The 72089-nt window shown below is 38.0% G+C and overlaps 1 long non-coding RNA gene and 1 pseudogene across 1 annotated transcript; one reads left to right on the forward strand and one right to left on the reverse strand.

Moving 5' to 3' along the window:
* Positions 1–6617: 6617 nt before the first annotated feature.
* On the reverse strand, positions 6618–7381 carry LOC102026630 (annotated as a pseudogene).
* A 13866-nt stretch (positions 7382–21247) lies between these two features.
* Positions 21248–57586, forward strand: LOC102010990. Its single transcript, XR_263532.2, has 6 exons — positions 21248–21461; positions 47413–47518; positions 47699–47801; positions 48853–48975; positions 50477–50605; positions 57277–57586. It is a non-coding gene; the product is annotated as an uncharacterized LOC102010990 (long non-coding RNA).
* The last annotated feature ends 14503 nt before the right edge of the window (positions 57587–72089 follow it).

The following is a 72089-nucleotide window of genomic DNA, read 5'->3' on the forward strand; positions in this document are numbered from 1 at the left end:
TATTTCAGAGTGAAAGTCCCTCTCTCTCTCACCTTTCAAATACTTTCTTCCAAGTGAATCTTTTCCTGAGCTTCTTCCCAGCATCTCAGGTGGGATTCCTTCTCTAGGCAGGAATGCTGAATCTCCCTTTTTCTTATTTTAAGCAAAGATCTCTTCATCATACCTATGAGTTCCACCAAAATCCTCAGTATTTCCTTTCCCACTATCATAATTTAGCTATTATAAATTGTTCTACTATAAACCTGGGTGTACAGGTATCACTGTAACGTGATGATGTTAACTGTTATGGGAAGATAGAGAGAAGAGCTATAGCCAATTCAAATGAAGTTCATACATTTAGTTTTCTTTTTAAAGGAATATCCATACTGTTTTTCATAATGTTTGTAGTACTTACATTTGCATCAACAGAAAAGTTTCTTTTGTCCCACAACATAACTAGAGTCTATATAGATTTTGAATCTATATTGTAGCTTCAGGAGTAGAATTTTAAATTTGTTTCCTAATATCTTTTATCCTTATAAGGTTTTTAGAGCTACACATTTTCCTCTGAGTATCGTAGTTGCATCTTGTAGATTTTAAAAGCAATAATCAATATTCTACTGATTTTTATGCTTCTCCTTAATGCACTTTTGGATTTTGAGTTTATACGTGGGGCAGTGTATAAGAGACTGAATATTTGTATCACCTTCTCACCTTGAAATGCCAACCCTGTCTGTGATGCTATGAGCAAGTGGATGCTTAGGAAGTAGTTCAGTCATGAGTGTGGAGTGCAAACAGGACTTTAACTTGGAAAGAAGAAAGAGGAGAAATTCCTTCACTCTTTCCTATCTCCATGATACAATGAAACAGCGAATAGAGCTACTTATAAACCAGTAAGAACACCCTCACCAGACATCAGATCTGCTGGCATTTTGACCTTGGCGTTTCCATTCTCCACAATGCTAGAATAAATTTTGTTGCTTAAACCATGTGAAATGTAACGTTTATCTTACAGCAATTCAAAATAAAACACAACTTTTTATTTTTACACTATTTTATGATATTTTATTAAACTGGGACATAAATAATTTTATGAACTTTAGTATAGGTCTAATTTTACCTTTCCAGTGAGCTACAAGATATAAAGTCCTTCATTCTGTTATTATCAGGATGAAATTGGAATACACAATAATCACATTCATTTTGAGCAATTTGTCTTATTGCTTTTGTCCCCATTTCCCACCTGTCCTCACGTGTCCCTCCTTCCTCACACCTCTATTCTGTTCCCACAAAGTCCCTCACCCTGTTTCCTTACATCGCTCTTTTACTTTGCTCCTTACTTCTATTTTGAGTTTATCTTATATGAGAAATCATTCAACAAGAACCTTCCATGACTGATTTGTTTCATTTACCAATATGCTCTCAGCGTCCATCCACTCTTCTACAAATGACTCAATCACATCCTGCTTTAAAGCTTAATATACTCCAAATGTAATTCTTTTTATTTGTGTATGCTGCATATCCTTGTCCTTTAAACTATGGATTGGTATATGGACCACTATCATAATTTAGCTACTATAAGTTGTTTTGCTATAAACATGGGTATTCAGGTCTCACTGTAATGTGATGACTTTCACTCTTAAGGGAAGACACCAAGAAAAGCTTTAGCTAAATCAAATGAAGTTCATACATCTTGTTTTCTTTTCCTCTTAAAGGAATATCCATAATGTTTCTCATAATGTTTGTAGTAGTGTACATGCTCATCAACAGAAAGGTTTCTTTTTTTCCTACACCCTAGCTGGAATTTGTGGTTTCTTGGGTCCTTAATGATAGCCATTCTTTACTAGAATAAGATAGACTTTTATTTTTTTCTTAGCATTTCTCTTAAAAGTGCTATACACTTTATCGAGTACTCCTTGACCCTTTCCTTTTTGGAAGTGCCTATTAATATCAATTGCTGATTTTTTGATTGAGCATTGTTGTAGGTTTAATTTTGTGAGCTTTTTATATACTCCTGATACAAGTCCTGTGTTTCAAGTGTAACTGGTAAAAATATTTGCCATTCTTCAAGTGCCTTTCCATTCTGTTTGTTGTTTCTTTGCTGTGTAGGAGTGATTTAATTTGATACAATCTCATTTATTGGTCTTTACTACAACTTCATATATAATTAAGATTCTGTTCAGAAAGCCTTGCCTATTTCTCTGAGAGGTCTTCCTATTTTTCATTCAAGTACATCAATGTTTCTGTATTTACATCTGTGATTCATTTTCATTGATTTTGACTTCATGATCAGAAGTCTGGGTCTCAATTCATTATCCTGGATATCCATTGTTCATGGATAGCTGGTTCTTTTTACCCCAACATGTTAAAGAAACTATCTTTTCTCCAGCATAAGTATTTGGAATTTCTGTCAAAAATCAGATGGTTAAAGGCTATTTCTGCATCCTCAGTTCTATTCTACTGGTTGACATGTCTATTTTTATGACCACACTATACTGCTTTTATTACTATAGCTTTGTAATGCAACATAAACCTGGGATTTTAACTTCTTCAGCTATGTTCCCTTTGATCAGCATAATTTTGCCTATTCTGCATTTCCTGATTTCACATACATTTTAGAATTTTTTTCTAATTCTGTGTGAAATCTGTTGGTATTTTGGTTAAAATTACATGAAAACTATATATTAAGTTTTGGGAATATGATTATTTTGACATTACTGCTTCTGCCAATCCAGGAACAGGAACAAGGGATATCTTTTCATTCTTTTTCTTTTAAAATTAAGTTTATTGGTACAATTTAGATATAAATAATGGCCACATTCATCATAGGGAATTTGTCCAACACCCATTCATGATAAAAAAAGAACCCTATAGAAAATTGGAACATATAGTCTTTATCTCAATCTAATAAAAGCCGTCTATGCCAAACCAACAGCCAACATTGTACTAAATGGTCAAAAACTGAAAGATATCACTCTACAATCAGGAAGAACTCAAGAATGTCTTTTCATTTACTAATATTCTCTCTAATTTCTTTTTCAGAGCATTATGCTTTTTGTTATAGAGGTCTTTCACTTCTGGGCTATGTTAATTCCTATGTATCTAATTCATTGGAGCTTCCATGAATGCAGTTGTTTTCCTGTATTGCTTGGGGCATTGTTGGTGTACAACAATACCATGGAGTTTTGTATATTGATTTGTATCTTGGCACTTTGCTGAATTCTTTTATTAGTTTGAAAACTATTCTGGTGGGTTGTTGGGTCTTCTGTATAAAGAATCACATCACGTGCAATAAGGACACTTTGGTTTTGTGCTTTCCTATGTGTATCATTTTTATTTCTTTCTCTTGTATGATTGCTCTGACTAAAGTATGAGTTCTATCTTGACCAGGAATGCTGAGCCTACACTCACTTGTTTTGTTCCTGCTTTTAGAGGGGGTACTTTCCTTTTTCCTTTATAGTGTGGTGCTCTGAATGGGTTTGTCACATGTAGCTTCTAATAATTTGAAGAAAGCTCAATCTATAACAATTTTAAACAGTTTATTTTATCATAAATGGAAGTTGGGATTTTATTCTGCATCCCCTGAGATGATCATGTGATGTTTCCCTTGTTCGTATGTGATGTATTACATTATTTGATTTACACTAATGGATATGTTGAACTTTCTTTGCATCCTTGTAATGAAGCTGATTTGGTGATCAGCTTTGATGATCTTTTCTAATGATTCATTACTGTTGACAAAATCTTTTTGAGAATTTTTGTATCTATGTTTTTAAGAAAATTAGTTTGCCAAATAACATTTCTTCTAATCCTCTGGATTTTGGTAATATCTGCTGTGAAATCACCTTTTTCATTTGTAATTGTATTGATAGATTTTTTTTCTTTCTTTCTTTTGCTAAGTTTGGTTAAGATTTTGTCAAGATTGTTTACTTTTTCAAGGAAACAACTCTGATTCATATGTTCTTTGTATTTTGTCTCAATGCTTTGTTTAATGTTCTTCTTGTTATTTATAATCTTTTTTCTACTGAATTCTTTTGTTTTTCTAGGACCTTCACTTGCACTATTATGTTATTTGGGTTTGCTCTGTCTTTCTGATGTCGGCATTCATATCTATACATTTGCACGATAGAACTACTCTCACTGTGTCTCAAATGTTTTGGTTTCTATTTCTGACATTGTCCTCTGATTCTAGGAACTTTTTAATTCTGTCTCTGAATTTTTCTGTGGCTCACTGATTATGCAAGAGTGCATTGTTTCATTTACAAGTTTTGCATAGTTTCTGTGGTTTCTTTTGCTGTTGGTTTCTACTTTCTGTCAGGATGTGATGACATGCAAAGAATGATTTCAATTTCTTTGTACTTAAAGAAGTACCCTTTGTGGACTGATGTATGGTCTATTTTTTAGTGAGTGCTGTGTGCTTTTCAAAAGTGTATATTCCAGTGTTGAACAAAACACTGTAATTATTTATATCTATCAAGTCTGTTTGTTTCATGGTACAGTTCAGGTTTGATATTTCTGCTATGTTTTTTTTTTTGTCTGGTTCTATTTGTGAGTGGGTTAGTGAAATCTTCTGCATAATTGTATTGGAATTATTCTGTCTTTTGTATCCAGTAGTTTTTGCTTTATGATACACTCAGACCTGTGTGTATAGTAGCAAAATTCATAATAGTTCTATGTCCATCAAGAGATGAGTGGATAAACAAAATGTGGTATTTATGTACAATGGAACACTACTCTGCCATAAAGAAAAATAAATTTGAGTCATTTCTTTTTTTGCAAGATGGATGAGCCGTGAGACTATAATACTGACTGAAGTAAATCAGATACACAAGCTTAAACATTGCAATTTTTCTTATTTTAGGGGCCTAAATTATAAATTGAAAGACAAATACAAGACAGATAATAGAAAGTAGGGAGATAGGTCTTTCTCAAACAGGAAGAATTTTGAGAGATGGAGGAAGGGGAGAGGAAGTGCTGGGAAAGTGTCTGAAAAAAGGAATTAATATGCATGATGTACATGGACCAGCTACACATAAGGAGTATAAGCATTATGTACGATAAACAAATATAAATTTGTTTTTGGTTTTCTGAGACAAGGTTTCACTATGTAGATCAGACTGGCCTTCAGCTCACTGTGTAGGGCCCCTGGGTACAGGAGACCCCGGGAAAGGCTCGGGATTCTGCTCAGTGATGTGGCGCATCACTGGTTCAGAAATGAAACCAGGAGAAAACTGCAGTTGTGAAGAGCCCTGGGATGACCAACTGCTCCGAAGAACAGAAGGTAGTTATCCACAGCAGCTTCCGGCTTCTGTTCAGTGTTTGAGGAACAGGAGCACGAGGAGAGTATGCTGAGAGGGTCATGGCTAGAGAAACCGGAATGATCACTAGTGCAGGCCAGCTAACGCAACAGGAAGAAGGCACCCACATGTCAAGCACGAAACTATCAAATTTCCTTGTCAGCTCTGTGGATAAGTCAGCATGCTGCTATAAGCAACGTTTTAGTGCCAAGAAGAAAATCTTCTTCTGAGTCTTATGCTTCAGTCCTGACAAGATCCCATATCTCAGCCCTGTCCCCTCATCAGCCATTTATGTGGCCATCAAGGGGGTGGTGAGACTGGCCCACATACTACTGCTTTGCCTCCGTGGGGCATGTGAGTACCTTAGCTGAACTCCAGCTGCATTGTTTAGGCCAATTAAAAGGAAATTTATCTCTATAGCTAGCACTGCCTGCACCTCCCTAATTATTATGCCAGTGTCTAATAAGGAAAAGAAAAAAGGCTGTAGCAGGGTGCTGAAGTGAGCTTCAATGCAGTGGTTCTCCACAACTATTTAGCCCAGGTTGGCCTCAAACTTGCGGCAATCCTTGTGCCTCAACCTCCCAAGTGCTGGGATTATAGGTATGCACCACCGTGCTTTGCTTTCAATTTTTTTTTTTAAGAATTTGATTATCCCAGCATTTAGTGCATGTATATTTTTAATTATTATCTCTTGTTGTTAAATTGTTCCCTTTGCAGGTATGTAGTGGGCCTCTTTGTTTCTTCTGATCAGTTTTGGCTTCAAATTCACTTTGAAAATAGGATACTCCTGCTTCTATTTGCATTCTGGCACACAGATTATCATTTTTTGTCCTTCATTCCTTATACATGTTAAGGGATGTCTTTTTCTAGTAACATAGAGTTAGGTATTGTTCTTCAATCCAATCCTATAGTCTGTGATTTTTAATTGGAGAATAAAGAGCATTTACGTTAATTGTTGTTACTGAATGACACTTATCAAACCCTGTCATTTCATTATTTTTCTGGGGTTTATTCCAGAAACATGGATGTTTCATTATACTAAGCCCACCCATTCTGGGCATTATTTTTCCAATGGTTCACATGTTAGAAGTACAATATCACACTTGTACTTTTGAAAGGAGTTTGTTGCTTCTGAAAGTTTGGACCACTCTGCATTACTCAGCAAAATTTCATCCTTGATAGTAAGACCTGGTTTAAACACCTTACCAATGACCTCCATGTTGAAATGGACATGTTGTTCTTAAAGTTTTGCTGTAGGAATAATATAATGCCTGTCACTGTGGTACACCTTTGGGTTCTACACAGGCAAATAAAGGCTCCCTTCTTCAGACTGTTTTAATACTAGTGGTTTTGATCATTCCCACTTAGAAAATACCAAGAAAATTCATACACAGGGATGGATGTTATTGCATTTTGATAAAGATGGCCAGTTCTTATGGCTAGCATAGCCCAGAAAACATAGTTAGGGAAACTTAGTATTTTGGAATAGATGTTGTAGCCATTATGACTTCTTATGTATCTTATATCTAAATTTTTATGCAGGCTGTCATTTTACAGGTCCAAATATTCTAGAATAGTCTGCAGTGTTAATCATGCAAACAAAATATCAATCTCTATCCCACTCAAACAAAGTTTGATAATGGTAAAAATGACTCCTTGATAGAATTTAAATGTTTTATTTTTTCTTGGAAAATCAATTTCTCACTGCATGAGGTGAAAAATTTGATTCATTCAGCATGGCTCCGAGCAACACACAGTGCTTCAAGCTCAGCACTTTTTGTAGGTTCTCCTCATCTGAAATATCCAGATGCAGCCATTTTTTTCTCCAGCATGTTCAATTAAAGGTTTTGGAAGGTTCTTGCTTTCTGAAGTTTCTCATTTCCACTCTTCTACTAGGTTATTTAATTTTCCCACAATTAAAATCCTGCACCGCAATTCTTCTCCTTCTCTATAAACCCCAAAGGGCTCCAGAGTCTCAATTAACTTCAGTGTAAGTATCCAGCTAGTCTCCTTGGGAGATATTGAGGTGATAGCAAAACAGCGCCATGGAGCTTCCATGGTGGCTATATTTGCTGGGATCCCTGGGTTGTAACTGGAAATGACATTGTTTCCTGCACTTCTACTGTCCAGTTGCTAACTCACATCATGATCGCCCTGCGTGGGATCAACTGAGGCTTCCGGGGAGGACCTGCCCCAGCCCGGGGTCCAAAACTTTCCAGTACCCACAGCCACAGATTGGGTTTCTCCCCCTCCCCTTCATCTTAACATGGTAGCCAGGTGCCATATAAGCCACTACGGTATCTTAAGTCATGAATTGGGGTCTTTTACCTATTTACTCATTTCCTTTCTGCTTAAAATTTTCTAAAATTGTAGGGAGGAAATATCATTATTAGCATTAGAAAGTAATCAGTCCCAATGGAAAAATGTCCCCACGCAGCTCACCTTAACCCTCAGCTCTGTACTCATAGGAAGGCAGCACAGTGAAGGGAATGCCCATAGCCAAGAAAGCACCTCCCTGGAAAGTCCCTGAAAGTGTGGGAGCGGGCAGGAGGAAGACGATAACAAAATTACAAACCTTCACTAGAAATACCATACTCTTCATAGGGACAAAGAAGAAACAGAAAATACAGGGCTTTCCCTAACTTCTCCTTTCCTACTATCACACAAGTATCTCTTTTGTTAGAAAACACGTTTAATCCAGGACCTTAAAGACAAAGAAATCTAAAGAATGTAACCTCAATTTATCATGTCCTGTAATACAGGTAGAACCACTTAAAGAGTAGAAATCATGTTCAGTTGTACATCACATCTGATAATTCACTCCTTCAACGTATATTGAAAATTCTACTCAATAAAAGTGTGGCATTCCTATATACCATAATACAATCACTCTATTACTAAGGAAAACATATTCATTCTCTTCCAAACATTGGAAATCCAATATCCCAGTGATCACCAAATTCATGTCTGGGAGATAATTATTTACTTGTTAGATCAAAGTCAATTATATTTTTATTTTACCAATGTAAAAAAATGACATAGTCAGAACATGCTTTATATAAAATGCTAGGAGTATAGCATTTAAGTCAGAGGAAATTAGAAAGTATAGAATATAAAAAAGATTGAGACACCAACAGACAAGCAGATGATGAAATCATAGCAACAAATAAGAAATATTGCAACTATTTCATCGTCAGTTCTATAATTACTGTTGAGACCACAGTAGTACTTACTTTGGTACTTTTTTTTTTCCAATAACCTATTCAATGTTTCTTTGCCTCCAGGTGACTCAAAACTTAATTCCTATAATGATACAGGAATGACAATCCATCAGAACTATGGACACTTTGTGGGAATCTGTGTGTGTCAAAATTCTTGCCATTCATTTCAATGGGAAATGCTGAAACATTCATATACCAATCAAATTTCTACCAACTGGAAGAAATTATATTACTGAATTTCTTTCCACTTCTGAGACTGTTTTTTTTTTTTTTTTTTTTTTTAATTTAGTCCATTTTGGGATGCGTGATCTGAAGTTTTTTCCCCAACCTAGATGACAGGTCATGGTAAAATTCTGAGGAGTCTATAGACAAATCAAAGAGCACTATTTATCACCACCCACAGTGAGGTAACAACTCTGAAGGAAAAATGTTCCTTCAACAGAGAATTCCTTATGCTATTTCTCCTTGCACCTTCCAGTTAGTACACTCTTTGCTTTAATCTGAATCAACCTCCTCATGCTCATTATTCCTGGGTAGGATCCTTTTAGGTTCCTGGGGGTTGGAGCACCATGGGAAAAATAATTAAGAATTAAATTTTCTTTTGAGTTTTCTTTTGAGTCAATGATCTCATATCACCCATAAAATCATGAATCAACTTTACAAGCCCTATAGTCCAGGTGAATAAATAAAAGCAAATTCTGTAACAAAAGTCTATATTTTGAGTAATTACAGCATATACTGAAGACATGTCTGGAGTAGCCAGGTGTATGTTTTTAAGCAGTGAGTTCCAGGCTAAAATACAAGATAAGTATCATATGATTTTTCTTATTTGAGAAACCAAATGTACAAAACCATTAGGGAAAAATAAAGCAGAGATGGTAGAAAACACGGAGATAGACATGGAGCTGGGGAAGGTGATCAGGGAGAGGAGAGAAGGGCGTAGGAGCAAAGGGGATCAGAAATGACTAAGATAGTATGCCTTACATTAGAATTTTAAAAGATGGAGAAAAGTAATCTCAGTTTTGATTAAAAATCCCTCTATAAAAACTACCACATAGACAACAGTATAGAGATGCAGAATCCATTTATAATTTTACTATTTGAATCAGTTAGATTTAGTTTATCTGCCAGTAATAATAGTTTATTGGCACAAGGTTGTTAATAAATAAAAAAAACGGACCAGGCATGGTGGTGCACACCTGCTATCCCAAAATTCAAGAGCCTGAGGTAGTAGGATCACTGCAAATTCAAGTCCAGCCAGGGCCACAGAGTGAGTTCAAGGCCAGCCTGAACAGCGTAGTGAAACCCTGTTTCAAAGAGACAAAAAGAGATGCAAACTTGTGTGTAAATGTACATATAAAAGGAATTATTTTCTTAACGTGTTGAATATTAGAGTGATTTTTAGGTGTTGAACTTTAAAAAGATGGAATGTTTTAATAAAATTCAAACTGCTTCAAACTCAAGTAGAAAATGTCAAAATATACTTCAAATAGTACATGATGAAAAACATAACTGGTAGCCAGCATTATAAATATGTAAACATTATAGCTTTACCTTTCTTGTTGGCATTAATAAATTATAATGACCTTTGGTAGAAATTAAGAGGAAATGGTTTTCAGTGATAATGAATGGTCCTATGTAATAATAATGACTCATTTGTATACACAGTGAATTACTTCACTCTTGCCAATGGCAATTCTTGAAATTTTATCCAAAGAAAGTATTTTTAGCACAGTCACTTATTAAGAGTGAATATTTCATGAGGCCTGAATAAGCACTCACGTGCCATTTAGGACTAAGTATGATATGTTCATGTAGAGCTTACCATCGCAAAACATAATGAAAGTGATAAGAATAAGTCAATTTTTTTCATTCTATGAATACTGAAAAGCCAGTTGTAAATACCCTAATTCCTTTCTTACAATGCGAAACTTTCCCATGAATCAAGGTTGGTGTCTATGTCGGCTGGCACGTGCTGGCTCCTTTCTCGGGAAGTGGCATCTGCAGCCAAGGGCACACTAAGTCTTTTTTCACTGTTTCAATGTCCTCTGGTGCTAATGCAGGACTTCTGTGATGAGCTTTGAATGTGCAGGAAATGCCTTGTAGCAGTCCAGACATTTGCAGATGGAATTTCTGGCTTGCTTATTGCTCACTCTCTATCCTAGCATTTGAGCATTATTCTTACTAAGCTTCAATCCTCCCTGTACTCTTTAAGTGATTATTTTCTAATTTTGAAATTATTTTCTAATTTTGAAATTTTCTAATTTTGAAATTCTAGAAACTGAAATACATAACTATAGTCTATTTTGTTGCAGGCTCAGTGGATGATTTGAAATTGAAATATAAAAATAGAAGTCAGTAAAATGCTTATTTCAGGAAAACAAGCTTCAAGGTCATGACATTGATTTATGCTATAATTTTCACTATAATGATTAGTAGTCTTCACTTTAGATCATGTATTCTTCATTATAAAAATTCCATTATTGCTGAAAGAACATATCTGAATTGAAAGCATTGTATTTTTAGAGCTAACAAGTTTTAGTTTTCAGAAACTGTTGTGTAATATAGCCTTTCATAATAAGCTATCATGAGTTGCTAGCAAAACAAAGAGCTCCTATATCACTTCAAACCTAAAAGAATGTGCTTCTCAGAGAGACAGTGTGAGGACAAAGGTTTTACTATTATGAAAGGCACAGAGATGTGACACAGAGTGGGTGCTGAGACAGGCTGATGAGGGCTCTGAAGATGAAGAAGAAATGAACGAAAGCAATTATTGCTAAAGTCCAGGAGGTTGTAAGTAATCGGTCCGCTGTTAAATGCGTACAAACTAATGAATGTATCAATGACTCTTCAACAAGCTAATCAATAGCTTGAGAAATCAGCCAGCCTATAAACTGGAAGGCATTTGCTGACCGTGGTAACAAAGACCCATAAACTTGCAGCGTGCAAAGAGAAAGTCTCAACGGTATTCTCATTAGCAGTTTCCAAGCCTGACCATTTTCAAAGGAAGCACACATTGGAAATTTTGTGTAATTGGGGCTAGAATGCTTAACATGCAATCTACTGTCCTAACCGTTTATTAGATACACAACTCAGAATGTACTTACTTTGCATAACTGAAACTTTCTGCTTGTTGAACAGCAAAGGAGAGTTTTGTCTGCTTGTTTGCTTACGTATGTATGTATGTGTGTACTTATGTTAAGGACAATCTTAAGGATGATGATAAGAATTGCATGCATGTAAAAATAACCATGTGAGGTATAAAACTCATAGCACAATCTGTGTTTTTACTCCCATTCTCAAAACCACCTAAGTCGCCTTGGTCCTGTATCCTAGATTTGTCTAAAAATTCTCACTTCCTGCTGAGTTGTTAGCACCGTGTCAGGTTCAGAACTTTGCCATCACTTGACAGCCTGTGACAGAAGGACTCTACCCTGACTTTCTTCCTTGTCTATGGATCCTTCCCGTCAGAACCACCTTTTCACTGCGTGTAGAGCCTTCTTTCTTTACTTTAGGCATAATCGAGTTAACTCCCATCCTTACAAATGTTTTGAAGAAAAGTTTTGAAGAAATTGTAGCACATTCTGCTTTCTGGGGCCCTTACCCCGTGCTCTTGGACTCATTACAGTGTCCTGAAAAATCAGAGCTTTAGCAAAATCACAAAGAATATGGAAAGCTGTAAGTTGTGACCCCCTTTGGGCAAGAGAATCAGGACAAAAGCAGAAGCCATGAGCATGGAGAAGTTTTTACAGAAGGAAAACAGCCGCAGTTGCTTGCCAGTGGCATTAAATCTCCAGCAAGTACACAGAACTTAGAGTGGAAATAGGGGTGACTACAGTAAAAGTCTAATTTGCTGCAGTATGAAATTTCACAGAGAGATGAGCGGCTCTTCTGAAGGAAAATTACTCACCAAGTCATATGAAAATGGAGGCATTAAGAACCGTCACTTAAAGGATCTTAACAGTGAACATATCTATGATGTAAGCTTTTGATTTCATAACACATATACTCACTACACATATACACCCACACAAAATTATCTTTACCCTTAGAAGATCAAACGTAATTAACTGTATTGTGTGAATTTAGATATTTTCAGCAAGTCACGATCACTTCACTCATGAGGTCCTTAGGTGTAGGACCTGTCTTAAACTGTTTGAAAAGTTTTGTGGATGGGACCATGTCAGAGGCGCATAGAATTCAAACTGGAAGTACACCCAGTGGAGCAAAATAGTTTTGTAGTAATGAGGTGATCTGAGGACTGCCGGGTAAGTATCTGAGGTGGCACTGGTGAAAGTAAACACGCTCAAGTGCATACTGATATAAATAAATGATTGAATAAATGGACAATGGAGTCAAGAAGACCAATCTCCAAATGTGATCTTTTCTGTGTGTATTCTATACTGGACTGATGTAGTTAAGTTCTCTTCATTACTTAGTTTCACGCTCAGTATGAAAGCAATCTGTTAGAATGCAGCCTCTGAGGAAAAAGGCAGGCGTGACATAAAAGAAACAAGAAAAAAAAACTGGAATGAATACGCCCAGGGAACGTGATGACCAATATTAAACACGTCAAATATTATCCTCTATGCTTCTCGTCAAATTTCATCAGAGAATGAGACTCAGTGCAAAAACCTATATCAAACCTCCAAATCTGTGAACCTGAGGCTCTTTGAATAAGCCCTAATCACATCTCAGATCAAGATATTTCTCTCTTTTTGCAGTTCTACACCATGAGTTCTCTGCATTTCTTTAAGGAAAAAACACAAAGATGAATGCTTGCCATAACATTTTGTTGTGATAATTGTGTAGAAAAAAACAGACACTGAGGCAGGCAATAGAAGGTCTCTGGGCTCACTCTCTGTTAAATAGCGTGCCCAAGAAATTGCTTTACAGGGATCTCAGTTCACATACTGCATGCAACAGCAAGTACAAATATCTTTGCAGCATATTCATTCAGGGACGTCCAAATACTAGATCGGTATATAATACCAACCTGTAAATGACAAATTCTGCTGTTTTCAGTACCTAGAGTGTCATTGTGTTTAAATAGCTAATTATGTAAAAGAAACAGTATTTCTAACCTTCATATATTTTAGAAGCATCAGCTTTCTGTTTGATTATTATAGAGAGCAACTGCTTCTACTTTAATTATTACAGAAAACAACCAATTTAAAATTAAATGTATCCTAAATGTACTAACTAGTACCTTTTCCATTCTCCTATGCAGAGTTTCTCTCTTCCTGGGTGTTCTAGAGAAAAGCAAGGAAGTGGGACCACCAGGAAAGTCCTCACATGAGTCCCATGGTGCTCTGTGCAAGACCCCAAGCCTATCTCCATGCACACATTTGCTGTGGCCCTGGGTATGGGGATTGTTTCCAAACCTTGGAGCAGAATAACTGGGCAGAATTGTAACTTCTGGAATATATCACTGTCATTATAATACTGTTTCAATACAAAGGTCATTTTTACCAACCAGAAGGAGAACAAAGCTGTATTTCCTGTGGCACATTTGCAGCTCCTAACTGATCAATCACTGACATCCCAGTGTTGAATTCTCCTTACTACCTAAGCATCAGTTTTACGTAAATAAATTAGATGTATTTGTGCAACCCTGACCATTGGCTCTGCTGTTTTCTGGTGTCTTGTGTCACACTCATGTTCTTTTACAATCTGCACTTTTTCACGAGGCTTCCCAACCATTTTCCCATTTTATGGAGTAATGTAGCAGTTGCTTAGAATTTTTCGTGATCTGCTAATTATATAGTGGTAAACAAACCATTGAATATGTAGTGATACTTTAGTGCAAATAAAGCTAACTGCCTATCCAATTCATGAAACAGTTTCTGTCTCATTTGCTTGGACAGCTCTATTTAACATTGTGAAATCAATCAAAGAAATAAGATAGTCAAGGGCACACTGTGACCTAGTAATCATGCCTTATCATGACTTAGTCTCCCCCACAAATACACATTGAATAACCATCTGAGCAGGATAATTTTTAATGTTACACTTAGAAAAAAAGAAAAAGCACCCTTCTTTCTCTTTATTATGATATATGGTAGCTGTAACTAAAAATTTTAATATTAAATATTCAAGCAATGTTTATAACATTTTCTTTTTTCTAACATTAAGTGCAGTAAACAAATGCATCTGTTGTTCCTCACTGATTGAGGTTTTCAGCATCTCCCACCACCACTATTTTAAGAGTCATTCTCCCCCATGCAGTCTTTAGATTTTAGCCAAAGTGGGCTTTGCTTTACACTAACTGTGTACACGGAACTGCACTGTTTACTCCCCTTATCCTTGGACAACATCCATCTGCCCGATTGTGACAGTAAATGAATGAATGCTTAATTATCTCTATGATCCACGACTTAAACTTAGAACTACGGCCTTATCAAAATCTTTATAGGTTTTTCTAATGTGTTATGTAACATTCTTTACCCACACACAGATTTACTAGCTTTTAATTTTTCTCTGCCATAGTCAAAGCATATTTACTGCTTCTACATACCCCTTCACCAACCTACTCATATTTAAAGAGAAGTAATGCATCCTCTGTACTTGTTTTATAAGACAAATCTTAATAGAGATGATATCAGAGGGAAAAATACTGGTATGTAACTCATCCGTGTATGCTAATCTCCAGTCAGGGCCAGTGGAAACTAATGAACAAATCCAGCAGAAGAGAGAAGTCATGGGAACAGATTGACATAATACAGACAAAAGTACAGTATAAAGTTGTTCACAATAAATCTAGAGGATAAACAAAATATTTCCAGAGCAGAATATCAACTCTGAACCCTGAAAGTGACCAGAATTTGACTTTTAAAGCAAGCAAGCAAGAAAAATTTTTATCATATACTACTAATGTAAATTGAGACATTTTAAATGTAAGATCTAAAATACTGCTTTTGTGAACAATAAGAACAAAGAAAAATTATATGAATATGTTTAGGAATTGCTTTATATTAACATTAATATTTGGTAAGAAAAGTCATAGAGGATTATCTTTAAGGAAATACAGTATAGTGTATTTACAAGGAAGTTTCAATCAATGAGGAAAATTTGTAGAGCTGTAGTTTTTTTGTTGTTTGCTGCTTAATATTAAATTGCATACTGTCTTGGTTTCTTATATAAATCCATAATCATCTTCATTATTATTCTCTTAGGATAATCATGATGTAACTTAAAACTAAAAATGTTAGCCTCAGTCAAAATTTAAAGTTAGGAAAAGATGACTAGATGCTTATTGGGTAAATAACTGGTGTGTCAGTTCTGGTGTGTCAATTAAGTATTTTAAAATATTCCTGGTGTTTCTTAAGTTAGATCCAAAAGAGAAAAGCTTCAATTATTATGACACTGAAATGTACTATATTTTTCCCTGATTTATCCAATGCTCCAAGTTGTCTTATAGTGAGGAAAATATGATAGAAAGTAATAGTACACAGCTAGTAGTCATTCATATGAAAACACACTCCCAGTATCTCCTCTGTTGCAGTGTCTGACATTCATTAAATATGAGTTCTTGAGTTCCACTCCCACTGCAAGGTCTATGGTGCCCTCTTCCCATAAGTTCTGCTGATGAGAAATGGAAACACTGGAGAAAAAGCAAAAGCAGCTGTGCAGTGACACTGAGATGAGAACAGGCCCCCTGTGGGAAGATGTCAGAACATAGACAAGCAATGGAGAAGAGTTTCCCACCTCCTTTTCACTCAGAACTTTGTCCCAAGATGGGGTTTATGGAATAACAAGTAGAACAGCATTAGAACACTAGGCTTGAAACTGCAAGGAAAACCCAGGCTGTGTTATCAGATAGAGAAAAGAAGAATTCCTTGTGGCCTGCAGAATGCAGCATGGAAGTCAGAAAGGGAGTTTCCCCTAATTCTGTAACGACAAAAATCCCAGTCTACCCTCTACTACTCACACATAGGATAGATCCAAATCAGCTTAGCACTAGCTTAGTGCACAGAAATCACTCTACTCAGAAGGCAGGCCAGAATTTAGAATGTCACTGTAGACAACGTGGCTTGTTGTTTAGATGTCTCTAGCTCCCTGGGTCTCCATTGTATCTTCACCTTCCTTCCCACAGTCTTACCCACTGCTGTCTCTTGGGCTTCTTCAGTGGCACCACTGGCCATGCTATAAAATCTGGTAGAAGCCTTCTTGATCCCACAGCTCTTGCATTGTGCCACAGGAGCATCTGGACAGCAGAGGATATACAATGGATCCTGAGGAGCCAATTCCCTAGGCAGCCCTTCTACAATAGGGCTAACTTCTCAATTGAAAAGTTTACACATCTGCAAATTTGATTCTGCAATGGACCGTGTCTGGCTGATTTCTGATAAGCCTCAAGGCATCTTCCCTCTTGTCACTGTACAAAGTACTTGGTTTCTTTTTTAATAGTGTTACATCACTCAGCAGTCATAATTCCATTGGTTGCAACTTTTCACCTGCTCATGTCTGGTTCAAAATGTATTTTTTTAAAATTTTCTGTTCCATTTCTTGGGCCCTAATTCTCACTATGAACCTGGCTAAAATCAGTATCCATGCTACAGTCTGAATGTTGAGCTGCCCTGAAATTTCTTCTGCCAATCAATGAGTCCACCCTTAATTTCCATTTCCTGCAAAGTCTAGGGACATGGGTAAAATGTAGATAAAATACTTGCTAAAGTGTAAAATTTGTGACCTCTTCTTCAACTACGGGTGGAGTTGTTTCCCACTCAAAACTGCTTGGCTTGCCTTTTATTGTCTGTACCCGATCAGCATTTTGATCTTCTGAGTTCCAGCCAGAATCACCTATCAAGCTCTATTTATAGCAATCTAAGCCTTTCTAACCTGTATCTCCAAATCTTTCCAAACTTCTCCAAACCAGTTTCAAATGCCTCTAAAGTGAATAGTTAGGCTTAATTACAGCAATGGCCTCATTTCTACAGGACCAACTGTCTGTCAGTCAGCATCCTTGCTGCTGAGACGCAAGACTTAACACCCACAGCTTAAACAAAGAGAGGTGTAATATGACAATGCAGTCCACAGTCAACTGGCTCCAAGGAAGGAGTATCACGTGGTGGAGGGATGTGGTGGAAAAAAAACATCATAATAGGCAGGATGCAGAGGTGGGAACAGCACCAGAGTGGAGAAGACGTAGAGCAGACACAGACCCTAAGGCAATGCATCCACTGTAAACTGGGATACCCCAGGTGTTCGCTCCACTAAACTCCCAGATGATCTCAAAGCCAATTAAACTGACCCTCCGCCCTAGCTGCTACAACTACAAACTGAAATAGTATTACATACTGACTGAAAGTGCCAAAACCGAGGAGATTGGTGTGACCCTTATTTTGTCCACTTCACTGGATTAAGAAACACTTAGTACTTTACTAAAGCATACTCCTGGATGTGTGTGGTTGGTATTAGGTATGTGTTCTTGGATAGTATATAAAATCACTAGCTCATTCCTCTCTGAAATTGTCCCTCTGCTTTGTTTCCTGGCCATAATGAACTAAGCAGCTTTGCTGTGTCATCCCTTTCTGTTACGGTTTACGTCTAGATGTCCCTCCATATCCTCATGAGTTCATGTGATTGGATAATGGGGGTGTGATGCACATCTCTGATGAGTTTATAATTAAATATGATGTTGGGAAGTAAAATCTGGTTGGAAGGCAGGGCCTGAAAGGGTATATCTTTCTCCCTCCTCCCTTGATCTCTCTGTCTCTGTCTCTGTCTCTGTCTCTGTCTCTCTCTCCCTCTTTACCTGGATGAGAGACAAAATATTTGACATTCAAAGTTACAGGAGGGAAGGTTTACTTTGTCCCACAGTTTGGAGAGATTTTAGCCCATACTTGGCTGGCTCCATGGCTGGGTGGCATGGCAAAGGGGAATGGCAGAGGAGAAGTAATGTCTACCTTTCTACCATGCTGCCCTTCCTTAGAGCCAGACAACTATGGACTAAAACCTCTACAAACTGTGAGCCAAAATAAACCTTTCCTCCTTACAGTTGTGAGTATCAGGTACTGTGTCTCAGCAACAAGAAAGAAACTAAGACACTTCTCTCATCATGATGCTTCTGCTTTGGAGCCAGTAGACCTAGTGCTGGACCTCCAGAAGCTATGAGCTAAATTTTTTGTTTGTTTGTTTGTTTTTGTTTTTGTTTTTCTCCAGTACCGGGAACTGAACTCACGACCTTGCGCTTGCCAGGCAGGCGCTTTTGCCGCTGAGCTAAATCCCCAGCCCTATGAGCTAAATTAAATTAAACCTTTCGGACTTTAAGTTGTGGGTGTTGGGTTATTGTGATTCATCAATAGGAAAGCTCACTAATACAATGGGAAAATTTATTATTTTTAAAGGTATTGTGTAACTAAAAGTCTCATACACTATTGGAGGGAATTTAAAATGATATCTACCACCTTGAAAAGAAATTTGTAATTTTTTAAATTAAACACACACATACCAAGACATGTAGCCTTTTGATTCCTAGTTGATGTATTTATTTTTTATTATGTCTTTTGAATCACTCAGTATTTACTATAGAAAACTGATTTAATATAAGATACAAAATATATAAGAATTTACAAGATTAGCCTACAATGGCCACCCACAGAGTCCAGTGTAGAAGAGTGCAAAAGGTCTGTCTGTGCCCTGGAGATCCAAAGGATCCAGCCAAAGGCCTGGAGCTCCCTGTAGTGTCCCATGCAAGGCCTTATCAGGAGGCTGAAGGGTTCCTACAGGAGGCTGAAAGGTCTGTGCTGGAAGCCAAGTGATGACTTCCAAGGTAAAAGTGAAAACTGGAGCCACTCCAAAGAAAACACAGCAATCCTTCCTACTTCATTTCCGTTTTATGCTGTTCTGGTGATAAGCCTCCCTAGGGTGGGTCTTCCACACCCAGAAATATGCTAGACCAATTTATTTGGGCATTACTTACTAAAATTAACACAATCAACCATCACAGCTTGGCTCTAGATGACCCCCAAAGCTTCATGTGGTCATAGGAGGAGCTTTTCAATGAGCATATATAGAGTGTGTGATGGTGGGATTAAGGGTGTGACTGATTTGCCAAAGAGTTGGGTGTGGATAATGGAAAGACCCATGCTGGGTGTGAGTGCTACCTGCCCCAAGGGCTTGTAGCCTTGATGGAATGTAAGGGACAAAAACAGGGCTGCTGCCCTCCCTGGCTGTTTCTTTGCTACTTTGCTGCTTTGCTGCTTTGCTGCCTTCTGCCCTACTGTGGACTATTTCTCCTCTTCTGTGCCCCTTTGCTATGCCACCCAGTCTTGGAGCCAGCCAAATATGGACTAAAATCTCTCCAAACTTTAGGACAAAGTAAACCTTCCCTCCTGTAAATTTGAATGTCAAATACATTGTCTCAGCAACAAGAAAAGCAACTAAGACATTTATCCTTTTTTGTTTGTTTGTTTTTTCTGTTTTTCTTCCAGTACCAGGAATCGAACTCACAACCTTACGCTTGCCAGGCAGGTGCTTTGCCACTGAGCTAAATCCCCAGCCCCAAAGACTTGGTTAGATTTTTTTGTTTGTTTGTTTGGTTTTATTTCTCCGGTGCCAGAAATCGAACTCACAACCTTGCTCTTGCCAGGCAGGCACTGTGCCACTGAGCTAAATTCCCAGCCCTAAGACATTTATCAATGGAAGAAGAAAAGCAAGTCTATAAGACTTCTGCATAGATACCACTAACAATGTTAGTCACAGGATGATCAAATTAGAAAGAGCTCAAATGTCATGGGCAAATACAACCAAATTGTGTGTATTCTAATAATAAAATTCTACTTAATACAATGAAATGAACTACTGGTGCACAAAACAATATGGATAAGAATCAAAATTATTACAAGTATGTGGGTTTTAGGAATTATATAAAAATTGAGGACATACTGTATACTTTAATAGCATAATAATTTAGAAAATATGTTTTTAAAAAATGCATTGTTACCTGGAATTGGCGGTGATACAGGAATGGAATACAAAAGGACACAGAGAACTACTGAGGGGTAATAAGGATGTTCATTATCTTGTACACGATGATGTACACACATAGGCTTGTGCATATGTTTTAACTAGTCTACTCTAAATAAATGTTTTGTTTTAATTCACTTTTACTTTGACAAAATTGAGACAGGTAGAAGATTATTGGTAGATGTACAGATTAAATAGATTTTGTACAGATTAAATAGATTCAGTAAACACTGAAAGGAATAAAGTATTTGCCCTCACAGGACTTTTAATATCATAGGGAAGCTAGTAACTGCTAAGTGTAACAGCAAAGTAAAGTAAGTTTGCCAGGAAAGAGTAGGTATAAAACCACTTAAAGACTGAAAGAAATAGAAGTTACTTTCATCTAGGAAACTTTAGTCATCTTTGACTTAATGTTTGAGAAATCTTACATGTACATTTTGCAATAAAGAGTTGGGCCTGGACAGAGGGTGCTGTGAATAAAAGTGTCAACAGAAATTCACTAGGAAAGAATTTGAGATGAAACAGTGGGTTTTGTTTCCAGAAGCAGTTTTTAAACCAGGAGACACAGTCTGCCTACAAGACAAAAGTGCAAATCAAGGGAGCACAGAGAGGGGCGGGCTTACATAGAGAAAGCCCCTGCACAGCTGCCCACACGGATACACTATGTAAATGAGGGATGCAAGCTTGAGAGAAGCACTCAGTCCTGATTGGTTGGTTATAAGTCACCAGCTCATGGGTTGGGTTGGCGGGTCATAATAAACTGTTACCTTGGCAGCTGAACTAGCAGCATGGCCTAGCAAAGCCCACAAAACCTCAGTTGATTATTCCAGGAACACAGCTGTGGAACACCCCAGCCATTAAGCAGCTACTCAACTTCTCTGGAATTCAGACCCCTCCCTGCAACACTTGGGGCTCTTGGAGATTCATTTTCCAGTCCGCAAAGGGAAGATCAAAAGAAAAACCGTAAGGAAATGGACAGATGTGGGAGAGCATGGTGAGTAGTCCCCAGAACTTCAGAAGGTCACACTTGTGGGTCTGCTATCTAGACACGAAGACACGTCATCAACATCTGTTTAAGAAATGTTATGACTTAGCTTGGCAGTGAATGCTCCCCAACACTTCTTCCCAAAGCTTTTACTAAATGCTTGGCTTGTAACACAGGCCACACAGGGAGATTTGGAAGGCGGAGGGAGATCGCTGCAGTAGTGGGAACGGGAAAGAAGATAGGTACAAGACAGGCAAGTCTGGACAAAATTCTGTGGATAGGGAGATTTTTTGTTGTTGCTTTAATAAGCACAGGAAATGAAAAGAAAAAAAACTACAAAGTCTAATCTTGGATAACCTAGAAATCATAACACTGTTGCCAGAATGAGAAATTCAAACGAAAACATCTGGTTTGGTGGAGAAAGGTGGGCTTCGGGCATGTGGGGTGGACTTTTCAGGGTCTTGGTGGGAAGTTGGGGAGCAAAGGCAGACATGGGGTCTCAATTTGGGTGCTATCTACATAGGAGTCATATTGCTATGTGACTAAACATGGCAAATCACGAGAAAGGTGCATTTTTTCTCTTTCTATATGAATGTGCTCCCAAGTATAAAACAAGAATTTTAGAGATAGTACCTTGACATGTTTCAGCTAGCGTCACTGAAACCAAAGCATTATATTGCAGGATAGTTCAAGGTTGCTTTGAGTATCTAAAATCAGATTCATCTGTTGTTACAGCAGTGTGGGGATTATAATGCCACAGGCTTCATCACTCGGTGTGGGATGCTGCGGGGTTATGTATTATTAGTGACAACTACTGGATGCTTAATAGAAATGAAAATCCTTTCATTCCACTCACACAGTGATCAGATAAGACATAGTAAAATATTGGCTCTGTTGAAATATCAACAGGACAATAAAATACATAAACATCCCTCTGCAGTTTCTGGGTCATTTCAGAGTTAATCTGTGTAGGAAATGAGAGCCGAAAGAAACCACATGTAAATCCTTCTTTTATCTGATGGTACCCTGTGCAGAGGCTTGGCAGCTACAGGCTGCTACCACTATTATGTGTAGCATTCTTCAGAGCCACACAGAGATGGAAGTGATAAATACATTTACTAAGCTACACTGTAACACTGACAGATAACCCTTGCTCAGTGTATACACTCTCTGCAAAAGCTGAATAATATTTCCTTTTCTGTATACTTACCATCTTTAAAAGCACACTTTTGATCACATTTACAACAAAGAATTAGGAAAGACAGTGTACATCAAAAGTACTATACAACATCTTGGTAGAATACATATTTATCTATTTCCCATCTAGGTATAGGTAACACTTACAGGAAGAAAGAGGGCTGGGAAAGAAATAGGATGAGAAAGTGACCTAGATGGTTTTATTTTAAAGCAACAAAGATACTTTAATATCCTCCAAATCATTACAATTCCATTAAGGTCTTGAGGGTATAGTAAAGATAATTATTGCCATCTGCAACGGGCAGCCCAGGGCTCAGCCTCCAAGGGCTTGAAACCACTTACAATTTTTAATGCTACAATTTAATCTTCACTAACCTAGACAGCATCACTATTCAAAGGGGAGTTCTAAACTTCAAAACAATTTTCCAACTTATGAAACCTATATAGGTGTAAAAAGGTTGATTCACTTATTTCAAAAAACACAACACCATTTGTGAGCAGCTCAGTAGCAAAGCAATATGGGAGGAAATGTTGACAACTCGACACAGTGCGTTGCTACACATTTTATGGACCTCCATGAGCTTTACAGATATACACTGTGCACAAGTGTAATAGCATGTTTTTGTAACAGCCTGTAATGTATACATAGTTAAGAAAATAAATTGATTTTTTAAAAATTTTTGTTGGCCCTATAATAGTAAATTATTAAAAGTGAGTTATCTGGACAAAGAATAAATGACCCTAAACCAACCCTCTATGGCAATGTGTAGCTCAGCCAAACAATCATCCTGGGTCTTATTTTCTTATTTTTTAGGTAAAGACTGTGGCTTAGAAGATGCTCAAAAACATTCTCATTTGTAACTTTTACAACATTCATGATTCTAATTCACTTTTTTGCAGTTACATACAATTGATGTCTCGGTTACTTTTCTCATTGCTGAAGAATAATACCTGCCACACAAAGCTCAAGGAGGAAAGGTTTATTTCGCTCACAGTTCATAGATGCTTCAGTTCATAATTAGCTGGCTCCCAAGCAGAGTGGCGCACGGCACAGGGGAACAGCCCATGGCAAAGCAGGGCAGACAGAAGGCACATGGCAACACAGCACCAGGTAACAAGTGACAAGCCTCTTCCTGTCCCTCATATTTTAACCAGGATACCCCTCTTTAGGGCAGGTAGCACTCACAGCCTTAACCCTAGCATCACATCCTTGATCCTGGCATCATGCATCCTCCAGCCAGCCACCTCCAAAGAGCCCCACCTGTGACTGTCTGAGGCTTTGAGGGACATGTAGATACAAGGCCTAACCTAAGTAAAAAAGTAAGTCCACAAAAATGCTACTAAAGAATGTTAGGTTTGGCGCTAGTGAGAGACAAAACAAAGTACAAAAAGCCTTTATTGTAGGGCCCGGGAAGAATGCTGACAGACAGGAGGACCTTCTGGAAGCGGAAGCTGGGCAGCAAACACCATAAAGGGCTAGGTTGGGGGTGGAGTTTATGGGGTGGTCTGAGTGACGTAGTAGACGGTAATTGGGCAGAAGTGGACAAAGGAAACAGGAAGTTGTAACCAAGCCAGGGGAGAAGGAAAGCAGAACTCCGCCTGGGAGAAGCACATAGTCGTCTCTGGGCCACGCCATGTTGGCTCACCACCATGATGCCTTGCGGAAATTTAAATGGGCGGAAACCCATCAAAGTCTAGAAGTTGTTCTTTTTTATAACTTTGCTCCAGGGACTAGCAATAATACCACCATCCATAGGATGAAGCTGGATTTCCTCCCAGTGGCCCTTGGACTTGCTCCCTTCCCTCCAATAGAGATCTAGGCTCTTTGTGCAGGTTCTCTTGGAAGGACCTTGCTGTTTCCTTCAGAAAGGTCGGTATACTTTCCCAGTAATGAACATGACCCAGTATCAGAGAGCCCTGCAGTGAGCCACCATCTTCTGCCAGGTGTTATGGTGCACAGAGAAAAAAGCGGAAGAAAGAGCAACAGACAAAATAGCCATACAATTGGGATCCTGGATGACCAGTTGTTCATGAGGAACAAAAGGCCACGAGACAGCCAGAACCTCAGCATTTATTGATTGAGGGGGGAGTTATTGGATGACTCAGAGGGTGGTGATAATTTTAAACCAAGTCTTAGTGATTTTAGGTTTAGTCTTAGTAGGTGGGAGAGGACGGCCCACACCTAATGGGATAATGGTGTCATGGTTGGTGTCTGGATGTCCCCCAAAGGCCCCATGCAGTCATGGGGTAGGCTTCTAGAGTTTATGATTGATCCTCGGTCGATGCTGGGATTAGAGGTGTGAGTGCTACACCTGCCCTGGGGCGGGTAGTTTGCATACAGTGTAAGGGAGCGGAAGAGGCTGCTTGCTGCTGCTCCTCTCTTTTTGCTCTTGTTGCTTTTGCTGTCTTGTGCCGCCTTGAAGTGATGTCCCTGTGGCCTACCACCCTACCTCAGAGCCAGCTGATTAAAGTCTGAAACCTCCACAAACTGTAAACTAAATAAACCTTTATTTCCTTAATTCTAGGCATCAGGTATTTTGTCTCCACAACAAGAGAAAAGTAACAAAAACAAATGGGAAATCTCAAAAGGGTGACACCAAAAATCTCAAGCCCCCGTTCATCCCTTAGGGAAGTATGTAAAACTAACCATTATAAATTTGGGATCTGTAGAAACCTAGGAAGATTTTTTTTTTTTTTTTTTTTTTTCAGTACAGGGAATCAAACTCACAACATTTCACTTACCAGGCAGGCGCTGTGCTGCTGAGTTACATCCCCAGTCCCCAGAAGCTCAGAAGATTTTTAAAGAATGGACTTTAGAAACTCAGTGATCCTGTCGTTTTATAGCTACATTTAGCTCTTGGATGACTCTCTACATTTTTTGGCATTTTGTCCTTGTCTGCTTCTCTTAACAATGACCAGGGAGACAATGTAGTCCAGTAGTGGAGGCTGTAAATTTTTTTGATCAAATGAATTTGCCACTCTCGCTGTATATCTTTTATAGCAGTTCTTATACAACCTTCACTTTCCATACTTGCAGAAATGGTGAAAATCACACATTTGTAGCTGGGCAGAATTAGGAGGGAAAACATCCCATCTTAGAGGTAGGGAGAAGAGGGTGACAACCAAGGAAGTACTGCAGCAACATTGTCCAGTACTGCAGCAACATGATGACAGGGCAAGAAGACCGAGTGAAACAAAAGAAGCAGCTGACAAGTCTGCATTGTATATAAAATAGAACCTTGGGCCCCATTTTAATAAAAATAAATAGTTGATAACAAGATATGTGTGGCCTCAATAACATTTTTATACACAGTTGGGGTATGTGTAATATATATTTTGCAGAAGTTGCAAAAATTTGGAATGATTTATAGATGATTGAATTAAAAATATTTTCCTAGACTTTGATTCAGTCAAAGAACTTAGAATAAAGCCAAGATCTAACAGATCCTAAATAGAATGGCTGTCTTAGCTATTTTTCTCTCACTGATGCTACAAAATATCTCACAGCCAAAGTGAAAAGGGGAAAGGTTTATATAGCTCAGTTTGTAGAGGTTTTGGTCAGTAATCAGCTGGCTCCAAGGCAGAGTGGCACATGGCACATGGGGGACCTGTTCATGGAGGCAGAAGACAACAAAAACAACAAGAGCAAAAAAGGGAAAGCAAGCCTCTTTCTACGCCTTTCATCTTATCCAGATTGCTGGGATTAGGGCAGTACCAATCCAATCAGTGAACTTATCCAGCAATCACTCACCCTTAATCTCAGCAGTCTTAATCCTAGCATAGCACTATGAATCAATCACAAACTCTAGGTTCAGATGCCTCCAAAAGGGCCCATCTCAAACTGCATGGGGCTTTGGGGGGACATCTAGACCCAACCCATAGCAATGGCCTTGTCAGGGAGGTACTAGGCTCCCTATTACTAAAGATGTGTAGTTTACAGGATGGAAAGTGTCAGGTATTTGAGTCAGAGAAAGCCACTTTTAAAATACCTTCAAAATTGTGGGTTTTATTCCTCCACCCTTTTGCTTCTGTTATTCTGGGGGAAAGATCCTAGTAACATGGATATTGGTGCTAATTAGCAGTAGTACAATCAAGAGGTTTCAATGACACATTATCCTAACTAGAGCTCACTTATGCTAAATTCTTTCCACTTGAGGAGTTCAAGAGTATCATTTAGTGTGCTAATCACATACCATCCTATAGAACTTTGTGTGTTCCTATTGACTATTGGCACTAATCAATGTAGTTAAACATGGAACCCAGGTAAGTAAGTTTGAACAAATCTAACCATTTGGTTTATAGTATTTCATTCTGATTGCTAATTACAATTGTAATTTTAAGGATTATTACATTAGCATTGCATGGAATTGTATATTTATAACTATTCTTTAAAGGAGCAATACTTGGGGCTGGGGATTTAGCTCAGCGGCAAAAAGCGCCTGCCTGGCAAGCGCAAGGTCGTGAGTTCGGTTCCCGGTACCGGAGAAAAACCAAAAAAATAAAATAAAATAAAGGAGCAATACTTATTAGCATCGTCTATTTTTCAAGTTGAATTTGCTCTTTAGAAGGTTGAGTTCTATAAAAAGTGTATAATATGCATGCTGTGAAGCAAAATAATGAAAGGAACACTCCTGAGCTTAACAATAAACTTAAAATTAGACGTTACCACATTTGTTGCTCTGCCACTAAACCATTTCTTCTTATTCTCAGAAATAAATGTTTAGGTTTCTAAACTTTCTTTTTTTCTCTTAAAAATAACCTTTCAGAACAACATATGTTATAATGTATTCACATATAAAATAGAGACGTTTCCTAAATTAAAGAAAAACATACATACAAAGGGATTGAGCATCTAAAATGCCATGCAATGTAAGCAACCGGTTTTTCAAGTAAACATCGGCATTTGCAATACATATTAAAATTAAGCTAAGGCCAAAACTCTACTAAGCAAAATTCAAAAGATTTTTTAAAAATAGTTTATTATATAAACCCTAAATTCTTCAGTCAGAAACTATTCTCCAGAATAAGAAACATGCTGAATTTCAAATCATTCCCTTGTATTAAGAAGAACTAAAAAACACTTAAAGCAGTAGACGTATCGGTAAACCATGGACAGTGTATTTTCCTAAGTGTCAAAGAAATAAAAATTTGCATGCAGATGTGTGTGTGTGTGTTCAAACTTTCACAAGGGCAAGGCTCTCTGACTGGGGTTTACCATGTCATCTTAGGGCACAGATATGAAATAGTTGCATCCAGGTTGACCAGTAACCTTCAGGAACATGTACTATGCCATCCCGAGCACACTGAAACTCTTGCTTCTGCCTTTGCCTCTGCTTCTGCTCTGGGCAGTATCACTCATTACAGTGTAAAATTTTGGTAGACAGATGACTTATTTGAACTTTATGTACTTTTCTACTGGAAGCCTTGCATTCACACACCACTGACAACTCAGGTGAATTTACTGAGCATTATGTGTCATACGGTATGAAGCGGTCAGTCACACTCTTTGTCCATATTTCCATTAAATCATTCCATTTTTCTTACTTTCTTCCCTATATTTCTATATATGTTAAGAAGTTAATATGCTGACCTGTGCTGTTTTATCCTAGATGGCTATAAAATTTAATAACACCAATTGAACCTATTTTAAATTATTTTGAGTAGTTTGATCCACATCTGTTTTTCATATAATTTTTATAGTTAAAACCAGTTTTGCTATCTATCATTTAGATTTTTTATTGTTTTGATTCTATAAAAGTTTGCATAAGGTAATTATCTACATAATTCAAACCTGCCTTTTGAAATATTAGCATAATTACAGGAAAAACAAGCCCTGAAATCGACATACCACTTACTTGTAAAACATGTTTTTCAAATTTTCACATGCAGATCTGGAATTCTTTTCAGCATTTATGAAAATAAGTGGTAATAACTGTACAAGTTTCCTTCATATTAACCATTATACTTTCAAATACCTCAGAATTCAAAATGTACGTTGGAAAACAGGGAGGATGAGGATAGCATTTGTCAGGGCTGATTTGGTGCTGAAATGTCCACTGGGATAAAGACTTCAGGCTTCCAGAATGACTTTCAGTTCCCAAAAGGATGAAACCTGAAAGTTTCAGGTCTTTCAAAGTCTCAGAAATAAAAGGTACATTGAAATTTGGACAGAGCTATTATTTCTCTTACCATAAATTGTTCAGGTTAATAATTGCATAAGTTTCAAATGATTAGGATCAGTAAAATCTAATATAACATGAGATGTTTTTGTTATAGTGTTTAATATTAAAATACATTGTCTATATATGCACTTGTTAACTCAAAGGGAAACTTAAAAGTTGAATTAATTACATGGATAACTTTAGCAAAATAATTCTCAACTCCGCAGAGCTGCACTTAGCTACCATCTCATAAAACACAAAATTAGATGTTTCTTTGCATGTATAAATATTTATAACGTACATTAAAATCTTTAAAATTTAATTTTTAACTTTTGTCTGATGACATAAACCAGAAGATATAAAGGAAGGAAAAGTTTGGCTTTTTTGAATAATACAGAGCAGAGAAGGCGGGCTCTGAGAAGACCTGAAGCCAGTCCCATAGAGAAAGTGCACTCACCGGACGGTTGCAAGTCACCCTGAGGACCTTCAACAAAAGGGAGGGAAAGGAAGGCAAACAGGTGGAGTAACCCTTTGTGATTTTCAAGGCAGCGCATACTGGCTGGTGTGCCTGGAAGCACAAGAGCCCCATGCAGGTCCAGGACAAGCGGGGAGTGCTTCAGCACTGGGACCTCAGTGTGAAAGCCAAACAGAGCTCCTCAGTTGAAGCAAGTGGTGGTTGGGTAAAACATGACTAGAAAAGGATCACTCAAGAAAGCTAGGGATGATAGAACTCTTCAAAAAACAATTTGATATCTGGAAATGTGTTTCAATTCTCAGGCCTTCTGAAGCTCTTTATTCTATTTTTGGAAAGTAGTGGAAATTCCATTTTCCATCTTATATATGATGAAACACATGCCCAAGACAAAGATTATACAGACCATGGAAGAAATGTTTACAAATGAATTTTGAAAAAATTACGCAGAGAAAATGAGACAGATATATTTTAGCTGTAGATGGAAATGGCCTAAACACAGTGATTTAAAGGCAAAAACGGTTTTGATTAGAATATGCTCATCCCCTCTGAAACCCAGGTGAAATTCTGTGGCCTCTCTGGTGGTGGTGGACACTCTAGGGCCAGGTGCACTGTGTCGGGCTGGGCAAAGAGCCACGCCGTGGACCCAGGCCTTTCCCAGGAGGAGCGCTGAGCTCCCTGCTGCAGCACAGGACTTTGGGCCCCCCCCTCCTCCACTCAGGCACCTCACCTTGCGGCTTCCTGCCACGACTGAGGCAGCACAGGGCCTAGCAAATGCTCCTGCCGGACCTTGGCCTTGTTCCTCCAACTCCTTGAGCCAAAGTTATTTATCATATAAATAAATGCTCACCCTCAGATATTCTGTTGCAGCAGTAAAAATGCACTAAATGAGTCTCCTAATTATTAAGTAAATGCAAGTAATAAGCTATTTTTAAGGAGAAAATCTGACAAGAAGGCACAGACTAGTTGAAAAAAATAGACAAGAGCCCCCTAAGAAAATGTACACAAAAAGAAAGGATCCTGAGTTTACCGTCAAGCTGGCCTGCCGTCAGTGCTAAAGTGGTAAAATCAGCGAACACCCATTCCATAATGGTATGCTGCATAATCCAATGCACAATCTCATATCTCTGGACCTCAGAATGTATAAGCATTTTTAACAAAAATAGCAGGAAATGAGAGAGATACTGTTCCTAAGATATACCAGCTGATCTGAGCTGATAGCAGATCAAATGGACAGAGAGCAAGTAGGGGAACAAAAGTAGAATTTACAAATATATATAGTTGATGTAGATGTAAACCATGACATGGGGAGAACACTAGAGTAATTGAAAGCACCTACTATAAATGCAGCATATTCACAGAAGTGACCATAAATTAAGCAACAAAAAAGCCACAGTGCAAAATGATACATATTCCCTGTTTCAGTATCATGCAAAATAGTTTCGCTGCCCTAAAATCTCTCCGTGTTCTCCCATTCATCATTTATTTTCGAAGCACCAGTGACACGAAGAACACATAAAACTTTGTGAACATAAATCTATAAAGCTGGATGTTAATAGCAAATTTTACTTAGTCACAAAGGTGAAAGCAAAACTAAACTGACGAAAAACAAAAAAAACTAATAGTGTAGGGAGGCTATGTCATGAGCAATAGATTAAACCTAAAAGAATAAGTGAAAATCTAATAGGTGCTTATTAACACTAATGAAAAAGTGAAGTAAATTAACAAAGTTGGAATGGCAGGAAATGAATTTTAAAAAGAGATAGAACTAAAAGAAATTGCTAAATTAGAAAGACCAAAGAAAAATCATGGAAGCCATAAATAAATTCCTGAAGAGATTAAGAATAGTTTAATGAAAAAGAAAAAAACTACTAAGCAAATATTTAATCTAATCAAGGAATTCAGTAGTAAGAGCTCAGATAAATAATTATACACATAAAAATAATAATAAATAGCTATTTTGCTAGATTTTATGGAATCAGATTTGAATTGAAAATGTGCCTATAATGGACATTTCTTTTAAGAAACTAGATGTAAGCAAAACCAGACTCTAGGATGTGAAAAACTTTAGCCAAAAATTGACCAGAGAAGAGAGTCAGGGATATCAGAAACTACCTCTGCCAGATCACACGACCTAGAGGATTTTTATGGTTATTCTGTCAAATTTATACGGAATATGCAACTATTAAGTAGTTCCAGAGAAAAACAAAATGTACATTTTTCAAATGATTTTCATGAAGCAAACAAAAAGGAAAATGTTAACTCACCAGGTTAAACAGCAGATAGACAGAGCAACAATGGGAACAATAAAATGTTATTCAACAGAAGTTGTCACACAACTGAGTTAACAATGTGTAGATACTAAATTGGAATCTCTCCCTCACACCAGGACCAAAATATCAAATGTACCAAAATTTAAGTGTAAAAACGAAACGATACAAGTACTACTAAGAAATATAGTGATTTGTTTCTTAAATGAAAAAATCAGAGAAGTTTTCCAAACATAAAACAACACCAACTACAGAAGTCATAAATAAAAAGATGGATAGTTAAACTACCTACAAATACTTGCTTCTCCCCTGAAAAATATCATTAAAAGACAGGCAACAAGGAGTAGGTATAGCTCAGGGACAGAGTACTTGTCCGGTGTGGGCGAGGCCCTGGTTGGCATACTGGGCACCATAAGTGCATAACAAGTCTATTAAATTGTCATGTATAAGATAAGGAGCCCCCCCAGGCCCCTCCCTTACCTAGCCATACTTTTCTCCCCAGTACAGCTATTTACAACCCCTTCCTATACTTATTTTAAGATTTAGTCCTAAGTCTCTAAATAACATGCTAACGTGGATGATATTTTCTTTGTGAGTGGTAGGTATTGTTTAACAGACGCCTCTTAAAGAAGACTAAGTATATAGCTCCCTAGTCCCCAGCTGGGGTTCTCCAATGACTACATCTTGTCCCTTTAAAGGTGCTTTAGTTGTGTAACTGCAGCTGAGTCAGCATTGTGCATTTACGTTACTGTTACTAGGCGACTGACACAGCTAGTTTACAGTATGTTTTCTAATATCTGCTTCTCTTCCTTTACACTGTTTCAGTTTTTCTGAATCAAATGAAGTTCATTTCTTCCTGCTTAGTGTGTTATTTATCTGTAATTCAGACCACACTGTCCACAGTTTTATTAATTTCTCTCAGTATGTTCAGATGCTGAGACTGCTTTGTTTCACTGATGGAATCAACCCAAAGGCTTCCTTTTGCTACTCTTTTCAGGGTACAAAATTCCTGGTCTTCAGATTTCCCTTCACTGTCATCTGAGGAACTGACATCTTATTCTGTTTTTGTGTTTTTCATTTTGTAGAGTGTCTGCTCTTTTTTCTCTTTTTCTGTCAGCTTCCTGATATGTGTGAGGAAAAGCAATTTTCATGTTTGCTGGTTTGTTTTTCTTTTTTTTTTTTTTGTACTAGGAATTGAACTCAGGACCTTGTGCTTGCCAGGCAGGTGTTGTGCCTCTGAGCTATCTTCCCAGCCTCATGGTCTTTGCATGTCAATAAAACATACTTATTCTGCCTTGTTTGGTTGATATTTTTGATCATATATGAAATTCCAAGCTAGAACTCATTTGTTTGGGATCTTAAAGCTGTTGTCTATTTATCTTCCAGTTTCCTACCTTGCTGATGATAAGTCCTGTATGAGTTTGTGTTTTCTAGAAGAAAACAATCCGTGGAAAATTTATGTATAATTACCCAAGACAATTTTCTAGGCAGGCTTAGAGAATCAGAGGTAGGAGAGCCCAGAGCAGACATCTGCATTCTGGAGAGGTAGAGACCCAGTAGATATTCAGCCCAAGAAGATGGAAACTGCAAAACAAAAGTGACCAAAGACATAGCACCAGTCCATGGCCAAAGGCCCAGAAGCACACAGTAGAATTCCCAGTGTGAGACAGCCTTGGAGACAGAAGAGACTGGAGACTGATGTCCAAAGGCAGTAACCAAGAGAGAGCTCTTTAGAGACAATCACACTTTCTTCTTCATTTGTCCCATTCAGGCTACCAGTTTGATGGTTGATGGCACGCGCATCTGGAGTGGGCCTGCCTCCCACAGATTGCTGGTCTACCTGTCATTCACCTAGGGACACACCAGGAACTACTGGGCATTTCTTAAACCATTCAAGATGACACGTCATGATTAAAGAGCACAAACCCCTAACCACGTTGATGTTTGATCCTTTAGATGTTTCTATACCTTGGACTCTAGACGCTCCCATGATGTATGATTTGTAGATATTTCCACCAATCTGTGATCTGTCTTTTACTGCTTTGAGTTATGAGTGTTATTTTTATGAAGTGCAATTGATCAATTCTTTCTTAGGTTGCTTGTACTTATGGCATCATATCTGAAAAACTACTGCGAAGTCCAAGATTTTCTCCCAAATAGCTTGAAGTTTTCCTCCTATGTTTTTTCCTGAGACCTTTAGTTTTAGCTCTACGTTAAGCCTTTCAACCACTTTAGGTGACTTTTTGTCCACGGTGTCATTTGCAGGTGGACATCCAGTTGTTCCAGGGTCCTGTGTTGTAGAGAATGTGGTTTTCCCACTGAAGGTCTTGGCCTTTATCGAAAGTGAATTGGCCATAAATGTATGAGCTTCTTTGTGCACTATCAATTTTTTTTATTATTTTGAGTAGAAAAAAAAAACAGATTTTAAAACAAGATAATAGGAGAGTAATGATAACTAATACATTGTGTATTTTTATCTACATTCAGAAGCTAGTTATTCAGAGTACAAGATACAGAATGAAATATTGTCCAAACAATATTAGCACAAATCTTTACTTTTATTGAATTAAGAGAAACTAGCTGCAGAGCTATCTGAACTGTTTTGTGTATATATATATTTTTTCCTTTTCCCTTCCTTCTTTTCTCTTTTGCCTCATCACAGTTGCTCTCTTATTTTTGTGTCCACCATTCTTTCAGTAACACTGACTTCTGTCCTTTCTTAGTCAAAGCATGAGACTGCTACACAGATTTACACATCTGATCATTTTTCAAAACTGTTTTTCTGTTCAGGAGGCCTTACAGTTCCATATAAATCCTAACATCAGATCTTATATTTATGCAAAAAAACATCAGTCACAATTTGATGAGGATTTTCTTGAATCTGTGGATTGCTCTGAGGCATATGACCATTTAAACAATATTAAGTCTTATAATAAGCAAAAGATATATTTCCATTTATTTAATTTATTCATTTCTTACTGCAATGTTTTATGGGTTAGCAATGCACAATTTTTATGCTTACTGTGGTAAATTTATTTCTAATTATGTTATTATTTTTATGTCACTTTAAATGGAAATACAGTGTTAATTTCCTTTCAGACTATTCACTACTAGAGTATAGAATGGTGGACTGGTTTTTAGCTTTCTTTTCTTACAGTATTCCTGGCTTTGATATCAATGTAATGCTGACCTCATAAGATGAAATAGAAATGAGTTGGAAAACACTGTCTCTTATTTCATGTTTTGGAAACATTTTACAAGAATTGGTCATAGTTGTTTAAATGTTGGGTTGAATTCGCCAGTGAAAGCTTTGGATTTGGTGGTAGTCTTTGTTGGGACATTTATAATTAATTGTTTCTTCATTTATTATGGGTCTTTGGAGATTTTCTATTGATTTTGGGTCAGTTTGGGTATACTTTCTGTCTCTAGGAATTTGTATATCTTATCTTGGTTGTCTAATTTTTGGACAAAGTTGTTGATAATACTCATGTTTTTTCTTATTTCTGTAAAAAAGCAATAGTAACATCCACATTTCCCTATCTATTTTTCATAATTTTAGTTTTCTTTTTCTGTCTTTATGAATTCATAGAATTCATTTTTATGAATTTTATCTTCTTACAGAACCAGCCTTTAGCTGCATTTGTGTAAATGTCTATATTTGTTCTCTTTCTATTACTTATTTCAAATATCTAAACTCCATTTTTTCATTATTTCCTTCTTTCTGGTACCTTTGGTTCATTTTCTTTTCTTAGTTTCTCAAGGAATAAAGTCAGATTATTATTGGCATTTTCTTCTTTTAGTGCAGGCATTTGCAGCTATAAATGTCCCTCTCAATACAGCTTTTACAAAGGGTATGATATGTTTTCATGCTTTTGTTTTTCTTTACCTAACTATTTTCTAATTCCTCCTGTGCTTTCTTCATTAACCTGTGATTGTCTAAAATGTGAATTTTCCAGATATCCATCTGTTATTTATTCTGTGATGATTAATCTTGACTGTCGCTTGTCTCTATTGACTGTTGGATATCTGTTTATATTGTAAGGGCACTGCCTTCTGGATGAGTCCGTCACTGTGTGCTATCAAGAAGAGGCTTTGACTGGAGAAAGTAGGGCATGAGGATATGGCCATGGGTTACATAATCCATTCCTAGGCCCTTTCTCTGCAACCTACTGTGTTTCCATCTGCTCTAAGTTGAGCAGGTTCCTCCACCATGGCCTTCTGCTTTGATGTCTCTACCAAGGAGCCAGGTGATCATTGACTGAAGCCTCTGAAACTGTGAGCTAAATAAACTTTTCTCCTTGAGATCTGAGTGTTACACATCTTGGCTTAGAAAAGAGAAAGCTGACTAATACATATTCCTACCTACATATCTTATGGTAGGAAAAGATAATTCCTGTGAGTTCAAACATCTTAAATTTTTCTGAGACTTGTTCTATGACCTACAGGTCCATCATGGAGATATTTCATGCCCATTTGAGAAGACAGTGCATTATGCTGGTTTGGGGTAGAGTGCTCTATACATTGACTCACAATATTGTTCAAATCATTCCCTCTATTACTTTTGAAATGTTTTTCACACAACATGCTCCAGCTGTCAAGGACATACTTCAAACTATCAAAATGACAAGAGAAAACAGCTGCGGTTGCCCCCTCTTTCATTTTACAAATTCGAGAACTTATATATTAAAAAAGGAAAGAAACAAAACACACGTCTCAACCAGCTTTTAATCACTGATTCCAAGTGTTCAAGACATAGGGCTCTGAGGAGGAAGCATTTATTTTTATTTATGGTTTCAGAGGTTTCAGTCTGTGGGCAGCTGACTCCAAAGCAGAAACATCATGACAGAAGGGTGTACTACTAGATTCATGCCTTTCTGGAAGCAGAGCATGGCAGCAGGGCCAGAAAGGAAGGCAGGAGAGGCTATATATGCTACTAAAGGCCATACCTCCATGGCCCTCCATTGGGATCATTATTCGTATGTATTATAAACTTTGAGTTTTGAATATAAAAATAACCATGTGTTATTTGAGATTTGCTTCTGCCTTATTTCATTTAACATCACATTCTCAGTTTGCACACATTTCTTATCCATCCCAGACACCTTATCTTTGACAAAGGAACCAAGTACATGCACTGGAAGAAAGATAGCCTCTTTAATAAATGGTGCTGGGAAACTTGCCTTCCACATTCTAAAAACTAAGACAAGACTCATGTCTTTCACCATGCACTAAACTAAAGTTAAAATGGATCAAATATCTAAATAAATATTAGAACATATTAAATATCTAAATAAATATTTAAATAAACATATCAAATATCTAAATAAATAATAAAACATTTATAAATAATACTAAATATAATATTATTAAATAGAATATAAATAATATTGAATATTGAAACAGAAATATTAAATCTGCTGGAAGAAAGAATAGGTAGAACTCTTGAAGACATAGATATAGGCAAAGATTTCATGGACATAAGTCCAATATCACAGAACATACTATAAAGAATGAGCAACTGGAATCTCATCCTATTAAAAATTTTGCATAGCAAAAGAAATAAATAGAATGAAAAGACAATGCACAGAGTAGGAAAAAATTTTAGCCAGTTGTATCCAAGACAAAGGACTACTATCTAGAACATATAAAGAATTTTAAAATAAACTTAGACACCCCCCAAATTTAAAGACCCAATCCAAAAATGCACATCTGAGATGAATACACACTTCTCAGAGGAAGAAATATGAATGACAAATAAATATATGGAAAAATATTCAACATCACTAGTCATTTGAGAGATGCAAATTAAAACAATGCTGAGATGCCAATAATTGTTTGTATTTTTGTAATTCTTCATTTCATTGTTTTCTGCTCTCACCTTTTTTTCCTTCCTTGTACAAGCTCTGAATTTTGCTTGTTCTTATTTTTCTAGGGCCTTGAGATGCACCAATAGGCTGTTTATTTGGGCTTATTCTGTTTTGCTGATGTGGGCATTTACAGCTATAATTGTCCCTTGTGAAACTGCTTTCATTATGTTCCGTAATTTCTGGTATGTTGTAATCACATTATCATTTAATTCTAGAAACTATCTTATTTTTTTTAGCTTTTTCTGTGACCTATTGATTATTTAAGAATATGTGTTATAATTTTCATAACTTTGCAGAGTTTTGGTGGTTTATTTTGCTATTGATTTCTGGTTTCATTCCATAGTAAAGGTCCAGTTCTTTTGCATTTTCTTAGACGTGGTTTGTTATCTAATATGTGGTCTATTTGGGAGAAAGTGCCACAAGCTGCTGAAAAGACAAATGCTTATTTTGTTGTTAGGCTGAGGATTCTATAAATATATAAGTGTGTTTGTTCAAGAGTATGGTTCAACTCTGATATTTCTTTGTTAACTTTTTTGGTTTGATTGATCTGTCTGTTTGTGATATTGGGAGATTTAAGTCTCTCCCTGCACCTCTACTGATGTTTATCTGGTCTTTACATCTATTAGTGTTTGTATTATAAAGTTGGGTGCACTACGATTTCTTGCATACATTTATAATTGTTTTTTCTTTCTGTTGAATAGTTCCATTAACCAATGAGTAATGTCTTCTTTGCTTTTTTGGTCAGCTCTGTCTTAAAGTCCAATTTGTATGAAAGTAGGATAGCTACTTCTACTTGTTTGGGGGTTCTTGTTGCATGGAATATAATTTTCCATCCTTTGATTTTTAGTCTATGAATTTCTTTTTGTGTTAAATGTGTTTTCTGTATAAGCATAGCATTGGATTTTGTTTCTTGAGCAAGTCTGCTAATTGGTGTCTTTAGATTGGCAAATTGAGCCCATTTACATTGATAGTAATGATTCACAGATAATGACTCTTCCTGTCAGTGTATTGTTTTCCTGTTGCTGTTTTGATTTCTCTCCCACTTACTTGCTATCACTACCTGAAATATTCATTGTATTGGATCTTATAGCTTTGTTAGCCTCATTGTCTCCTTCTAGGGCATCTTTGAGGATTATGTAAAGTGCTGGCTTGGTGGTCATGAATTTCTGTAGGTTTTCAATGTCACAGAAATATTTCATTTATCCATCAATTTTAAAAGACAACTTTGCAGGATAACAGTCTGGACTTGGACCTTGTTTTCTTTTAAAGTGTGAAATACTGCATTCCAAGCTCTCTCTGGTTTTCAGGTTTGTGTTGAGACGTCTGTCATAATTCTGATGGGTTTTCCTTTGTAGGTGATCTGTTGCTTTTCTCTGGCAGCCTTAAAGGTTCTATTATTGTGTTGGATTTCTGGATTTTAATTGTTGTGGGGTGTAGAGAAGTTTTTAGTTTCTTTTTCTGTTCATGGCTATCTGCAGTTCTATATGCTACACTTAATTTGTGTGTTAAGTTCACTTACCATGTCTAGAAAGCTTTCTGCTATAATGTTTTATGCCCTTTGAGCTTCTACTTTGTATTAACCCCAATTACGCTTATACAAAAGCTTTTTGTGTCATCTAGCAGCTGTTGGATCCTTTTTTCAAGCTTGTTCATTGTTTTTAAGTTATCGCTCATTCACTGATCAGTGACCACAACCCTGAGCTCCCGATCTGACACTGTGTCTTCACATTGGAAGCTTCAGCTGCCTGTATCTTCAATCATATTTTTTTAATTTCCTGGATTTCTCCTTGGAATGTTTTTATAGATTTCCATTCTTCTCTGCACTGGGCATTCTTGTTTTTGCATCTCTTTCTTTAGCTCCACTAGAATTTTATTTGTATGTTCTCTAGACTTGCTGATCATTTGTTTCACTCGAGCCATTATCTCATTAGTTATATCTTCTTTAAACTCAGCAAGTGCCTTATTGAGCTGTTTTACCTCTCTTGATACCTCTGAGACTTTCGGCTGTGTGGCTTATGCTTTCCATCTCCTCAGCTCCCCTGACCTGGTTTGGAGGGAGTTGAGTGTATCAGCAGATATTTAGCTGCCTTGTCTTTTCATATTTCCATTTTGTGGGTGTGTTTGGTTTTTGTGCTGCGGTTTGGAGCTTCTTTGGATCAATTCTCCAGTCTTCAAGAGTGAGCCAAAGTATTACTTATGACCGCCCCCTCCAGATCATCCAGAGTCTGGAATACAGAAACATCAATGAAGAGCAACAACTATGTCACTTTGACTGCATCAGTAAGTTCAGTGACAACAGTGGTGTCAAATATCAACGGGATGCTGATAAACCCAAAGAACCACGCACAAACTGCCTTATCCAGAGCAAAGAGATCTACAGTTTTAGTGAAGACACTTAGGCGACCCGCGTGTTGGTTTCATCTTTCGGTTGTCACTTCTGTGGCCCTGTGTTGTGGAGAAGCCAGGAGCAGTGCTGGCTGAAATTTGGTCCTTTGGCCCCTGTCCCCTTGTCTTCCACCAGGATCTCATGGCCATAGGTTTGTAGCGGCAGCAGGGCCACGGGGTACAGGTGACCTCTGTGCTTCTGCCTCGGTGTGGGGTGCATGGGCTTGCGTTCCTTGGGTTCCTGCCTCCTGTATGGGTGGCATGATGCAGGGGGCTGGCATCGATGCTGGTGGCCAAGGGTTCCCTCGTGCCCCTTCTCCTCTGTGGGTCCCTTGGTGCCAGGGGCTGGCTGCAGCATCAGCAGGGATGCAGTGCGTAGTTCTGCCATCTTCCAGAGCACTTTTATCCACTAAAATACCACATCATCTTTAGAAAGGCCATAGCCTTTATGATACTTGACATTTAATAGTCAAAGAGCGGGTTTGGAGGTCTGAATGATTCAGTATAGACTTTCAAATGACAAGCTACGATTCTCAAACAAAGAATCAAGATTTTTCTAGTGGTCATGTAGCCTCGTGTGGTTAATTGCTCGAAGCATTATTCTTCATCCCTCACCTTATATGTAATCTCTTTTTCAGGAACAAGATGTTTGTGAATTTCTCTCAGGTCTCTTCAGTATTGGAATTTGTTGGCATCTCATCAAACATAAAATCAGAATCCATTCCTGTTAAGAAAAAAAAAATCCTGTTGGTCCACATGAGAAGAGAGAGATGGCGATTAGCCATGTGGTCTTGATTATGCCGGGTATTCTGCCATCACACAGCTTGATTGCCCATTACAGTTTTCAATGGAGTTATACAGTTCATTTCTTCTTCTAGGGACTTAGTAAACCAACTTCACCTGATTAAAAAGTCAGCAGCTAGGCTCAGAAAAACTTGTTTTTGTATCTTATTCAAGGTAGGCTAGAAAAAATACCTGGAACCATAATCAGTTGCTGAAATTCCCTGTAACTGCCTTGTTAAGATTCATGGCCATGTTGCTGCTATACATTTTACTAAATTTCCAGTGCAGGCCCCGTTGATCACAGTCATCAGAACTGACAATATGGCTTCTCTCCCATCACACGTAGTAATGGTTTCCAAAACAGTCTGCAGAGACGTTGTCCTTTTATGTCAATTTAAAAAAAGAGCCCAGAGAATCCTCTGGGCCTCAAGAGGAAACTGGAGCTTTTCTATGTTGTGATTTCAGTGAAAATCACTCTGAAAGCCCCAAAGCTTTCTGTTTTCACTTTTTAAAAATATCTCCATGTTGATGGTTCTTGCAAACTGCAAATTTTGGCTTGAGGAGAGGAATAGTTCGAAACCTCCCCTCACCCCTCTCCAACCCTCACGTGCTTCTTTTCAGAGACTTACTCTTTCAGGTCCCTTAGGTGTTCTTCTGAAAGAATTGGTCCAAGTGGAATCTTTGAAACTCCCCAGAGGTGCACGGTGCACGAGCTGACCTTTGCCGCTTGCTTGGAAATGAAGTCATGCCCCACTTCGCTGAGGCTGGACAGAATTAGCTCTGCTCACCCCAACAGGACGAGTTTTCACAACCAGCACACAAAGCTCCTTTGTTTGCCCAAAATAGCAGCCCTTGTGTGTCTGTGATTTATGCTGTAATGCGCATTAATACCTACACAATGCATTCATGCAGTTATCACCATAAAGACAGTAAATCATGCTTGTGTTGTCAGACTCCTTTATCGAGCAGGGAAGATTATAGCTGTTCTCTCACGTGTTCACAGGGACTCACTAATCCCTTGATCAAGTTCACCTAAGAGGCAATGACCAAATACCACGTGAGAGTAACTGTAAACAGGCAGAGATTGTGTCAATATTATTTGTCTTCCTCCTTCGAAGTAAAGAGAAAGCATAGGTGTTTGCACTGGACTGTTATAGAAACAGAATGAAAACAAAAAAAGTACCTGTGAATAGGTGAGAATTTCTAACAGGGAGTTTAAATGCCTTATGCCAGAAACGTGCTCTGTGACCTGTTTGTGAACATGTTTGTTTTTTTATTTATTTTTATTTTTATTTATTTTTTTATTTTTGAGACAGGCTCTTGCTGTGCAGTTCAGGCTGGCCTTGAACTCACTTTGTAGTCCAAGCTGGCCTCTAACTCACAAGGATCCTCCTGTCTCAACCTTCCGAGTGCTGGGTTACAGGAGTGCGCCATGATGCCCGGCTGTGAAAGTGTTTGTAATGTATTCCAAGAATATTATTTTTATCTTAATTTCCAGAGATGATTTAACAAATGCAAAACACAAAACAGGATTAATTTTTATAAAGAATATGACTCCCCAATCTTTGAGGTCAGCTAACTCAGTGAGAGACTTTTAAGTCAGCTTCAACGCTCATCAGTGAGAATTTGTTGTTGTCTCTTGATGAGACACAATGGAGGCTTCCCTCTTGATAATACTGGGATTAAAGATGGTTCCTGCTCATGATATCTGCACCTTGCTTTAGTCCTTATCTTAAGTGCCATTTTAAGAAGTCAGACATGTTCCTCCTTCCTAGCAAATGGCAATTTCATTCCCCAAATCTCTTTCTCAATCTAGCCTCACGGTATCTATGCCCACTGATTCCTTACATCCTCCAAAAGGAGAGCACAATAGTTTGGTCCACTTGGTGTTGAATTAGATAGAATATCACCCAGTCTCTACTTCCCACAGCACATGCACACGCACGCGCACGCGCACATCCACGCATGCGCACGTAGCTTCCAACGTTCCCGCTGTGGTGGGTGAGGGGAGTCTCTTATTCCATGCATGGGAGTATGTATATCTGTAACTGCAAATGAAGGATGCATCTGGGCTGTGGTAATCTTGGGTTAATGAATGTGATCAGCAGGAAGGAAGAAAAGAAAGAAGGGAGAACAGGATATTAGTTGTGGAGAAAGAAGCTTGTGTTATTACCTGTTTGTTTCTTTTTTGTAAGAATCCTTTTATTTCTGCCTTATCCTGAATAACTACTTTCAAGACAATGATATACAGTGTCGTTGCTACCATTATTCTCTTATCTCATTGTAGAAATATGTTTATTTTTTCATAAATATATATATTGGAATTGTTTGTTCCTTTGGACTGGTTTAGAAACCCTGTGATAAGTGAAGACAGAGTTGTTTGGGGGAAGCTTGTATTCTTTATATGTCTGAGCATGTGTGTGAGTGTATTTGTAAAGCTATGACAAAATGAGAATGGGCAAGCAGTGTTTTCATGTTATATCTTTGTTGTAGCTTGGGGGTTTGCAAGGAAAACAAAGTAATCCAGGGCACATTTTATAAGATTATTTATAATAGTCACCCAAAGAATCATATACAAAAAGAGAGTGCAGGAAATATGCCCACACAATAAAGACCAAAGAATCCAGCTGAGGGCCTGGATCCTACAGTAATGTCTTGCATGAGTCCAGCTGAAGATCTAGAGCCCATAACAATGCCTCCCATGAGTTCAACTGGAGGCCCAGAGCCCACAACAATATCTCATGCAGGCTGATTTCATGGATCTGTGCTGGGAAGGCCCAAAGGTCAGTGGTGGAATCTAGGAAGTCTGTGCCAGCAGGATGAAGTGTCTGTGCTAGCAGGCTGAGGGATCTGCACTGGAGCCAGAAAGAGATGCTCAAAGTAAGAACCAGAACTCTCCTGAAAAGTACCACAACCATCCTCAGCAGCAGCAAGGTTCTGAGCTCCTCTGATGGTGAAGACAGCAGAGTTCCCATCAGGAAAGCCAAAGCCGCAAGTTTCTCCAGGAGACTGAGCAGTGCACCATCTTCCCCTCCAGAGCCAGGAAGTAATGCTCAGAGCGAGGACCAGAGCTCCCCCTGCAAATGGTAGCCATTCTCAGCAGCAATGAGGTCCCAGTGAGAATAACCAAGTTGATCAGGAAAGTCAGCATAAGAAGGTCCTCCAGCAAAATAGCCCAAGAGAACAAGCAGCTCCATACAACTTCCCAACACCTTCCAAACAGCCTCCCAACAGTTTCCCTTGTTCTTCTCCAGTTCTGCCTCTTATGCTGCTGGCAACAACCCTCAGGTGGGCCTCCCACACCCAGTACCATGCTGGTCCAGTTCAGCTGGGGGTTACAACTTGACCACCAGTTGTCAATCCACCACAATCTCCATTCCTCCAGGGAGCAAAAGAGAAAGCTCATTTGTTTGCACTGGGCTTTATTTTTAAATTGAAGGGACAGAGAAGTTCTTGGAAGATATAAGGATTTTTAAAATGGGGTCTTAAATACCATGTCTCAGAGCCGCATCTCAGAGGTGTCTTGCTGGTGTCCTGCTAGGAAGCTGCAGGAGCTCTTCTTTCCCTCTGAGCAGAATCCAACTGACCTGAGCTGCAGCGTGGTGACTCACCCGGGGAGCATACCAGTATCACTCTCTTGGTAGTCACTGGTATTGCAGACTTAGGAACAGCATCTGCAAGAGCCACTGTACAGTGGCTCATTCCTGTGTAGGAGCAGAAAGAGTAGACCGGAAAAATAATACACTCCATGGTGCTTGTGTGAGAATCCGTAAGCCCAAGTACTCTTGAAGGCTGAGGTAGGACCACAGTGTTGAGCTCTGCCTGAGCAATTTAGTAATTTAGTCAAAATAAAAAATAAGGAAGGGCTGAGGACGTGGGTCAGTGAGAGGGACAGAGATTCACTTCCCAGTACTTTGCAAGACAAATGCTCAAAGTAGTGACAAGGAGACTGCTTGAGAGAAGATCCTATTAAGCCTGTTGAACTTCCTGTAGTTTTCTCCAAAATGTCGTTTATTCAGACTTACGTTTAAATTCAATTGACACACACAAAGTGAACATTTCTAGGATGAACCCAAGACATTTTGAGACATTAATGCATTATGTATTGTTAAATTCAGGATGAACACACCTGTCTCCTCAGATATTTATAATTTTTGTAGTGAAAACATTCAAAATTCTTTCTATTTTTTTTAGATACTCATCATGTTATTGTCAACTCTGGTGACCCTATTGTGAGAAGGAGCAGCAGAACATGTGACTCCTAAGTATCACCCAACTCCTGTGGACCCGCTGCTCCCCTTCCCTCTCCCCAGCCTCCTGCAGCCAGCCTTGAACTCGCAGCTTCTCCGAGTCACATCCACTTCCCGGGGAAGAAAAGCTGTCATTCTATTCTGCTTTTAAATGCAAAGGAACCTAGGTATTTTAAGACACAAGTGATTTAGGGAGACAGCAGGTGTGCTGTGACAGTGACTGACATGGGATATATAAAATATTTTTACATGGGTCTTTTGGAAGAATAATAGGTCAGGCGAGGCTAAGTCATTTTTTTCATTATTTCAAATGTCTCTTTTCAAGTTTCTATGAAAGACAATTTTTGTATTGTATGGACTTCCTTTAGTTGATATTTTGATAATACTGTGTGGGGGTCATACCACACACTATTCTCATGTGCACTTCCGTGCTGTGAGATGGTACAGTATGCAGCTATTTTGCTCCTGTACCCTGATGGCTCTTGGTGAGTATTCCTTGCAGTGTCGTATAATAGGAAAGCATCATGCCTCACTGAACAACACCCCATCCCTGTTTGAAAACCACAAATAATGCTGTTATCATCGTCTTTGTAGCTACATGGAGATCTGCATTTTGCTTACTCCTTCTTTCAGTAATTCTTTTTTTTATTAGTACATTTTTGCCATATGTAATGATCACATTCATCATGCGAAATTTGTACCTGTTCATAATATATATTAATTGATTTTTCCCTTTTCTTTTCCCTCCCTTCAACCCTCTTACCCTGCCCACTTACAAAAGCTTTTATCAATGTTTTCCTTCTATTCTTTTTAAATCCCTTTACCTTCATCTCTTCCCTTTCTCTTCTCCTTTACAATCCTTCCCATTTTTTTTTTTTTTTTTTGTACTGGGAATCAAACTCAGGACCTTGCATTAGCCAGGCAGGTGCTCGAGCCGCTGAGCTACATCCCCGGCACTCCCCTTCCCATTTGAACAAGTTCTTCCTATTCCCTAACATCTACCCTCTATTTTGCTCCTTATTTACCCTTTTAGTTTCTCACACAAGAGAAAAAATGTAATATTTGAACCTATAAGTCTGATTTATTTCACTCAAAATTATGGTCTTGTGATGCATCTATTTTTCCTAAAAATGACTCAAGTTTATCCTTTTGGCAAAGGAGTACTCCGCTGTATATAAGTACCACATTTTCTTTATCCATTCATCTGTTGATGGACATATGGGCTGCTTCCAAGATTTAATTATTATAAATTGTGCTGCTATAAACATAAGTATGGACATATCACTGTGATAAAATGCTTTAAATTTTTTGGAAGATACCTAAAAGAGGAATAGCTGGGTCAAATGGAACTTGTAGTTTTTATTTTTGAGGAATCACCATACTCATTTCCACAGTGGTTGTAATAATTTACACACTCACCAACAGTGGCAAAGGATTCCTATTTCCCCCACAGCTTCAGCAGTATTTGTTATTGGTTGATTTCTTGATGACAGCCATTCTTCCTGGAGTGAGATGGAATCTCAGAGTTTTAGTTTGCATTTCTTAATGACTACTGACACTAAACATCCTTAACAAATTTATTCACAATTCGTACTTCATCTGAGCAGTGTCTATTCAGTTTTGGATTGGGCCTTGAAATGTGGTGGGGGGGTTTGCTTTTTTTTGGGGTTCTTTAATCGATTCTAGATATAAGTTCTTCATCTGAAGACTAGTGAAAATTTTTTCCTATTCTGTGGGTTGTCTCTTCAACCCGTTGGTGTTTGTTTTTGTTTTTTTTTTTTCTGTGCAAATGCTTTTGTAATTTGATGTGATCCCAGGTGTTGATTCTTTGTCATGTGCAATTGGGGTTTTTTTCATGAAGCCTTTGTGCACACCTATGTCTTCAGGAATTCTACCTATTCTTCCAGCTAATTTAGTGTTCCTGTTTTAACATTTAGATCTTTGATCCATTTCAATTTTACTTTAGTGCAGGGTGAGAGAGGTCAGTCTTTAGTCTTTGCCATGTGAAAAGCCAGTTTTTCCAGCACCATTTATTAAAGAAGATATCGTTCTTCTAGTGAAGATGTTGGCCCCCTTGTCAAAGATCAGGTGGCTGGATATGTTTGTCGTGGTGCTTGTATCTGTTCCACTGGTCCTCAGGTCCGTTTTTTTTTTTTTTTTTTTTTTTTTTTTTTTTTTTTTGCCAGTACTATGCTGCTTTTATCACTGTAGTTTTATAGTAACAAGGCAGGAGTTGTGAGGCCTCCTGCTTTGCTCTTTTTTCCCAGATTTGCCTTTGCTATTCTAGGTCTCTTCTGGCTCCATATAAATTTAAGGATTGTTTTCTGTAGGTCTGTAAGGAATGCTATTGGTGTTTTGATTAAGATTGCATGAAATCTGTATCAAAGTTTTAGAAGCATGGCCAAGGGGCCGGAGGGCCATTGTAAGTTTGAGCCCATCCTGGACTACAGTGAGACCCCCACCCACCAAATTACACATGCGAACTGGAAACCCTCCATGGGAAATTCCAATGGGTGCGATCTAATCTTTAAGGGAGCACTTGGCCTGGCCTGATACACTATCTTTTTCTAAACAGACACCTGACAAACAGCTGTTATGGTCCCATCAGGAAACCCCTGTCATTGTTTTCGGCCACCTACCCTTGTCCCATCCACCAGGTGCTCCTGTGGCAGACATACAAGGTGAGCAGCAGATAAATTCAAAACACAACGGCCAGGGCCATGGGTTCCGTTCCCAGGCACTGCCATGGAAACTTTCTAAGAATATTGAGATTTGGCTGATGAAAAAAATTAAGTTGCTTCACACAAAAAATAGATTCATCATTAAGCATTTTATAAACTGAATCTTTGTTTCTGGCATAGTTCAGTCTACTGTTTTCTGAAAAGAACCCCGTGGCATTTTATGCAGCTCGGTATTCCTCCTAGTCCAGATGATTGAAGAATCATCTTCTGGAGGTGGAAAGAGGTGAGAAATAACCTACTATCTAGTGCCTACTTTTTTATTTTATTTGTTTTATTTTTTATTTTTATTTATTTATTTTTTTTGCTGTACCAGGGATCGAACTCATGACCTGTGCCTGCCAGGCAGGTGCTTATGCCACTGAGCTATATCCCCAGCCCCTACTGCCTACATTTTTAGGAATAAAAAATAAAGGTAATTATTTGTCCCATTTCTCTGACATAAGGCCAAGTTACGTGCTTATTCTTTCTACTCATTTCATACACAAATTGTCAATTAAGCAAAATATAGCTTCTTGAACACCTTAGAATTTTCAAAATCACTTTTAGAATTAGTAGTGTTTCAGCATTTTAAAAGAAATCTATGGATTATTATAAGAGCTTTGCTGAAGGATTTTGTCATGTCTCACCTGAATTATGAGAAAATACAGCACTTTGATTTTGCATGATATTTTCAGTGTTTTCTTAGAACCACTGGACTTTCTTTCTGAAGGTCATTAACTTTGTTAAGACTTATCTTTACTTAATTCAGCTTTGTGCCATTATGTTTGTATTCATTTAATTCAACCTCTGTAGCTTCTCCTCCCACTATACCTTGCCTTTTCCAAAGCGACTTGGTTATTAAGAATATTCTCAAGGCAAGAGATAAAGCCAGTGGGAGCCTGTAGCCAGAAGCATATTCAGACCCACTTCCCATCTGTGGGCTGACGAGAAATGCCATGTTCACACTTCTGAGGGTAAATTGGAGCCTGAGCAGCTAAATTGTTGAACACGTTAAACAGTCTTAAACATTAAAACTCCTTTCCAATTTAAAAAAATTATAATAAAATGTTGACTTTTAAGACCAAATAAATTGTATAAGATTTTCAGAACTTGAAGGTAAATATGATGGATAACTAAAAGGTAAGATGACTGGATGGTGTGGGCTAATATTTCACCTCCGTGGAAAACCAAGTTATGTGGGGCAAGGTGGTCTTCAGCAGAAGGGCCCACCCCTAATCGTCGGTGTGGGGGTCATGGCATCTCCATCCTGTGCAGTCTTCTTCTTCTTTCTTCAGTTCAACACCACAACTTGCTTCTTTCCTTGTAATGGACCCTGGCTGCACCGAAACTGCACTACACATTTCTAAGTCTACGTTGGAAAGTTTGAATACTTCACCATAACTGCATCCTATCCCAAGGTTTGTGTTGGTTTACTTGTGTGCTCTTTTTTGTTTTGTTTTGTTTTCATTTCAGGAACTAGCACAACCAGGGAACTTCTCATGTGACACATTTTTTCTCTATCTTCAAATTTGGCCTTCAGTAATTCATTAAAATTTTCCAAAATTTAGTACAATTAATAAGTACAACTTCCTTTCAGGACTTTTGCCACACAAGTCAGTATTCATATTATAATTTCCCTTGGAGTTCAGAGGTTTTTGTTTAGATATCAGAATATGTTGTTGTTCTTTTCCATCTCAGCTCTTTGATGTATTTAAGGAATATTTTAATTCTATAAATTACCTAGTTCTTTCCCTTAGTGATAGTGTGGGAGAGAAGCTATCTGCCACAGTCTATGTCAGTGAAGCTGAAAGTCATTTTTAACTACTGTATGTTTTGTATCATCGATGTTATCTGCAAAGCTACAAATTCTATTTGTATGAAATATTTTCTCCCTATTGCAAAAGAAACAGAAAACATGATTGCAACTAGTGTTAAATATATTATTAGCATAGGGGGTCACGTACAATGCAAAGGCTCAGTTGGATCATTTCTGAAAATTTGTGTTTTATAAGGTGGTGATGATTGGATTATCTATAAGTAAAAGAAGCATCTCATACAACTATGAACTTTTTCTTCTATAAGGGACTTGGAAACCATTATAAACAGTATTCACAGCTCAAGTTTTAGTTTGTAGCTCTGCCAAATTTAAACTTTTCTAAAAAGAGAGCCAAAAAGAGAAAGAGTCAATTATCCACTGTGCTGCTGTAGGAAGTCTGGCTATTTTAAGCACGTCCTTTGGTAGGGAACTGCGCTCTCTTAGCTTCTTCCAAACAACTTCGGTTTTAGAACGCTACAGTCCATTAAGTACTTTGAAATGTTATCCAGTTGAAAAGAAGCTGCTCTCGCAATAATTTCTGGATAGATGAACAACCTAATTCCATTTTACCTGCTCCCTCCGTACACTTGCTCTTGAGAGCCCTAGTCTGAAACTCATTTCAAGTGAATATATGATACAAATTCCAGTTTAAAGAGAGCTCTCTTTTATGTGTCCGTAGGGATCCTTTTCCACCGGTCTGCAGGCAGTATAAAATTTGGTTCTCTCAACATGTCACTTTTAGTCTTGCAATTCTGTGATGACCTAACCCTGCTAAACATTTCAGAAAAAATATATGTCTGTGGGATTTTACCTTTAATGGTGCTGCAATAATGGCTCTAAAAAGCACAAATAATAAGGTTTTCATTCTCCCTAAAAAGGAGGTAACACCGTACATGTGCCTTGGCAAGTTTTTCTTTGTAATCTTGGATACAGCCTCACAGAGGGAAAGACAGAATCAAAATCTTAATTAACCTTTAGTTTGGGATTACAGTAAACTATCTCTTCATATTTTCTTCTTTTGAACCAATGGGCACAATGCCTGAGAAATCAAAATAGAAGCTGTATCTTGGATGACAGCGGGTGACCCCTTTATTTCTCCTTAGGGACTGGAACCAAATGACTGGAACCAACGGTGGCAGGTTTATGAGGAACAGTGATGAGAAAAGAGGCTGAGGTACTGAATCTCGTAACAGCCAGAGATTCGAAAGATTATTCACTAACGCATTGTGAAAGTACGTAGTTTATCGAGCTCATTCCAATATGCTCATATCTTCTCTAAAGACTGGAGTATTTCTAATAAGAATCAACTTTCAAAGCAAAGGTGAGAGGCAAACGCACACCAGCAGCTGAGATCCTCCCAGAGGTCCTCACCCCGCAGCAGCACAGCGGACAATATGAGCTGAACAGTGCGTTATTCTGCGGGTCACGTGAACCCTCCATACCACCCTGCCCTTTCTCAAAGCACATGAACACACGAGACTTTTGGGGGACATTTTATTTTATTTTATTTATTAATTTTTGAGTTTTTTTCCGGTACCAGAAATCAAACTCATGACCTCGCTCTTGCCAGGCAGGCGCTGTGCCACTGAGCTAAATCCCCAGCCCCCTTGGGGGACATTTTAGATCTAAACCATAGATGTATCTTCGGAGAGCTTTGTAAAAATATTTATTAGTATACAGAATCTATACATCTTTGAATCTTCTCAGTTATGATTCTCATTATAACTTATTCAGAAAAAATATATAGCCACTTTTATCTAAGTGTCTATGCAGAAATATAGTGATATAGATTTGTAAATAGATATATACCTATACACCTCAAAAAATTTTGGAATAGTTGAAGGCTGGGGACAACTGAAATAGCAGTGATTGGTTAGTTACAGAATGATAAAATGCAATATTCTATTATGTTGTGCTGCCCTGAAGCAGAAAATGCCATCGTTTATAGGTCTATGTATTTATGCAGCATATTGATTTCTTCAGAATGTTGGCTGAACATCCAAAAAGAAAATTTTTCAGTTTTCTTCTGTGTTATATTTTCTGTAATATAAACCAAAATAAGTTAAAGAAGGATGACTCCTTATAAATGCTGTGGACAAAAGCTCAACAACATGTAGATAAATAGGAAATAAGATTTTCAGTATTTCCTGTATGTTCTTCGTGACACAATCAGGAAGGAGAAGACTCAGATAGTCTCTTTATCTGCTTGTTTCCCATGCAAGCTATCACCTTTCACATATATCTTTTTAGTTTTGACATCTCAAAATAATTAAAGTATGTGGGGCATGATAGAGTTCACCCATTTTTTAACATATATATGTTTCACTTTTACATAAATTTTAACTCTAAACAGTCCTTCTTATAATTTTACTGATTCTTATAATTTTACTGATATAATATAACATCTTCCCCACTTAAGTCATATAAAATCCCCCATCCACTTTAGTCATTTATTTTGGATCATTTTCTACATTATTCTACACTGTGGATTTCACTTGCTATATCACTAAATTAACCTCAAATATAATATTGAACTTGACTGGGGAAAACACAGTGAATTTAAAAGACCGAGTACAGTGTTACCAAACTATTCAATCAGTGAACCTCTTATCTTAGACTCAAGTTCTATTAATCTGACCAAAAGAGACTGATGATGAAGGTCTAAAAGACAAATTTAAGACTAAAGACTAAATTCAGTCAATTTCCCAGAGTGTTGAAATGTAGTGGAACTCAAGATTTCTATCAGTTAATGAATGCTCCATCGGATCCCAAGTAAGAGGGAAAATTTGGATCTACTTCTACTTACTTAAAGAAAGACAGCCTTTAGCTGTGGGAATCTTGATCTACATATCTGTCATCTGTTTGAGCCTAGGCTCTGAATTTTGTTTTATGGCCTATTCAATAAATGTCAAGAAATAAGATAATTTTGTCTAATATATCCATATTTTCTAAAAATATTTTAATAAGAGCTTCTTAACATATATACTTTATTCTTCATAATAGTTGAGTTCTAGGGGCTGGGGATTTAGCTCAGCGGCAAAGCGCCTGCCTGGCAAGCGCAAGTTCGTGAGTTCAGTTCCCGGTACCGGAGAAAACCCAAAAAAAAACAAAACAAAACAAAACAAAACATAATAGTTGAGTTCTCCTGAATTTATCTCTGCATTCATTTGAATATTCAGGTGAGTATCTTTTGTAACTTCTGACTTATAATAGATGTTTTAATAACAAAATATGTACATAAAAGTCAGGTCATCATGCTAACACCCAATTAATATGTTCTAACATTGCTGGGTGTGGTGGCACACATCTGTCTTTCCAGCGCTCTGGGAAGTTGGCAGAAGAGGATCACAAATTTGAGAGCAGTCTGGGCAACTTAACTATTCAGTAATATCCTGACTCAAAATTAAAGAAACAAAAAAGCTGGGGATGTAACTCAGTGCGAGGCCTTGGCTTCAATCACCAGATACTTCAATCATCAGTTACATGGTAACTGATCTTTGAGAAAGTGTTCAGTGTGTGCATTACTATATTGAGAGTAACTACTCCTCGACTCATTATATAACTTAGTATATCATTAAATGCGCCATTTTGCTGGTAAAGGTGGTAATACTTGTTCTCTCACACAATGGCTAAAGGTCACTTGTGCAAACACATGAGCACAGAGCTAGGCCCTGGGGTGTGCACTTTGGTTGTCAGTTATCTAACAGCCCTGGAGTGAGATGCTCAGAAGCTCTAGTTTCTATTTTCTCCTCTGTGACCCAAGATACTCAACTCCTGACCAATATACTACCATTAATTTCTCTCAAAAAATCTTATAAACTGCATCAATGAGTTGTTTCATAGGAACTTTAAATTTTAAGCTAGCATTTCATGTTTGTGTTTCTTTTCCCCTCCAGAATGTAGGTTTTCATTTACAAATACCGAAAAAGGTAATCCCAAAATAGTCCATCTTTCACTCAGTGTAAATTTTCCCTTAATTGGTGAGACATGAACTGTACCAAGAGCCGGAAGTAGTGTCTATCTAGCTTTCCAGGATGGTGAAAGGTAAAGCAATCCAGTGACAACTATGAAACTATCTTCTTTCCCCCATTGCCTGTAAATACCAGTTAGAAATGTCCTGTGGGAAGAAAGAAAGGAAAGAAAGAAGGATGGAAGGAAGGCAGGCAATCTTTTATATCATTTATTATTTTCTAGTCAACATAGAAATCCATAGCAGGGCATATAAAAAAACCAACTTTAGCTCAATGTTGAATATAAATGTATAACAAAAGTTTTGCTGCTTTCTCATTGGTCAAACATTTGGGGCAAAGTGACTCGTGAATTAATGAAGGCTCTTTGTAGTTTTTCTCTCATCTGAGCATCAGTTTCATGGTAAGCAGTACTTGGTTTTACCCCTAGCACCAAGGACAGCAAAAGGGACTACTAGTGTTTGGGTATCTATTGCATTTAACATCATAATAAATCTAACCACATTCATCTTGACCAGTAACAATGAATCCAACGTGCTTATACAGTAAGTTCTTATGTAAAGATATTTATCTGAGTGAGTCCCTTAGTTTAAGTTGTATTTCTAGATGTATGTGTGTATTTATCATGAGCCCTGACTTTCCCTTGGATTTGGCATCATTCAGGGCAATCTGTTTTGTAGTAAATTACTTATTTATCCCAAACCACATTCAGAGAGCCTTTCTTCCTCACTAAACTTTAACTCACCACTGGGTAGCTAATGTCTCTTGTCTTCCAAGAAATAATCATGAACATGTTTTTTGGCAGCTGATTTTCTTTCTTTTAAATCATCTACCACAAAATCGCCTACTTCTTCCAATTAGCAGCCTGTGCTCCTTTTCAGGTGACCCTAGATGTTTCATTCTCTTCTCTACAAAGAGCCAGTGGTGAACCATAATATAGTCTACAATGTGTTAATCAGCATTTCGTATGCCTGTATTAAGCCTCCTAAGTTTTTCAGAAAAGATTCAAAAGAAAGATGATTTCCTTTCATGATTATTTCTGTCTTTTCTTGTGCTTGAAAATGACATTTGTAAGTTTCTTTTTTAAAAACTGAATCCATTTAGAATTATTAGCTTTATACTGATAAAGGCTGAGTATCTCCCATTACTTTATTATAAAGACACAAACCTTCATAGAAGGTAAATGCTCAGGAGACTGTCAAAGTTCCTTGTTCTGTTCAAGTGAAAACAGATACCTACAGGGCTTAAAGCACTGACTGCTCAGGTAGTTTAAGTACGAAGAGCAGAAGGTCAACAAGAGTGGTCTTATGACTTCTCATCCAGCGCTTTTGTTACTGTTTCTCTAGACAGATTGTTTGTTGCCCAGAACTGTTTATATTTCTGTATATACTGTATCACAAGGTAGTAATAATCATGATATCGCATCCCTGCACCTCTTAGAAGCATTATTTGCCATTACCTTTGAGATGAATATAAATCAGATTCCCAATTTTACTATTTTTAGTTACCTTTAAATATGTTTGTATATGTATATGTGTGTGTATATGTATATATGTGTATATATGTATATATTTGTATATGTATGTGTGTATATATGTATATATGTGTATATATGTATATATTTGTATATGTATGTGTGTATATATGTATATATATGTATGTATCTATAGGATACACATATATCTGCATGTATTTAATTTTTCCCTCTAAAGATTACTAAAAGAACCTAGTCTATGCAAAATCAAGCCATGTACTGCTCTGTAAAAATACAAGTAAACATTTTAACTAATCAAGGTATTGAAAAATTTTTTCTGGCAAAGATCTAACAATCAAACTTCTGAATACTCTTATTTAAGCATCTTTTTAAACATTAACTTATTTCATAAAATCCACTGTGCCTTGGCTGGATTTCCTGTTGCTGGGACAAATGCCAGACACATCCTGAGGGGAGGTTTATTCGGATCCCAGTGCTGAAGGATCAGCTGGTTTTAAGGCAGGATGGTGGTGGCAGACAAGCATGGCCGGACCAGGTTGCTCAAATCATGCATCCCGAAGAGAACAGTGGGGCAGACCTCAAGAGGAAAGGGCTGCAGGTGTGTTCCCAAGGCCGTGTCTCCGTGACCCACCCAGAGGGAAGCTTTATTAACCCCTTAGGAGGCTCACCAGACAAGTACTCTGACAGTGCAGCTTCCCTGATGCATACTGTGAAACCCGCCTTTTGGGACAAAGATTGCAGTGAAATATCAGGCTGATGATTTGGACTTTGTTTCTGTTACATGCTGTGGCTTCAGTTTCCACTCCCTAAAACACGAGGGCATTTCAGCATCTGCAGTGTCAACTCTATGTGTTCAAGATCTGGGAAAATCTAAACAGCCAGTAGATGAGGTCTAATATAAATCTCTTAGAGCATACAGGATAACCTGTGCTTGGTACAGTTTGAATAGTCTCCATTCCACACTGAAACAAGACGCATTACTATGCCATTTTGGAGAAGGAAAAAGGAAAAAAAAAAAAATGGAAGAAAATATTAAAATTTCACCTAACTTTGGCTGTTGCAAAATATGCTGAACCCTATTCATCCTACTCAGTCTAAGAGGAAAGGAGGCAAGAGCAAGGCTCACAGAGATGCGGAGCCTTAGAGAGGAGGAGGAGCGCGCGTGAGTGGGAGGGCGGTTGGGTTAGATGCAGCTGTGGAGCTGAAGCAGTGATTTCATCAGTTGTTAAATTCATGCGTGCCCAAGATCAGTAATTTAGAGAGGTGATTTCAATGTGCCTAGAAGCGGTTGATAACAATGAATCTGAAATCAGCTAAAGCCTGGACACCCCCGGTCAGAAGTTTCCTAGGTAACAAAACACTTAAGCTAGTTTTTCAGGAAGGGCTCCCAGAATGCACTCAGGGAGAGTTTAAAACACGTGTTTTAAGAATGTACACATGCAAAAGATGCCAGCTGGTTCAGTCAATGATCTTTTGAAATCACAGGTCCCAAATTCCCTGAAATAAAACATAACTCCTCTGGAAAAGAAGCGCTCCACCTCACCTGCCCACAAAAGGGTAACTTTTGCCCTTCCCCCATCAGGTCTCCAGACAGCAGTCGTCTCAGGCCCGTGGACTTTGCTCAGACAGACACGAGCTGCCTTCCATTCCCTTAATTCTAAACACTACCCTACGACCATTCCTCCTTCCACTGCCCTAAGAGAGGTGAAAAATAAAACAAGGAACACCCTAGAGCTCCGTGAGGCTCCAGGCAAGAGCGCATGCAAATCGGATCACCGCGGAGCCCTCCGCCCACACTGGAGCCCTTTCGCCCCAGCAGCCCAGCGCTGAACTTTCAGCTTTAACTGAAGGTTAGGCACTTTGCAATAAATACGTGGGTGGGTTTGGGGTTGCAGCTTGAGCACTCTGCCTCTATGAGGTTCGCCATCACTGTCCTAGCCCGGCCTTCAATCCCCTCCACCCAACTCCCGCCTCATTAAGGGCTCAGAAATATGTACTGCATTTCACTCATTCATTAAGAATGAATCCTGGGACAGGCGTGCACGCTGAGAGCCGCTGGCACGACTCAGCGCCCTGCAATCATTCCTGTCCATCCCAGCTGGAGATTCAGGAGAGGCACCTGGGTTGAGGTGCAGATCCTTTTAATTCCAAAGCCTGGGTGACGGGGCCGCCACTATGGTGTGCTGTGAGCTGTGTACAGGGCTTTGTGATCCTGTCACCCTGGCACCCTTTTCTGTCTGTGCTGTGTTCCACTGGCATGGATTCACCCAGAGTGCAGTGTCCCACGATCTACAGTAAAGGACCAGAGACTGGATTGCATCTGTCCATTCCACAGTAGCAGACCGAGGGGGGGCAAAGTTAATCGTTTTCCTCTATTCGCTCCTGGTGATTTTTTGGCTGCCTTTGTTATTAAACTCTTATTGGTTTCCCTGTCCATTAGGCAGCGAGCTCTTGGCTGGTGAAAAAAGAAATGAATATCCATATGACCTCATCTGTACACACGGGCAGACTGGCCTACACTCGCCTAATGGGGAGAGCATCCCAAGCTTACCACGTTTGGCTAATGCTGGAGTCTGTGCTGGAAAGACTGTACAGTATCTCTGTGAGACCAGTGAGGACACACATGAGGAGGAGCCTCCGGGATGACTGACCAATGTCTCCTCATGAATCAGTACTCTGACCTCTCCATGAACGGGCTTTGAGCATGGTAGAATGCAACTATTTATTTTGGTCTGCTTAAATAAACAGAAGATGAGTTAATCTTAATCTATTGATAATGAAAAAGATATTTCAGCATTGCCAAATTGTTGTCCTTGCAACTCCATACTTGTATTCATGCATTTTCATACATTTTTGTTCAACAATTATGAACCAAATTTAGGGACTGTGTTTTACACCTCACTGATATCTGCTGCAAAGCATAATGATAACGAATAGGTAAGTTAGGCAGAGATCGATAGGCAGGTAGAAAGAGGCCAAGCCTGAGACAGAGCTGGAACAGAGATGCGCGAAGCAGCCTGTGCCCCAGGGCTGAGCTGAGAGAAACTCTTCCCAAGCTGCAGACACCAGGCCAGGCCTGCAGCCTCCCCAGAGAGGGAAACAGCGGCTCAGAGGTGGGCTGTAACCCGCACCGTCCGCCAGGTGAGTCTGAACAACGCAACACGCCTAGAAACAACGCAAAGAGCACGCGGAGAGCGGACCAGAGCTCTCCGAGCCCCTCCAGCCTTTCCAGAAACGCCTTTGCTCTTCTCCCTGCACCCTCGGTGCCCTTGCTACCCGCCTGCTCTCCTACTGGACTACAGTAGCCACGCGACTCCATTGCAGTCCTGCAGGTTGATTGCACTTTGACCCTAGATGACCTGCGATGTGGTTTACTGTATAAAATACCCTGGGTAAAGAGCCTCAGCAGCAGCCCTCTCTCGGGAGCCTCCTGCCTCTCAGGACCTTTCGCTTCACGAAACTTCTCCTGCTCTTAACCTCCCTTGTCTGAGCACACTCTTCAGCGTCCTGAGACACAACTGGGCACATCTAACTGCATGGGAGTTACTGCCCAGTGACATTATCATTAAAAAAAGAATTAAACGTTTTTGAATATCATACTAGCAGATAGACTACATTGTCCTAGAGAGTCTTCTGCAGCCTGAAAAACATCAGAGAGATACAAATATTTCCATTAAGTAGCACAGGAAATCTCCCTTTTCATTGGAAATCTCCCTTTTCAAACAGTAAACGGTTTCATCTGTGTTCATCTTCTCAAGTTTCTGATTTGTTGCAGTTACTAGTTGGTGGTGGTAATGCGCTTTGTGTTTCGGGATCCCAAGAGATTTACTCTGCCAAAATAATCTGTTTTAAAAGTCAGAAATTTGAATCTCTTAAGAACTTCCACTTGGACCCCACAGCAATGAGTATTTGTGATTTCTCTCTCACTCATGGCAATGACTTACCCTTGGACTAAACTTGTGCTAATTGAATTGTAACTCCAAACAAAATGAATGATATTTGAGAGGAAGTTTATTATTTCATTTCTTTTAGACGTGTTCTGTTCTTCTTTTTAACTATTCACAACTCTAACTATAGTCCACACTTCACTGCCAAGTAAACAGAGAGAATGTTTCTGAAAGTGTTGTTATCACAGCAAAAACTAAAGAAAGGTAATGGAGAAAGTCAAGAGATGATGAAAGCTCTTTATTAGCCATCTAGAATACCTACCTCAACTATCTAATTGTTTAGCCTGGGCAATTGAAACAGCTTATTCTTTTCAAAAAGCTAAATTTGATATGCTTCTATTATGATTTTCAAATTGATAGCAACCATTTTGTTGGTTCTTGAATACATGATTTTCAAGAAAATGAAAATCTGCATATTTATAATTATTCCACATGAAGTTATAGAAAATCTTTTATTGAATTCTATTCTGTAGACTCAAATGTCTTTTTGGTCACTACCTTATTCAATCTGCATTGTTTAAAATTCTCCGTGAAACCATGCTCTCTGTAAAGACTTGGCTCTTACCCTGGGGCCTTTCTAATACACGGTGCTCGCTGTGCTTTTTACCTCCCAAGTGATTCTACGACTCAGTTATTAATGCCTTCTGACTCGCGTTCTTCATTCCCCAGCGTTTGTACTGCCAAAGAGATCAGAGAGCCAATCTGACTGATGAAAACATAGAGCCATTCGATTTTCCTAAGAGCTTTGTTGTGTAAAAAAAAAAAAGTCACTGCTGTTCCTCTGGCTGCTCTGGACCCCTTCTTCCTGTCAAAAGCCTCTTTGCCTTAATGCTGCGATAATATTTGTCACTCCTGACTGGTTTTCTCTTGCAGGAAGCATGCAAGCATGACGAGCCAGTTGTTCTCATTAGCTCAATTCAAAAGAGAAAGAATAGAATTTTCTTCCTTTGAAATGCAGTGAAAGATTTTTGTTCTTGCTCAGATTCCTGTTCTGGACTGATTGACCTTCAAGTATCCAGCAATATAGTCTGTACTTTAACATCTCATACAGTGGAGAGTTTCTGTGACACTAAGAGCTAATTTGAAAAGCTACTTATAAAGTTTAGAAACTTAAAATGGGACTCCTGAATGTAAAAAGTACATTGAAGTAAATTAGACAGAAAAAATTCAGTTATTTCAGCTTAGAGAAAGACAGATAAAGCAGCCTCCATGTTCCCTTCAATGATTTATCAGTAAACAGGTTGTCTTCTGACTTTCCTGTTCCTCAGAACAGTTAGTTTAGAAAGCTTGCAGCTATTTACCCTACTTCTGCCACTTTGAGATATAAATCTTGAAGCATCTTCCCAGTTTTGCAAGCTAGGAATATCTTTCTCAAAGACCTGAAATTCCTCCCACTTGATGTATCTGACAAGAAAACAGGTGCCCTTACCTTCCAATCTCCCTTTGAGGAGAGAACCCTAATAACCATTACACCTGAGAAAGCACAGATGACTTAGTCACCTTGACCAGCCTGCTCCTGAATACCTCCACACCTCTTCAATTAGCTTATGACACTACTTAAAATGCCCTAGGCTTTGTTTTCAGTGAAATTGCTCTCAGTCTTTTGTGTTGTAATAGTCTGAACTCCCATCGTTACCATGAATTGGCCGGGTATGATGCAGACCCTTCTGGATGACAAGGATATAGTTACCAAGTGTACACCTGGTAGCAAGTGAAGATCATGAGAAGTTGCCCCTAGGGCAACTCTGTGCCAAAAAGGGATGTGACACAGGCAGAAAAAGTGATGCCAAGGTGACAGAAAAGGAAAGTACTGCACACAGTTCAGCTTCTGTGCTACACAGAAGCAGCAACAGTCCCTATAAATCAGGATCTTGGACAGGCAGAACCAACAGTATCAAAATGTCACACTCCCAAAGGATCTACACACATTCAAAGGAGCCCCATGAAGATACCAAGAGCATACTTTCCAGAACTAGAAGAAACAGTGGTAAGTTCATGCAGCACCAGAAGAGCCCCAGAATAGCAAAAGCAGTTTTGGGCAACAAGACCAAAGCAGGAGGCATGAAAGGGCCTGAGTTCAAGCTATACTACAAACCAGCAGCGATGGAAGTGGCATGATGCTAGAACAAAATCAGATGTAGGCTGCAGTGGAACAGAGTGGAGGGCTGAGGAACATCCCCAGACACATTGGCAGCTATCAGATCTTCAATAAAGTGGCCAAAAGCGTACGCTGGAGGAAAAAGTGGTGCTGGGAAAACAGATTGCCTTTTGGCAAAAGATTGAAACTGGACCTATTAAAATCAAAATGGATCAAAAATCTAAATGTTAAAACAGAAGCACTAAACCTACTGGAAAATAAACAGGTAAAACACTTGAAGAAATAAGTATATTAAAGGATTTTTCTAAACAACTTCAATTACACGAGACAAAATAGTAAGAATCAACAAGTGGGATTATATCACACTAAAAAGCTTCTATACAGTAAATGAATCAATAAGCAGAGTGAAAAGATAACCTACAGAGTGGGAAGATAATTGCCAGGTACTCTGCAGTCAGAGGACTAATATCCAGAGTATAAGCAACTCAAGAAAATTAGACCACCTAAAATTAAACACAGTCAAGAAATGGGCAAGCAAAATGAACAGGCTTCACATTAGAAGAGCAATAGGCTCACAAATACATGAAAACATGCACAACACCTCTGGTCCTTAGAGAGATATCTTACTCTGGAAAGAACAATAATAATCAAGAAATAAAAAATAACAAATGCTGAGATATCTGTGGTAAACAAGGAACTCCTCTCTATTGTTGCTATGAATGTAAATTAGTACAATTATGGGAATCAGTATGATTTCTCAAAGAACTAATGTTAGAAATTTCATATAAGCCTTCCATCTCCCTTTCTAAGTATCTTCCTCAAAGTTCTTAAGACATCTACACAGCAACACATGCATACCAAGGTTTATAGCAGCATAATTCATAATAGCAAAATCTCAGAAACTGACATCAGATATCACCAGATGATAAGATAAAAAAGATGTGGTATTCATATATGATGGATACTACTTGACTACAAAGAATACATTTCTAGGAAAATGGATGCTCCTGAGAAATACAATCTTGAGTGAAATAAATCAGATACACAAACTTGAATACCATATGGTATCTCTCATCTGCGCTAGATAAACTAAGAAAAAATTTAAGGAAGGATAGAATGATACAAGAGACGGATCTCTTGCAGATGGGAGTGGGTCCAGTAGACCAAGGGTCACAAAACCTGGGGATGTCTCAGGGTAGGAAGGAAGATTCTGTAGGTACAGCCTTCAAGAGGCCTTGGAGATCTGGAGAACACTGAGCTCCAGGCTGTTAAGGAATTAAGCATTAGTGATTTATTGTCAGGTAACAATCTTTTATTCAAAGAAATTCCACCAGCATGATTCTTCTGGAATCCTTCTGAGTATCATCAATAAGATGACTAGCTCCCAACAGAGTATTTAAGCTTCAAATAATTTGAAAACAACCTAGTTGAGATAAAGAAAATATATTTATTTAGGGCTAATTAGGATTGCAATCTGGGAAAGACACATCCAAGAAGTCTTGGCAAAGGGCTCTGAAGTCTTACTACTTGCCAGTTATATTTGTGGCTTTAAACTGCATAAGGGATGGTGATTACATTGTTACTGAGAAACTGTGATTATTTCTGGCAGAAGAAAAGTTGTCCTGGAAGCAGGGATTAGGTGTGGTCTCAGTCTCCTCCCTTTTTGAGAAAAGGGCTCTGTGGGAGAGATCAGGAGAGGTTAAGGACACCTGAAAGGCCTACGCTCACCCAGAGGTGGGCGTGCCTCCAGCCACATCAAAGTTCTGCGGTGCTGCTCGTTCTGACACCTGGCTACACATGACTTCCTCACTCCATTTGGAGTGCTATAAAAGCCAGTGCCACTCCATTTTTATTTTATTGATTTCCTGACAAAGGCAATAGGACCCACTTGTGAGACCAGAACGTACTAGTGTGGAGATGCTACCAACTTTTGAATGCCTGGTTTCTCCTTTCCTTCATCTATAAATAAAAACAAATTGAAAGATCTTTATCTAAGGGAACTTTCGAATTCTAACAATAGGTTTACAGTAAACACAGAAGCAAACAGAGGGGCCCACAATACCTGAAGATTTAATCCTTCAGGGAGTGTCTACTTAGGTATCTATGTCTACTATAGTAGCTGATGTCTCTTCCACATGTAATAGTTGTCTACTTAGGTATCCATGTCTGCTATAGCAGCTGGTACCTCTTCCACATGTAATCGTTTGGGCATTTTTGTGTAGGATTGTCAATATTTGATAAGAATTATACCAAAAGTAGGCACTGACTACATGAAAAGGAAAAATTATACTTCTTGTTACCAGAAGGGAACAATAATTCTTTGTCAGACTGGGTCATGTTATTGTGTCTGAATTGTGTAGGACAAATCAGGCATTACCTTAGTTGGTTTCAATGATTTTTTTTTTTTCTGCTACTGGGAATCAAACTCACGACCTCAGGCCTGCCAGGCAGGTGCTGTGCCGCTGAGCTACATCCCTAGCCCTTGGTTTCAATGACTTAATTATCCTTGACCATTGTTTGTTTTTCCTCACGTCTGGTTGTTGGACACAGGCATGTGCCACCTTATGGGATAGCACCTTCAGAGTTCCTTATGGCTTGGCTTCAGGTTGGTTTTTCTGTCTTTATATTTTTCTTTTTCTTTTGCCTGTCTAGACTTTCCACTCCGGCTACCACAAAGATCCACTTTTTTTTCCTCTCCATGAGTAATTTACAGTTTAGTCAGATACAATTTTTTGTTGTATTTACAAATGCTTTTATTTTGTATTTGTTTTAGATTCTCTTATTAATAACATTTATTGATTTTTTTCAAAACTTTTGTTTTAAAAGATCGTGTTGATTTTCCCTCATGAAGGTGTAGGGGTTTTATACATTCTCACACCCTCCCCACCCTACACATGATGGAGAAGACAAAACTAGCAAAACCAAAATGACCTCGCTGGATTTGACGGAAGCTGAATATTTCTTGGACAGAATCAGAACATAAGTACAAAATGTTAATCTGTCCCAATCCTTTTTGAGATACCTGGCTTTGGGAGGTTGAAGTCAGTGGGTCATCGATCTTATGTAGGACAGTGACCAGGAGTGGGCCACACGAGAGTTCAGGACGCGCTGCTTAAAACCAGTTCTTAGACGAACTTTCCATTGCAGTGTAATTTCTTTATTTTATCTTATCATTGTATGTATACATATTACATTTAAATGTATACATATGATAGATAAATACATACGTAAATAATTTCCTGTCATTGGCCTATGGAAATGACCTTGGGGCTGTCTGCTGATGATGGAATGTGCCCTTTTTGCAGGAGTGTAAATTGACTTTGCTAGTCTTCATGTGTGAAGTTGGAAAGAACATGACACAAATGAACTACTACCATGCGTTTCCTATATCAATAGAAATCTCACTCATTTGTTGTCCTGAATCTCACATAGATTTCAGTTTTTACTATTTTTGTTACATTTCTGTGACAAATTTCCACTTCACAGAAATGTTTTTAATAAGTGACAATTTCAAATGATATGGTGATATGGTGAGTTGATTAGATCTTATTTGAAAAAAATCCTGTATTATCTTATTTTTTCCTTAAATTTTCTGTGAGTTTGTATTGGGTAATATTTATTATATGAGCTGCACTAGGGAGAATCATGATTTTCCATTTGACCTATTGTATCTTCCTGGATCTTTACACATTATTTTCTCCTCTGTTTGTGAGATAATGTCTCACTATGTGGTTCAAGGTGGCCTTAAACTCACTGTGCAGTCCAGACTGACCTTGACCTCATGGCGATCCTCCTGCCTCAGCTTCCTGACTGCTGGGATAATGAACATGCATCCCCACACCGCTTTTGTTTTCTCCTGTGTGGTTTTAAAATTAACTCTTACAATTTTCATTCCTATTGCATGTTCATTTGTTAGTACAGCTATTACTTCAGATTGTTTTATAGGCCATAGTAAAACCAGAATCCATCATTCCTTTAATTATATTCCAATCACTCCCTAACATTTTCAATGTATTGCCTGTGGACATTGCATCCACTGCTCCTGTGAGGTTGCCTTCTTTTTATGGTATCACTTTATGTCGCTTTTCTGTAATGTTTGCTATAATGCCTGCTTTTTATTAATTCTGTTCATTTCCCTTTGTTTCTCAAATTAAGAAATAAAAGTATAGCTTTTATTCTGTGGCATTGTCCCTACATACGCATTAAGTGTCAGTGTCTTTGGCAAGTATAGATAACTGTGCTTCTCCCTTTGGTAAGTTATATGGACTTCATTAATGTTTATTTATCCTGTTGCCCACATGTACAAAGGTTCTGAATACTCACTTAAGCTTTGTCCATATATTCACTGAATCATGCTTCATTTTTTATTAGTTTGCTAACTTGTAGTACATATTTCTGGGGTCAGAGTACCGTGGACTGTATAAGAACTTGTTGTGATTCAAATATGGCATCTAACACTTCACTGGGTCTCCTTCAACTTTAACATTTTTCTTCAAAAGCATTGGCCTAAGTAGCCTAGGACCTTGTAGGCCATTACCTGATACATAGTTTACTTTTAATAACTAAGAAGCCAAACATACATAAACAACATCAAATTTTTATTATTTTAAACCACTGTATGTTGGGAATGTTTCTTATGCATTGTAATTGTAGCACTAACTCGTGGTACATCTATATAATATCCTTAAATGAACATTTTCAGCAAACGTCATGCATACTAGTATTTAAAGTGGTTAATGTAACAAATAATCTTATTAATTTAATAATTTAACTAGTCTAAATTGCACTGATGATAGAACTATTTTGGAGACCGTCTGTACTGAAACTCTTTCATTTATTTTAAATAAAATGTAGTAGAGAGACCAAATTGAAGATATTTTAAAGAAATTTCACAATAGTTTTTAAACTTTTATTCCAAACAGATGTTATCTTGTATTTTCAAAATTTATCTGTAGTCCTTAATCAGAGCCCATTTCTAATAATTAAATTATATTTTGATGAAATACCTACTTTTAAATCTTCATTTGATGAAATTTAAACATTTCTGTCAAATTCTAAGGTGTTCCATAATAACTTTTGTTAGTTGTACAATACAATGACTTTTATCTACTTTAATAAAGTGTTCTATTAAATGAGACATGTTGTAATCTGTAGAAACCTTGTTCTTTGAAGCTTCTTTGATTGTTGTCTTTTGATCCGTTTTTAGCTTTTACTGTATCTGACTTATTTTTATAACAAAGTTGTTGTGAGGGAAGAATATGACTCTTCACAGAAGAATATTTTCTGTTAATGTAACTGTATCACCCAAAAATACTCCAATGCAAAATTTAAATTTCAAACTCTCTCACAGTTGTACATTATAGTGATTTGATTGTTGGCAGTAAGGATGGAAGAAGCAAACCTACTTCACATTATCACTATGCTCAAATGCACATATACATGGTTAGATATGTCCAGAATGCTTCTTTAAAATTTCTGTAAATAGTGTCTGCATTTTTTCATCTCCTTTTATCTAAACTGTGGACTGCAGACTGATGTTTGTGTGAAGTGTTTGTTACTGCATGTAACAGGAGACATATGTAAATTTTAAGCACTTAGATCTTTACAGACACATACTGCAGGATTACTACATTCATCTCATGCAGTGAAATATGAGCGCATGCTCTTACACACGCATGAACTGTGGTACCGTTGCCTGCAGTGAGTAGAACCCTACTACAGTGTGTGATACTGCTGAGATTATTGGGCACCTGCAACTTAAAAGCATATTAAAACATGATAAATGTAAACATGTACTTTGTGAGTTTAAAATCTCAAAAAATCTATAGGTCCAATATATTTTTATCATCTGTCAAGATTAGATGTATGAATGAAATAAAGTGCACATTAGTTTAATCTTAAATTAATAATGGCAAAATGAGATGCATTTTAATTTTTTTCAAAAATGACACCATTTTATGAACTTTACAAAAATAGTATACTCAATATAGGTGATAAAAATGACTTTGAAGACTTGAAAACAAAAATATTTCACGTAAATTTTACTCAAAAATATCATTCTTTGTATATTTTCCTTCCACTGGCAGCTCAATCATTAATACTAATTTAATACTACAACTGATGTTTTTGTTTTGTTTTGTTTTGTTTTTTTCCAGTACCCGGAATTGAATTCTCAACCTTGTGCTTGCCAGGCAGGTGCTGTGCTGCTGAGCTAAATCCCCAGCTACAACCAGTATTATTTGTGAAGATGGACTTTCTCTTCAGGCTATGAAGCCATTAAAATGTAATCAGCTATTACATACACAAGATAAAATGAGAATTAAAAAAATAATTTTTCAAAAGAAAACAAATTCTTAATTTCATAAAATTTGATTAAATGTCTTTTGAATTAAATGTCTGTTGAAGAAAGTATTCAATTTTCAGACATAAATATAAGTGCTTTATACACATTACATAAATCACTATTTTAGATTCCAAGACTAAAATCATGTGTATATCTAACAACATTCAAAAACTGAAGTACATATGTGTTGTTTTTTTTTAAAAATTGAGTAAATCTGCAACAAAGAGAAGTAGAAGGCTATACAATATTCATTTCCTGGTAGATTCAATATCATAAATATACCAAGTCTCTGGAAATTAATGTATAAACTCCAAACAATTCTAAATTCCTATGGGGTATCATAAAATACACCAAGCTTAATTCAAAGATCATATAGATACACAAAATGTAAAAGAACCTAGAAAATTCTGAGAATATTAAGTTTATTTACCACATTTATTTTTAAAAATGTATCATGTACTTGCTACATTAGGACAGTGGTCTTGCCCTAGAGTAGAATCCTGGAACAATAAAGTACTTGAAAGGTCAAGGGGTGGAGCCCTGCACACAGACGCCTTATACATGGTGGAGACCACATCGCACGGTGGAATGGTGATCAGGAAATGCTATTCAGTGGTGCTGGAATTCCTGTGCATCAACTTGATAAATAAGTAAATGAAATTAGATCATTATCTCACAAAATGTCCATCAGGAAGCAGTAAAGTTGGGTTACTATGTAACAATTTATATTTTTAAGAGAAGCACAGCAATATCCACTAGACACAAAGAGGTTGCTATTTATTTGTTTAGGTCTAGCAAGCTGATAAAATGGAATTGTGAATGATTTCTTCTCCTCTAAAAAATCATTGACACATTAACTGAGCAATTTGGGACAATTCTGCTTGATATGTGAAACCTATTTATATAGAACAGGGACACAAATGTAAAAGGCAAAAATTTAATTATTTTTAAAAAAGACATAGGATATGCATCTATATAACTTCAAAGTTGAGATGGTGTGCCAAACCCAACCAATAAATTTTTGGTAGAAGAATATATAAAGAATTCATTAAATCAGTAAAAAAAAAAATCAAATCAGAAAATACTGTAAAACAAACCAACAATGAATATTTACAGACAACTCAGAGAGGGAACCGTATAACACATGAATATTTGTAAATGTGATCAGCCATATCAGAAGTCAAGAAAATGTCAATTGACAGTAAAATATAATTTCAGAAACAATGAAAAGTTGAAATGTCTGATGAAGTCAAGTGTTATTGTGATTCAAAATAAAGTCATTCACATCCTGGCTGTGACAACGTATGCTTGGGACAACTCTTGCAGGATCTTTAATTGGTTAGCTCCAGCAGGTGTTGACAGAACAGAAGACTTCCACGGGCACACACCTGTGCTTTGCCCAAACTGTGAGGTCTCTCCCTGCCGATACGCAAGGCTAGCATTCATTTGGCCACAGACTAGAGGAGACTCTGGGGTGTATATTTTCCTTCTTCAGGGAAGTCCCTTTTCTCTAGGCCCCTGTCAACTTCCATCAGCTCAATAATATCAAAATTCAATTTCTTTCTTCCTGTGTTTTGGAGTTTCACCAAAGTGTACCATAGCCTAACATTCTTCCAGATTAAAAGTCCTCCAGATTGCACATTCCTCCACATTCTTCCTGTTCCTAAATGTTACACTTCTGTAGTATATGTGCTCTACAATCTGAAATGAGCATTTTTATAATTGCATATATATATATATGTATATATATCAGGTTATTCCACATTTTACTGTGATCAAATTTGGGCATGGGAATTTAATAGGAGATGATGTCATTCCTACAAAGGAAAAGAATAGATCTACATCTATAGGAGATATAACTGCTTTCTTCCTTTGTGATATATAACATGGAATTGTGATAGTAATTTACAAGATTCACTGATCTCCTACCATGGAAGAGCCCTGTGTGAAAACACAGAAACAGAAGCTCTCACAGACTACGGTTTGGTTGACCCCACCTTGTCTACATAATGATAATCCATTTGAGCGAAGTCCTTTGAGGTAAGTTTTCTGCTCTTTCAACTGCAAAACTGTCAAGTTAAATACATTTCCTTTTTTATTTTCATTTTAGCTGAATTTTACACAATATTCGTGGCTATGTCAAAGGACACAGAGCCAGCTAACAGTCCCCAGGGACCAAAGAAAGAATGAACTGAGCAATATAGGAATGTAGCAGTTGGTTATTATTAACATAAAATAAGCATCCATGATGTCACACTGTTATAAAAAAAGATAGAATAAAGTGATCAGTGTGATAGTACAGATAAGTCCTTGGGATACGTGTATGGAACTATAACAGTGCTACAGCTACAAAGTCACTAGGTGTAGACAGCTTTAGTTCTATCATGTGGGTCTACTGCGACCCTTACCTAAGTCTCCACTTGGGAGACATAACTGCACACTCAGTGTCCGTCAGTGTTTCCTCTCTGCTGTATGTGCCCTATTTTAAAATGTTCCTCACTAGTGTAATTGATGAGTGTTTCCTATGTAATACATATTCTTTATAAATAGCATGTGCATAGAAAGCACGTTTGGTGAAAGAAAACATCAGTGGTGTTGAGGATTACCAACAGTCCCAGACTTACAGTTCAACTGACCATTTTTGAAAAATTACCCTATGAAAGCATTGTGCATTCAGTAGAAAGTACATTGAGTTTTCAACTTTTATTATTTCCCCAGGCTAAAGGACATGCGGCACAATACTCTCTTGCCTATTATGCGCTGGTAGTGAGCCGCAGCTCGCAGTCGGCGTGAGCTTGAGAGTCACACCCAACACTCTCTGCGTGCTGTGTGCCTCAGCTGTAAGCTTAAGGGCACCACATCCATTTTCAGCTTATGACGTTTTCATCTTCTGATGTGTTTATTAGGACATGACCACATGCTGAGTCCAGGAGCATCCGTCCTGATCGTTGATGTAGACATCATCCCCGCCAGGTTGGTGGACCCAAACACTACTTCACTATTGGAGATGTTAAAGACATAGTCGAGCTGGTATTTAAACCACAAAGAGTAAAATTTCTCCAATATTCTCAACATGAAGAGTGGCTCTTGCTCTAGTTTGAGTTGCGAACATTCCCCAAGTCTATGTGTTAAAGGTGGATCCCTGTTGGTGCTCCTGGGCTGTGACGGGCCCTTGATGATGAGGCCCAGCTGGATGCCATCAGGTCAGTAACTGGGGACTGGCTTCTAAGAGTACCAAGAGACCCAGCCCACTTCTCACTCCGGCTTGTGATGTGTGTGCTCTGCTCCACCATGTGCCCCAGTCATCATGTGCCGTCTCACCACAGTCCCGAAGCAGGAGACCTAATTGAGCCTGGACTGTGGGACTCCAGACAGGAAGACTAAGGTCTCTTCTGTGAGCCCTAGAGAGAAAAAGCGGTGGGATGCATGCTGACACACTGCAGGGAAAATTAATCCAGCTGAGATCCTGTGGTTTACTCAGTCAGGTACCGTGGATGGCGGGAGACAGATGAATTCTGTTACTCTTATCGCTTGTGCCCGTGTCTGGGTGAATAAAGCCAAGGTGCTCCAGTCACTTAGGGCCCTTTGTAGAAAGGAGACAAGAACGCCCTGCCCCCACATTTTAAACTATTCTGCATCTCTTTGTGTTTCATCTTCATCATTCTCGGTCAGATATAAGCTCATAGGTTGCGCCCCTACATGGACTAGAATATCCCAAACTGTGACACATAGTAAGCCTTTTCTTTTATCAGTTAATTATATCACATGTCTCACAGGGCAGAGAGCTGGTGAACAGCTCCATAGTACAAACCAGTGTTTGTCTTTTGTTATTTTTATGTGTGATCAATGGAGCAACCACAGAGATTAATGACCCTCCAGCTGTTTAAATTCTACAGGACAGTATGGTGACAACCTATAAAATAGAAAGCCTGTAAGCGAAACTAGGACAAAGCTAAAAATACCTCCAATTTTTAGTTTTGTGACAGGATAATATTAACAACTAAGAAAGACCAAACATCAGTGTAGCAAGAGGAAAGATCCAGAAATTACCACTGCAAATACACTGCAATAGTTAAAACTAATTTGATTTGTGGACAAGATGTGACTTGTACTTTTGAAAGCACAGAGGCTTAGGCTTGCGTTAGAACAACAAAATAGATTTTAAATAATTACTTTTTCAAAGTATAGGAATTAGACATATTTCATACTAATAATTGTTGTAATGTGTATGTAAATCACTTAATCTTGCTTCCAGAAATATGTCCTCTAGCTGCCTTGGGTAAGGCAATGGTGTAGATCGATCCTTCTCAAACCCTACAGTGAACATGGTCTTCCAAGACTCAAAAAAACGCAGATAACCCCTCTGCTGATATCTGCTCCACTGGCTCAGGACTACACTATATCAGAACAGAATTCCTTCTGATCCCCCACTCCATATGTCTGAATTCAGTGCTCATGAAGATCTAACACTTAGTGTAGGAATATGGAGTTTTTAGCTGTTCGACTTTGTGGATAAACACTATACTTATTCAAATTTAGAAGAAAATACACAACAACACAAAACAGTTCTTCTCAGTCATTTTAACCTTTTCTTCTATGTTGCAGATTATGAACAGAATGAACAAAACATTAATTTAAAAACTATCAAATGGTTGAAAGAAATGTGAATAGTTGCAATGATGATTTTTCTAAAATTTAAAATGAAATCTTTTCTGCTAACAAAGTCATAATAAAATGTAATGCCAACTTCAGGTTTGGGGCAATTGCTATGGAAATTGACTCAGAAATGTTTCTGTGTGGACTCTCATTTTCTATTAAGCCTGCTGTGTAAAAGGTGCGCCCTGCTTGGTCTTTTTTTTTCTTTA

Source organism: Chinchilla lanigera, unplaced genomic scaffold, assembly GCF_000276665.1.
Source record: "Chinchilla lanigera isolate Chin_1 unplaced genomic scaffold, ChiLan1.0 scaffold00070, whole genome shotgun sequence".
In the NCBI taxonomy this organism is placed as follows: domain Eukaryota; kingdom Metazoa; phylum Chordata; class Mammalia; order Rodentia; family Chinchillidae; genus Chinchilla; species Chinchilla lanigera.